The sequence below is a fragment of the Punica granatum genome, chromosome 4 (genome assembly GCF_007655135.1).
Source record: "Punica granatum isolate Tunisia-2019 chromosome 4, ASM765513v2, whole genome shotgun sequence".
Classification (NCBI taxonomy): Eukaryota; Viridiplantae; Streptophyta; class Magnoliopsida; order Myrtales; family Lythraceae; genus Punica; species Punica granatum.
In genome coordinates this window covers 16,359,381-16,425,548 of record NC_045130.1, presented here as the reverse complement: position 1 = coordinate 16,425,548, position 66,168 = coordinate 16,359,381, and the positions used below count along the sequence as shown (strand labels likewise).

At 39.8% G+C, this 66,168-nt stretch overlaps 3 protein-coding genes, 2 long non-coding RNA genes and 1 pseudogene across 9 annotated transcripts; 5 read left to right on the top strand and 1 right to left on the bottom strand.

The window, feature by feature from the left end:
• Positions 1-7,222: 7,222 nt before the first annotated feature.
• Positions 7,223-15,016, top strand: LOC116203266. 3 transcript variants are annotated; one of them, XR_004156239.1, is made up of 3 exons: positions 7,223-7,842; positions 7,983-8,076; positions 14,763-15,016. It is a non-coding gene; the product is annotated as an uncharacterized LOC116203266 (long non-coding RNA). The 3 variants fall into 3 exon arrangements; XR_004156241.1 differs by lacking the exon at positions 14,763-15,016 and adding an exon at positions 12,584-13,165; XR_004156240.1 differs by lacking the exon at positions 14,763-15,016 and adding an exon at positions 8,674-9,751.
• Positions 15,017-28,313: 13,297 nt separating this feature from the next.
• Positions 28,314-32,977, top strand: LOC116202349. The gene is made up of 2 exons (XR_004156047.1): positions 28,314-28,451; positions 32,020-32,977. It is a non-coding gene; the product is annotated as an uncharacterized LOC116202349 (long non-coding RNA).
• Positions 32,978-36,943: 3,966 nt separating this feature from the next.
• On the top strand, positions 36,944-40,609 carry LOC116205044 (putative receptor-like protein kinase At3g47110). The gene is made up of 2 exons (XM_031537481.1): positions 36,944-39,759; positions 39,963-40,609. Exons 1-2 carry the CDS (start codon positions 36,960-36,962, stop codon positions 40,349-40,351), a joined length of 3,189 nt encoding a protein of 1,062 aa, XP_031393341.1. The 5' UTR covers positions 36,944-36,959; the 3' UTR covers positions 40,352-40,609.
• A 1,224-nt stretch (positions 40,610-41,833) lies between these two features.
• On the top strand, positions 41,834-43,528 carry LOC116204175 (annotated as a pseudogene).
• A 6,516-nt stretch (positions 43,529-50,044) lies between these two features.
• On the top strand, positions 50,045-51,030 carry LOC116204174 (probable carboxylesterase 18). Its single transcript, XM_031536247.1, has 2 exons — positions 50,045-50,618; positions 50,795-51,030. Exons 1-2 carry the CDS (start codon positions 50,045-50,047, stop codon positions 51,028-51,030), a joined length of 810 nt encoding a protein of 269 aa, XP_031392107.1.
• Positions 51,031-51,357: 327 nt separating this feature from the next.
• Positions 51,358-55,646, bottom strand: LOC116205045 (protein LURP-one-related 7). Of its 3 annotated transcripts, XR_004156453.1 has the most exons (5): positions 55,125-55,646; positions 54,557-54,769; positions 54,046-54,221; positions 52,623-52,681; positions 51,358-51,864 (listed from the first exon to the last, which is right to left on the bottom strand). XR_004156453.1 is itself a non-coding variant. In XM_031537483.1 (3 exons), the coding sequence occupies exons 1-3, from the start codon at positions 55,347-55,349 to the stop codon at positions 54,233-54,235; spliced, it is 453 nt and encodes a 150-aa protein (XP_031393343.1). In that variant the 5' UTR covers positions 55,350-55,646; the 3' UTR covers positions 53,713-54,232. The 3 variants fall into 3 exon arrangements, 2 of the variants coding, with proteins under 2 accessions (XP_031393343.1, XP_031393342.1); XM_031537483.1 differs by lacking the exons at positions 51,358-51,864; positions 52,623-52,681 and having other exon boundaries at positions 53,713-54,247; XM_031537482.1 differs by lacking the exons at positions 51,358-51,864; positions 52,623-52,681 and having other exon boundaries at positions 53,713-54,221.
• Positions 55,647-66,168: the final 10,522 nt, after the last annotated feature.

Genomic DNA, 66,168 nt, shown 5'->3' with positions numbered 1-66,168 from the left:
GCACGTGACCCATCGAAAGCCGATGTGGATGATGAATCTATCAATGCTGAAAGGGTTGCCCCAACTCGAAGTGCATGAGGATACGGTCTATTTAGGACGCCGGTACAGAAAGGTCCATCAACTGCCATACAAGGAGTCTTCGGCCAGAGCAAAGGAGCCGTTGGAGCTTATCCACTCTAGCGTGTTCGGACGAGTAAAGGAACCATCCATCAGGCGCATGAGATACATGATGACCTTCATCGACGACTGCTCCAAGTACATCTGGGTATACTTTATGAAAGAGAAGTCCGAGACCTTGGCACGATTTATGGAGTTTAAGGAGAAGGTCGGGGCCAAGACTGGCAAGAAGATAAAGTGCTTGAGGATAGACAACGGAGGAGAGGACACGTCCCAGAAGTTCACGGATTATCTACGTCAGTGCAAGATCTGGAGGCAATTGACATGTCTATTTTCCCCTCAACAAAATGGGGTGAAAGAGAGGAAGAATCGGCCTCTTGCAGAAGTATGCCGAAGCATGCTGCATGCCAAGCATGTGCCTAGCAGATTCTGGGCAGAGTACATGAAGACAGCTGCGCACATCATCAATAGGCTCCCTCAACCAAAGTTGGGCTTCGTCTCACCGTACCAGAAATTATAGAAGGTCAAGCCCACGGTGAGTCATTTCCAGGTTTTCAAATGCGTTTGCTGTATGTTCGTGCCCGATCATTTGCCGTGAAGTGCATATTCGTTGGTTATGACCACAAGAGGAAAGTATGGAGATGTTGCAACCCAACCACAACACAAGGTATACGTGTCTAAGAATTTGTTGTTCGACGAAGCCTCCTCATGATGGGTACCAAAGCATGTGTTCTTGCCCAAGTCAGAGGCAAGAGAAGATTCAGTAGAAGAGAATAAGGGGGAGCAACCAGAAGAAGAGGAAGTTCCAGATCCAGAACCACCAGTTTGGTCGCCCAAGAAAAAGGCAAATCCTTGGAAGACTGGTGTGTATCTATTGGGAAGGGATGTACTCAACCAAATAATAACGCAGCGATTAATCTTCGTCCCCTACTAGTGTAATCGAGATAGGAACTAATCAAATCAACCAACAAGCAGTAAAGTAAAAGAACAACAAGAATTTTACTTGGAAAATCCCGATGTGGGGAAAAACCACTGGACTAATTCCGAATCAACGATCCACTATGAATGAAGGTTATACAATGTCTTTCATCAAGGGTAAATGCTTGGATCACCAAACTCAAGAGAAACACTATCTTGGATCACCCAAACACTAAATTCGTCACCCACACCGGGTGGTTCACAAAGTCAGCTGAAACAGCACCTACAGAGCTCGAATAGAAATTCTGACCGTTCAGAACTTAGCCCCACCTGTTCTGAAGCTGCTGTCAAAATTTCGTCCCAATCGGAGTTCGTTTGACGTCCCGATGGAGGTTTGATCTCCAGCTGCGCGCTGCCCCTGTTGATCCGAATTCTGCACTGTTCCCCTCTGTTATTCTGTGCTAATCTGCTGCTATTCCTCAGCTGGTTTACTGAAAAATAAACCCTAACAAAAGTGGGTCATTGGGCCTATTAAAGCCCGATAAAAGCCCAATACAATTTGAGCCCAACTTACTCCAAATTAGAGGAATACCCAACAAATTCCCCCTCCCGACTATTTGGAGGTTTCGAGCATACCGGCTATACTTCGGCAAACATGAAGTTTCTCCCTAGCGAGAGGTTTTGTCATCATATCAGCTTCATTCTCATCAGTGTGCACTTTGTCTAGCTTCACCAGCTTGGACTCCAACACATCTCTAATCCAATGAAACTTGATATCAATATGCTTCGACCTCGAATGGAAAGTGGGATTCTTGCAAAGATGAATGGCGCTTTGACTATCACAGTGTAGAACATACCTTTCTTGCTTCAAGCTCAACGCCTGCAAAAACTTTTGCAACCACAACATCTCCTTGCAACCTTCGGTCACCGCAATGTATTCGGCTTCCGTTGTAGACAAAGCAATGCACTTTTGAAGCCTTGATTGCCATGAGATAGCTCCTCCTGCAAAAGTCATCAAGTATCCTGAAGTGGATTTCCGGGAATCAATATCTCCTGCCATATCCGCATCCGTGTAGCCCACTAACTCCGGCTTACCAGTGCCAAAGTGTAAACACACCTTGGATGTTCCTCTGAGATACCTCAAGATCCACTTAACCGCATTCCAATGCTCTTTCCCCGGATTGGAGAGAAAACGACTACCACACCAACAGAATGAGCGATATCTGGCCTTGTACAGACCATGGCATACATTAAACTTCCTACAGCTAATGAGTAAGGAACTTTCTTCATCTCTTCTTTCTCCTTCTCATTTGTAGGACATTGCTTCGAGTTAAGTTTGAAATGAGAAGCAAGTGGTGATGAAACTGGTTTAGCATTACCCATGGTGAACCGATCCAAAATCTTCTCGATGTACTTCTCTTGAGAAAGCCAAATTTTTCCACTTGATCTGTCACGAGAAATATGCATCCCAAGGATCTGCTTTGCCGGTCCCAAATCCTTCATGGTAAAGGACTCGCTGAGCTCTTTCTTCATCTCTGCAATCTTGCTCATATCATGACCAACAAGTAGCATATCATCCACATATAACAGTAAAACGATAAAATCACCATCCGAGAATTGTTTCACGAACACACAATGATCTGAAGTTGTCCGTGTGTAGCCATGGCTCAACATGAAAGAGTCAAACTTTTTGTACCACTACCGAGGTGCTTGCTTAAGCCCATACAAGCTCTTTCTCAGCCTGCACACCAAATGCTCCTTACCTTTAACTCGGAATCCTTCAGGCTGCTCCATATATATTTCTTCCTCCAAGTCACCATGCAAGAAAGCTGTTTTTACATCGAGCTGCTCGATCTCCAAATTTAGACTAGCTGCCAGTGCGAGAACAACTCGGATCGATGACATCTTGACAACGGGCGAGAAGATCTCCTCGAAGTCAACTCCTTTCTTTTGGTTGAAACCTTTCACTACAAGTCGAGCTTTGTATCGAGGTCGCGAGTTCTCTGTCTTCAACCTGTAGACCCATTTGTTCTTCAATGCTCTCTTACCTTGCGGTAGCTTCACTGGGTCATACGTGTGATTTTCAGACAAGGAGTTCATTTCTTCATTCATCGCCTTCAACCAGTGCTCCTTGTGCTCATATGCCACAGCTTCACCATAGCGCTCAGGTTCTCCCCCGTCAGTCAGTAGCACATACTCATGAGGCGGATATCTTATAGATGGTCGTCTTATTCTATCAGATTGTCTAGGTAGATCTGCAGGCTCTAACTGTAACTGCGAGCCTGTATCATCCGTAGTCACATCATCATCTACCTGAGGAATCTCACCCCCAGTCGTGGTTTCTTCATACTCACCAGGTACTTCTTCCACTGGATGCTCTACATCAATCGGTACAGGAATAGAGATCTCGTGAGGATTGCCTACTCTGGCCTTCTCTAACTTTTGCAAATCCTCGATTGTCGGGTTCTCAAAGAAGACAACATCCCTGCTCCTGATGATCTTCTTGTTATCAGGGTCCCAAAACCTGTACCCGAACTCTTCAGGTGCATAACCCAAGAAGATGCACTATTTTGCCTTCGCATCAAGTTTTGATCTTTCATCTCGAGGAATGTGAACAGATGCCCTGCACCCGAAGACTCTGAGATGCTTGTATGATACTTTCTTGCCGGTCCACACCTGCTGGGATACATCTCCATCAAGTGCAACTGACGGTGTAAGATTAATAAGATCAACCGTTGACCTCATTGCCTCGCCCTAGAAAGACTTAGACAGTTTCGCCTGAGAAAGCATACAACGAACTCTCTCAACAATTGTGCGGTTCATCCTCTCTGCAAGCCTGTTCTGCTGTGGTGTCTTCGGTACCGTCTTCTCAAGTTTGATACCGTGAGTCCTGCAATAGTTCTCGAAAGGACCCCTATACTCACCACCATTATCAGCTCTGACACATTTCAGCTTCATGCCCGTTTCTCTTTCCACTGTTACATGGAAGTTCTTGAAAATCTCAGTCACCTGATCTTTAGTTCTCATAGGGTAAGCCCAAACCTTCCTGGTGTGATCATCTATAAAGGTCACAAAATAGAGAGCACCACCAAGAGATCTATCCGACATGAAACAAACATCAGTATGCACAAGATCAAGTATATGATCTCATCTAGAGGGACGACTTCTAACAAAAGAAACTCTCCCCTGCTTACCAGCTAAACAGTGATCACAAGTGCTCAAGTGCATACCTTTAACGGGCAAAGACTGCTTTCTAGCAAGAATTTGAATACCTTTCTCGCTGATATGCCCAAGTCTCCTATGCCATAGCTCGATAGGATAATCATCAGCAATATTAACCTGACCGGAATTGTGCCTGGCACGCGGCCTGTAGAGTGTGTCGGTCTTCTGACCCCGTGCCACAATCAACGAACCCTTGGAGAGCTTCCATCTCCCATTGCTAAATTCGTTACTGTAGCCTTCATCATCAAGCTGACCCATCGAGATTAGGTTAAGGCGAATTTCTGGAACATGCCTCACCTTCTTCAGAAGCAACTTGCAGCCAAGCTCGGTTTCTAGACAAATATCACCAATACCGACAATCTTGCATGACTATCCATTCCCCATTCTCACATAACCATAGTCCCCGGTAGTGTAAGATAAGAAGAAATCCCGATGAGGAGTGATATGAAACGAGGCACCTGTATCTGCAACCCAGGTAGAGTCCTGACAAGTGAAATTCACATAGGCTTCATCACAAATGATGTAGGTCTCTCCATCAGATGCCACTGCTGTAGTGCCTTCTTCCTTCTTACTCTCACCGTTGCCACTCTGATTTTTCTTCAGAGCTCTACACTCCCTTTTGTAGTGTCCCTCTTTTCCACAGTGATAGCAAGTGACCCCTTTTCTCATCTTCGACTTTGATCTACCCCTCGATTTGCCACGTGAGTTACTATGCTTGGAAGAGAAATTTCTGCTTTGACTTCTCCCCCGTTGTTCAGTAACCAAAGCTTCAGACTGAATGGAAATTCCCGTGCCTTTCCTTCTAGTCTCCTCATTAAATAAACTGTCTGTCACCGTGGCCAATAATAGCTTCCCGTTTGGCGCAGAATTGCTTAATGCAACCACAAGTGTGTCCCAATTATCTGGTAGAGTCCCTAAAAGTAGACAAGCCTGCAACTCATCGGGTAATATTATCTCCAGGTTCGTCAACTGGTTAATAATATCCTGGAAATTACTCATGTGCACAGCCATATCACCTCCATCCTGGTAACGAAGATGAACCAGCTTCTTCACGATGAATGCCTTATTTTGCGGTGCCTTCCTCGCATAGACATTTGTCAATTTATCCCACAAAGCTTTCGCATTTGTCTCATGAGCAAATTGATGATAAATACTATTGTCTATCCACTGCCGAATCAAACCAATAGTCTTCCGATTTGTGCGTTCCCAAGCCTTGTCTCCTTATCTTTGGGTTTCGCGGAATCCCCTTCAATGGGATCGTACAAATCCCTGCAAAATAGAAGATCCTCCATCCGAGACTTCCATATAGAGTAGTTGGTTGCATTCAACTTGAACATAGATCCTGTAGACTCCTCCATCTCGAAAATACCGGAAAAACTCAAACTTCTCTAACCCGAAGCTTTGATACCACTTGTTGGGAAGGGATGTATTCAACCAAACAATAACGCAGCGATTAATCTTCCTCCCCTACTAGTGTAATCGAGATAGGAACTAATCAAATCAACCAACAAGCAGTAAAGTAAAAGAACACCAAGAATTTTACGTGGAAAACCCCGATGCGGGGAAAAACCACGGGACCAACTCCGAATCAACGATCCACTATGAATGAAGATTATACAATGTCTTTCATCAAGGTTAAACCCTTGGATCACCAAACTCAAGAGAAACACTATCTTGGATCACCCAAATACTAAATTCGTCACTCACACTGGGTGGTTCACAAAGTCAGCTGAAACAGCACTTACAGAGCTCGAATAGAAATTCTGACCATTCAGAACTTAGCCCCACGTGTTGTGAAGCTGCTGTCAAAATTTCGTCCCAATTGGAGTTCGTTTGACGTCCCGATCGAGGTTTGATCTCCAGCTGCGCGCTGCCCCTGTTGATCCGAATTCTGCTCTGTTCCCCTCTGTTATTCTGTGCTAATCTGCTGCTATTCCTCAGCTGGTTTGCTGAAAAATAAACCCTAACAAAAGTGGGTCCTTGGGCCTATTAAAGCCCGATAAAAGCCCAATACAATTTAAGCCCAACTTCCTCCGAATCAACGATCCACTATGAATGAAGGTTATACAATGTCTTTCATCAAGGGTAAACCCTTGGATCACCAAACTCAAGAGAAACACTATCTTGGATCACCCAAACACTAAATTCGTCACCCACACCGGGTGGTTCACAAAGTCAGCTGAAACAGCACCTACAGAGCTCGAATAGAAATTCTGACCGTTCAGAACTTAGCCCCACGTGTTGTGAAGCTGCTGTCAAAATTTCGTCCCAATCGGAGTTCGTTTGACGTCCCGATCGAGGTTTGATCTCCAGCTGCGCGCTGCCCCTGTTGATCCGAATTCTGCTCTGTTTCCCTCTGTTATTCTGTGCTAATCTGCTGCTATTCCTCAGCTGGTTTGCTGAAAAATAAACCCTAACAAAAGTGGGTCTTTGGGCCTATTAAAACCTCATAAAAGCCCAATACAATTTGAGCTCAACTTCCTCCAAATTGAAGGGATACCTAACAGTATCAGAGGTCACAACATCAACTAGAGACTTCGCGAGAAGAGGAGCTAGAGAAAGTGCCTCAGCTGCAGTTGAGAAGATCAAGCCGACTAAGGAAATCAAATCCCAAGTACGTCAGTGCGGCTCTTGTTCAAAAAAGTGATCATCCTCCCAGACGACATTGGCGTAAAGAATCAGTGTTGAGGGGGAGTGATGGAAATCAACACTAATTCTTTGTTAGTGAAATGTCTAGAGCAATGTAGAATAATCTAGGAAGATAATTCGGGATGTAGAATATCTTAGATCTTGGTATGGAATAGTCTTGAAAGTAGGAGTAGGAAAAATCTCGTGGACTATTCCAGGAATAGACAGAAATATCTAGGAGAGATAGAAGAAAAGAGAAAACGTATAAGCACCGACACATACACCTATATATATGTGTGTGGTGTATGAGAGTACAAGCACGGGAAGTCAGTGCATGCCTATCAAAGGGAGTGAGAGTATAAGAGAGAGAGTGTGTGCTCGTGTGAGAGTACTGTGGATGAGTGAGTGAAAATGTGTGTATATTTATGTCATATTTCCGTGATTAAAAAAAGTTAGTTGTCCGAACTGAAATTTACTAGATTAGTGTTCGGGAGAGCTCCTGCGATTGGTATTGGAGTACCTACAATTTCATCTACCTGTCTAAAAAATCTCTCTTTCTTCTTTCGTGTTCTCCCTTTGGCCATATCTCATTCTTCTTCCGTGATCTATGGTGTAGCGACGAATGGAACAGATCCTTGCAGGAAACGGGAAATGGTGATGAAGCCGAATTTTAAGGGGAGAGAGGATCCGTTTCTGTTCTTGTCCTATTGTGTTTTGGGTGATGAGGTGGAAGAGAAGAGGAAAAGCTTTATTGGGATGCATTAGAGAGGAAGAGGAGGAGGAGAGTGAAAAGCATTACAATCGATATATATCTCTCTCACTCTGACTCAGCCTCTCTCTCCGTGTCTGTACGTTTTTGGCATCATGCTTTCCATTTCCTTCTGTGTGGTGACTGGTGAGGTCTCCTCTCTGATTCATGCAAGATGGACGGGAGTTGCCTTCATCTTCTTCCTCACGGTACCGACCTGATTTCTTTTTGCTCTTTCTACACTATTTTCGATCACTTCTGTTCCTGATTGGTTGGTTATTGCATTCCATTTTAGGGTAAAAAGCATGTAATAAATATATGTTGTAACTCATGAAAGAGATTTCTACAGGCACAATTGGATGATTGGGCAGGGAAATTTTCCGATTGGGCAAGGCATGCGTCTTGAAGAAGGAACGACATTAACAATATGTCATATTAATGAGGTAAGAAGGTAATATTTACTAGAAGAGACCCGATCTTTAAAAGGTATTTTTAAATGTCAGCACTGCATTTTTTTTTTCTCTTAAGTTTATCATCCAACCTCTCAATTAGGCTTTGTGTCCTCCATCAAAATTTTTACTTCTAAGCACTAAAGCATCTCATTTCTTATAAACTAGATTAAATCATAGGATATTCTTAAATTCTTTCTCTGCTGTCATTATATGCAATTGTCAAGGGGATTTTGTATAATATTGTGAAAGGATATATTTCAGAATCAAATTTCGAACATAGATACATAATTGCTTAAATACTAAATAAAGTGTATTTGATAATATTGATAATAAAATGAACATAAAGAACTCAGAATATGAAATCTCGAAAAGCAAATTTACGATATTTTCATTATATTTTTTTCATTTTTGATAGCACTTTAAAATATTTAACTATCATTTCGTTTTTTTTTAATGTTAAATGAATGTTAGTTAACATGGACGCATATATTATTTAATTGATACATTACTAAGGCTACACTAGAAGATTGTTTGCACCCGCTGAATCCTGGTTCCTGAATCCAAAGTTGGACCCCAAACCTCCCACAGGACCCGCCGGGCGTACCGTGCACGATAGTGCATGTAAGGGGAGGAATCCGAAGAGTTTTTGCAATAGGATGGGATCAACCCTTCAAATTCTTAGGCTATGTAAGGGAGGGCAAGACATACTTAACCACCCGCACTAATCTTTGGAGGTTCTTATGTAAAGAGACAAGGATGTATTGTCTCCTAATCAATGTACTTCCTCGTAATTCTTGTGACAGCTCCACCCCGCATACACAAAATTTAGCAACCCAACCCCTTTGGCAACTATGATATACCAGTCAAACCAGCACTGAACAAATGAATTAAACATGTGATCGTATCTCTGTCTCCAAATGTAGACACGGTGAGCTAGGAAAAATTTCCCACATCTTTTATTAACATGTATAATTGCGTTTTGTGTGTGGCCCTTCTCATGTCTAGCCTTCAAGATGCATCATTGGGTCAGGAATATTTTTTGAGAAATATAATTTAGAAAATGGTTGTAGGAGTCAGATAGAAAGTCTGCGTTGCATATTGGCGTCTTTCATAATTTGGTATATGTTTGAAGATCGTAATGACATTGTCTTCTGGAAAGAGCTTTGGGCTTCGCAAACATAAGATAACAAGGAGCTGCAGTGGCCAAGGAGCTCGAGGATACAAAGTGTCATTGTAAATGGATATTTCTTGTGAGAAAAATGTAAACATAATTTTGATGCGCTTGCATAGTTCGCCAGAAAGAGGCTAATTACTAATCACAGTACGTGGTCAGTTAGCTTTTTTTTTCCTAACCCGGGGTGTTCAAGCTTCACCCGACTAATCCCTGGGGCTCTGTGAACCCCCGGCGGCGCACGGAGCGGACAATCACGCCAAATGCGCTCTGGTGGCTCCAAGGGGATTGGAACCTGGGATCGAGTGCAAACTTAAGCGCACCTTAACTATTAGGCCAAATCCCTTGGGGTTTGGTCAGTTAGCTATTAACATAACTGACATTGTTGAGGCAAAGTAATCTGAAAAGTCCGAACATTTGAAAACTTGGAGTGACATTATATATAATGGGATTGGGGAAAAAAAAAGTACACGTATGACGGAGACAGATAGGCTAATGCTTAAACTTAGGATTGTATGTGTGTACTTATTAAGAAAAAGAAAAAAGATATATACCTCTGTGTTGGAATGCGCAAAAGTATACGAGGAAGAAGAAATATGACAACTATATTTATAAAGTGTTAATATGATTTAAAGTAACAAAAGTTTGTAGTTAATAAGTTTCAATTCATGATTTCCAACCTTATCCACAAACTAATTGACATTTTGAATTGATGGAATACATTTTCTATTTCTTGAATCTTCCATATGCAATGCATGCGCCATTCATAAGTCTTGAAAATTCTAACATTGTCAAGATTATGCATAAATATTGAAAAGAAAAGTTGTAACCATGTCATGATGAATTTTTATTTTCAACATTATCAAAATTTAACACCTAAACCACATACACAAATTGAAGCACCCTATAATTCTACAAAAATTTAGGTGTGAGAAAAACAAAAAGTTCAAAAACTTATCTCCAAAAATCTAACTGTGTGCATGCAAAAAATTGTAGAAATATAATGGTAGCAATATTTTTCAAAGTTAGATCGGTTACGATATATGTGAGGTACATCCATTATTTATAGCATATCATACATGAAAAAAAATATGAATAGTACGTCATATTTTTATATATAAAAAATATGATCTAATTTGCTTTATGAAGAACAAATGTATAACAGAACATATTGATAAATGAATAAATCTACACCTATATGTTTTACAAAAATTTAAAATTCGTTTCTAAAAATAACTCAAAATTTGAGAAAATAAGAATCGATCTCAGAAATTTAGACCTATATGTTTTAAAAATTGTGAGATCTGTCTTTACCAAACATGCATATATATGCATATACAAATACATGCTTACATAATTTACATGCATACTATATATTATAATTTTTGTGCCTGAAGTATTATACAAAAAAAAAGGGATAGCAAGAGGCCCCACGTGGCCGTCATTCCTTCCCCAGCAACTCCACCGCCATTGACTCCTTCCATTTCTTTCTTGTTCTGTTTTTTCTGCTAGAAAAACCGAGAGAAACAGAGCAGAACAGAGGGGGAGAGAGAGAGAGAGAGAGAGCTAAGGTGCAAAGTTAGTGGAGAATTGAGGAAACGAAGTAAGGAGAGTCAGGATTTGGGAAACAAACCTCAGAATTGAAGTTGAAACTTGCAATTGCGTAGATAAACAACATGGTTTGGTATGTTCAAGCTGAAATAGTTGTGTTGGTTGTGTTTGTTTGTCTTATTTCTATTTGTTCTTTGGATTATCTTGCATGTGGGTAAACAATATGTGCGTACTAACTTGCATCATTTCATGAAGCATTATTCCGTAAATTTATCTAAGATAAAATTATAAAGAGATCATGGGGGGTAATGAGGTGCTACTTTCATTACTTTTAGTGCTAGATAAGCATACTAGAGATTAATATGGGATTGCTTTTTCATGAAAAAATTTTCTAAGTCATATTGAAATGGAGAACTAGCTTGCTATATAATCTATAATTTTTAGGGGAATAAACGTACTGTCAAAGAGTACGATTAGTTACTTGGTAGTATGATATATGCTTATAAATTGGTTTCTTATTAAATTTAATATCTGTCAGGGATGAAGTATACCAAAGCCATGTATCTCAAAGACTTGAACTTGGTGATTTATTTTTGGGAGTTATCGATGAGTACCTTATTCCATTGTGAAATGATGTATATATATATATATATGTATATATAAATATATATTACGTTAAGTGGATAGTAATGATGGTGTGATTAATAGGATTGATTATAATAAGAGGATTTGAGAGACGGTTTATGTTTGTGTTGTAGTCGTCTGTTTGAGGTTATGTGATTATTATAATTATTGCAAGAGCTTTAGCTGGTAATAATTGTATGGAGTGTATGAATTGATTTATGCGAATATAGGATAAGTGATGGATTCTAACGTCATTTATGAGATATGGATTGTATGGATGTTATTATTATAGGAAATATTATAATAATTTGGTAATAAGAACTTGGTGTGGGTCTCTGATGTGAGAAGGCACGGTTGCAGTTGATTGTGCTTGTGATTGTTGTTTGACTATAGCCATGGGACCGCTGGACCCGGCGGATTACAAAATGGGTCAGATCGGCCGTTGGACCCGGCGAAATATAAATAGGGGCCTGATCAGCCACTGGACCCGGCAGAATATAAATAAGGGCCTGATCGGCCGCTGGACCGGCGGAATTTAAATAGGGGCCTGATCGGCTACTGGACCAGGCAGAATAGAAAAATGGGCCTAATTGGCCGCTTGACCAGCGGAATATAAATTGAGGTCAACTCTTACCGCCAGAGGTTAATAGGCAGCCCCCGCTTATGAGACATGGATAATGGGAGTTGATGATGATATGAATGAGATGTGCGGGGTCACGATACCGTTATAACTCTACTGCGAGAAAATGCAACCCTATGACTATATTGATTGGTTGTGTTGTATATTATTTGTCTGGTTTGATTGCTGTAAATATGATGATTGTTGAGATTATCTGAAGTTGTTCTGTGAAAATCGTGTTGTTTGCTGATGCTTGATTTAGTTAGTGTGTGACTGTTAGGTGATGCTAAGTTAATAGTTAATTTTAATATTATTATATGGTTATAAAGATAATTGATTGGTTACAAATGAGTTTGGTAATTATTTGTACGTATTGCATAATATGCTGTGTTGGTGAATTAAATGATAGACTTGGGTATGCTAATATTATCTCTGTTTATTTAAAAATATATTTTTAGTTAATAATAGTTCATTTCACTCTAAAATTTTGTGCTTTCTGAGATGCAGCTCACACCCTGCATATATTTTTCCAGATAAGCTTCTAGCTACGCGGGAGAACTATTTTTGATATTGTGGATTAGCTTGGAGAACTAGGTAGGGACCTTAGTTATTTGACAAGTATTCTTTTTGTATAGAACGTATTTGAATATGTTACAACCTGAAATTTTTGTTTAGTTGGTTTAATGAAGTGGCTCTCTTAGAATATGTGTGTGTGTGTGAGCTAGCTAGATTGGTTATATGTTGTTGAGAGTTATGGAAAGCAAGTTTTATATGAATAGTTTATGTAATAATGAATATCGAGGAAATATAGGAGAAATTCAGCTGAAATTTCGGGTCGTAACAAAAATAAAAATAAAGTTCATTTTCTACAAAAAAAAATCGAGAGAGTAACAATCGGTTCCATAAATCTATGTTTATTTGTTATAAAAATTGAAAATTTAAAATTCAAAAGATAAAGAAAACTCAAAAATCGAAAAAATAATGAACGATCCCACAAATCTATATTTATATATTTTTAAAAATTAAAAATTTTATTTTTTTAGAAAAAGCTCGAAAAAGCTCAAAAGATCAAGAAATTTTCATTTAAAAACAAAGCGTTTCGGGGTCATCTAGTTGTCCACCTCAATCCCGCTTTTATATATATATATATATATATATTAGTCATGAAGGCATGCATTGCATGAGGTAAAACGTGATGTTTCTTTTTTCTTTTGTCAATTGGATTATATATCATATATAAGCTTATTTCAAACAATAAAGTAAGTAAAATATATAGTTATGCATATAAATCATAATTTACAATCAATAAAAATAATTATATTGGATATATATATATGACCGTTGGTAACTAAATTTTACAAATAAAGTAAAAATTATATAGTTATTTTAATGTTATTCATATATAATTATATACTTATTTTAATGTTAATATCAATTTGATTAGATATTAAATTTATCTTACATAAAAAAAATTCAAGATTATCAAAAATTATGTAGATGATGATCTTCTTAGAAGTTTCAAAATTATTCAATTATATCAATATCTAATAAAAACATGATTAATTGCACCAAAAATCACGAACTGTCACAGTTAGTTTAAATCTAGCATCCATCCACAAATTCGTCAATATTAGTGACATGGCATGGTAACGGTGAGGACGTGGCAAATGGAATGCCATGTGGCAGTTAGCAGAGCTTTTTCTACGATGTGTGTTTTACTGAAAGAACAATTCGTTGGGCTAATTTCGTGGCCTTCGTTCTCAACATTCATACCACCGATTTGTGAGTTATTTGCGTCTTGAAAGATGATATATCAAGCTACAGTTTGAAAACAAGAATCGGGCCAAAATCTGAAGAAGTCTTGGTGTGTTTGGTTTTAGAGTTTAATAGAGTTGAGTTTTGAATTTAATTGGGTTGTAATGATTATGTTATTGAATTATGAGAAAAAGTGTGAAAAAGTAATGAATAGTTAAGAGAATTTAATATTAAAAATTGAATTGAGTATAATAGAGTTTTATGTGGGTTTATGTATGAGGTCCACCTTTTTTACTTGGGAAAATAGCTCCATATAACACAGTTTTTACCTTATTTTCACTTCTTAGCACGTTTTTAAAAGTTGGCACGGTCTAGCACGAATCATTATTTTATTCCCGAATCTAGCACGCCGTTAAACTCCGTTTAAAAACCCTACTAACGTCTTCTAACGCCGTCAAACTAACTGACGGCGGGTCTTCTTCTTCTCCTTCTCCTGCTCCTCCTTCACGACTCTACTTCTCGGCTCCTCCCGTTCCACCGATTTCCTCCTCCCGCAGCCCTCTCCAACTCCTTTCCTCGGCAATCTTCGCCACCGCCTCTTCTCCCTTACTCGCAAGGAGTCTCCTTCTTATCCTCTTTTCTTTCCTTCTATTTCTCCATTATCTAAGCTTGTGATTTGGGATGGTCATCTCATGTTTGCATATGTTGCGTCTTCTGAGCTTCCACTAGGCAAGCCCTGTAGGTGTTGAATGGGACTCAGTTAGGTGGACAGAGCATACAACTTTCATGGGGCCGCAGTCCCTTGAACAAGCAGGTTTTGAGAAATTTTCTGATCTCCATTAACATGCGAATTTAGCTGCTGTACAGATGCCCAACGATTCATGCACATCTGTTATGCTGTTCTCGCTGTAAGCATCCTTGTCTTTCATTTAATGAGTTGGCTTTTCTTTGGTGCAGTAATGGTTCTAAGTCGAAATCTGAGCTGGAGCTAGATAATTTGCAGGCATATCTCGGTGGTTGTATCTGTGAAGAGTCGATATTAGTAGTTGCTAACAGTGACCTTGTTGTATCCTCTTAGAGGATTCTCTGTTACATGTTAGTGAACATCCTTGTGTCGTGTGAATGTGTGCTGCAGGCAGGCACTGCTGTGTGTAATCTGATGAACTTGAGCTTGAGACTTGTCGCGAATGAGGTTTTGCTTTGATATTGCCTTTATCTTTTGCACTATGTGGCAAAGACCAATACTGATAGTTCAGCCGGAATGGATCTGAAAGGTCACCTGCAGCAATGAACTGCGTAATCGATTCCATACCGATTCGTCACATCCGCCAAAATAATAATGTTTCTAGCTTTACTATCAAATAGTCGTTTGATGAGGAAATGTTTCCATACGAGATGACAGACTTGAAAGATGAAAGGCTGGAATTATGAACAATGCATACATGATAATAAGAACACTGGAGTCACAACTACAGAGGCTAGCAACTCCCAAAACTTTTTACCCGCTTATTGTCTCTGAATTCCGGGAAGGTAGCTTGGAAGACCTAATCACATTAGACCTTTATTCAAAGTAATCCAAAAGACACAAAGGCTGAACTTTCCATATATATCTAAACCCGTCCATTTGAGCTTTCAATTGCAATGGCAGTCACTAATTGAAAGAAGAAAAAGACAAATAGCGACAATAAGAACCAGAAACTGAAGGAGCATTTACAAGCAAGAAATGTGGTAACACCCATCAACAAGATTCCCCAAGACTAAATATCCCAATCAATAACTACAAAAAGAGCAAAAAAGTCCATCATCAACCATGAAAGAGCCTACATCAAAAACTACTAGCTCCAAGTTCAATTCTTCTTCTTCTTCTTCTTGAATCTTCCATCATCAGATTGGGCTATACCACTACTCTGCTGACACCCATATTCTTGTCTAGCACCAAATGCTTTTAGTTGAGCCCTTGTTATGGGTCTCAGTTGTTGTTGCACTTGCCCTTGTTGCTTCTGTCGTTGCCCTTGCAGATGAGGATATGGCTGGGTTTGAGTTATAGCATTGAACTGCCCTCCATACTCGCCGATATAAGAGATCATCACTGGTTGATCGGGCATCTAAGGATAACATACGCCCACATCATTAAATTGTACAAAGTTGTTCAATCTATATTCAAATAATAATTGACAATTTTTGAATGACTTACACAAACATACGTATTGCCACTATCTGCAGTAAGGACTCCACAACCTTTCTTAGCTAGAGCAATTTCTTTAGATATTTGTGCCTTAGGAGTTGGTGTAATTTGTTTCCTTTTTGCTTGCAAATAGAAATGAATGATTATAGTGAAAGTCGTATAGAATTCATTAACATAAGATATACCTAACTTGCCTGTAACTTTGGAAGTCTAATATCAGAAACACAACCAGGTCCAGCAGAAGGAACCTCTGGTACAACAGGACGTTGTTGGTCTTGTGTAATCACCTCGTCCATAGAATGTTGACTCATGTCTCCTGGCTCAATATTGCTCATCTTTATAACAAGTCCAACATGCAGGAATGCATTCAGGCTTAAAAAAATCATAAAATGAATATATTCCACCAATATAACCTAGTAATACCAAAAACTCACCTGAGTTGTGAAAGATTCAGCTTGGCTATCTTTTTTTTTTCTACCTCTCCTTTTATGAGTTGTGGAAAGTTCAGCTTGGTTATTTTCTTTCTTGTTGCTTCTTCTTCTTGTAAGTTCTTTTTCACTGGCATCTTTGTTTCGAGAATTCTTTGGCCTCCCTGGCATTTTTCTCACTTGTGGAGGCAACACTGGTGGATCTTGTACTTTAGCCCACAAGTTCTTACCATTTAGGGGTTCAAGTGGTTGTTCATATGCTTTCAAGTACGTCTCTCTTTTAAAGTACTCATGCACATACTTCTGAGGTTCTTCTCTGTTCCAATAAACAATGCAACCCATAGCGTGTAGACAAGGAATGCCATTGAGGTTCCACCTTCTACAAGTACATGTCATTCTCTTTAAATCAACTACATAACCTTCCCCAAGATCAGCAACCTGAAATTTTGATTCCCCAGCATATACAATGGTGCAATGCCTACTTAGTTCCCTAGCCTCCTCAACTTTCTTTTTCACCCTTGGGCATAACTCATCAGTAGACCCAATCACCAATTGCTTCTTCTTAGCCATCCTTTTCATCAATCTAGTTCTAATATCTTCCAACATATCTATCAATGGTTTAGCCCTTGCTTGCAAAATATAGGCATTAAAGCACTCACATATGTTGTTGTGAACAATTTCACATTTATTCCATTCACTAATAAAAGCTCTACAAAACTTCTGAGGACCTACCTGCATAAACTGATCACATGCATTCACTGATACTGCTCTCATCTCTTCCATTATCCTGAAAAATTCAGCATCAGTTGTGCACATGACTGCTCTCTAGAAAAGGGACTTCAGAGCCACACCGCCAGTATTTTTTTTCCAGTTAGCATAAATATGTCGAGCACAGTTTCTATGCTCTACATGAGGTAGAAGTACCTTTACTGCCTTCTCAAGCCCCTGCATTATTTTAAGAAGAAGAAGAAGAAGAAGAAGAAGAAGAAGAAAGTAAGTCACTGAATACATGGTTATATGGCAATTGAACTAAAAGGAACTAGCAATTTATATAGAAATGATTACTTTTTGCTGATCACTGATGATTGTCCACCCATATCCATCCTTAATTCCCAAATCTTTCATTAAAAGATCAAGAAACCATCTCCAGGAATTCTCATTCTCTCCTTCCACCACTGCCCATGCAAATGGGAACATTTGATTGTTCCCGTCTCTACTTACAGCACTTAACAGTTGGCCCCCTAACTTAGATTTTAGAAAACAGCCATCCAACCCGATTACTGATCTACAGCCCTCTAAAAATCCCTTTCTCAAGCTATCAAAACATACATAAAACCTCTTAAATCTGACTGCACCATTAGGACTCCCTCTATCGAGCACAACCTCAAATGTGCTCGTTCTATTCACTTTTTTCAACTCAGCTATGTAAGAGGGCAGCAAGTTATAATGCTCTTCTAAGGTCCCAAGAATCTTTTTACGTGCCAGAGATCTAGCTTTGTAACATGTAGTCTTAGTAACGGTGATTCCTAATTACACATTCACCTCTCGCATAAAGTCTGGAATTCCCCAATTCAGATCAACTCGAAACTTTTCCAAGAAGTGACTTGCTAACCACTTATAGGTTGCTTGGCTGTTCTTTGAAGCTCGGGAACAAACGTGATTCCCCTCGAGTTTCTTCACAGCAAAGCCTTCTTTCTTGAAAGTCCAACTACCATAGATTCTCCATGTGCATTCTTTATTCTTGCAAGTAGCCTCAATCTTCTTATCGCCTGTCCTTTTCCAAAGTATGTTAAACCCTTGGAAAATGGCATAGCCTTGCACAACTTTCTTGAACTGATCAGGGCCCTCAAATATCAAATTCTTTGAAAACTCGACCTCATTAATGGGTGTGTTGGGATTAAAAGTTATGTACTTTTTCTTCCCCCTTTTCCTTTTCTTCCGTCCCTCATCTCCACTATTGTTATGAGTGACCACCTCATTGTCTGAATCAACATAATCACTGAAATATTCAGTATCAGTTCCCTCTTCAGCCCAGTCATCATCATTACCAGCATCAATGTTACATGCTCTCATCATCTTGGCAAGAACCATTTCTTCATTATCTTCTTCACTACCTAAGTTACTCAAGCCATCATCATCAGTTGCACTTCCATCATCATCATGATCTGAACTAGCATGCTGAGAAGGACCATATTCATCTTTATCATCATCGTCATCCTCTACTCCATCATCTTCTCTATAAGTTTCGGCTTTTTTGTCAGCTTCAACATATATATCCACTATTTCATGCTTCATCCCATACTCAACCATCTTCCACACTTCAATATCAGTGTTCATGTCACACAACCCAACAACCAAACTAGTATTAGGGATCAAATACCACATCCTTTTTGGTTCCTTATACCCAAATTCACCAAGTATACTCCTTAACTCGACCCAAGACACCTTATCAACGTCCACAAAATAAATGGTAGATGAACCCCCAATGTACTTAACTTGTGGCCTAAACTCCATATATCCTCCATGGTGTAGCCTCAAACCAAACTCAGTTCGAACCCTAAAATAGCCAGAGCATGTAAAAATTATCAACACAAATTTATTGTCATAAAATAATCTTACAAGATAAAATAAAAAAAATCATCAGCTAGCAGCGTGACAATCTTTCTAACGGTGCAATATTATTCCTACAGTAGAGTAGTCGATGCTCAATCACCAAAGCCTGTGGATATTCCTATTGAAGGTCCAAGTTTTAGCATGAAATTGCATGATGGTGACATTTCTTGGCATTGTGACACTGAAGAAATACTACTGAAGGAAACTCTAGCAGTTTACCTACATGACTGTAGGTACTGCCCACAACAATTAAAGCAAAAATTTGTGAATTCTGAGCAACTTTCTCTTGACCTCAACATATTGTTATCGCCAGCGATTCAAAATGCTCAAAGAAGCTGAAGTAATTGGTGAAGATAACACTAAAGTAATCAGTTGTGAAACAATTGAAGTAACTAAATGTTTTAACTTACATTGTTTAACTTTGATTTCAGTAAACAAATGAATAAATCGACAACTTCAAGCATGCAATTTAAGGCCACCTGCACAGTAAGGGAATAATCTAAGTCAATTTGTCTTCTTCGATGTAGTAAAGAAGTAGGGCCCCAACGCAATAAAGAAACGGGGAAAATCGCATATAATAACAGTAAAAGAACAAGGGAACTTACTAAAAAAGCAATCAAACAAAAAAGCAAGTCCAGTTGGGACCATCACATATTCCCTCTCTCGTAATTAAACAAAAAAGTCAGTCGGGACCGCTACCTATTCCCTCTTTCTCAAACAATCAACGAATGAATTTCAAAACACCAACCACCAACCCAAACAAGAAATGATTGCGATAGACACCTGCTTCCTCTCCCTCAATCAGAGAAACTAAAAAGGATTTATCCTCATGAAATTGCTCTTCAATTATTCTAGGGTTTTGTTATGGAGAAATCGAAGGAAAGAAAAGAGGATGAGAAAGAGACTCCTTACGATTAGGGGAGAAGAGGCGGTGGCGAGATTGCCGAGGAAAGGAGTTGGAGAGGGCTGCGAGAGGAGGAAATCGGTGGAACGGGAGGAGCCAAGAAGCAGAGTCGTGAAGGAGAAGCAGGAGGAGGAGGAAGAAGAAGACCCACCGTCAGTTTAGTTTGACGGCGTTAGAAGATGTTAGTAGGGTTTTTAAACGGAGTTTAACGGTGTGCTAAAACCGGGAATAAAATGGTGATTCGTGCTAAACCGTGCCAACTTTTAAAAATGTGCTAGGAAGTGAAAATAAGGTAAAAATCGTGCTATATGGGGCTATTTTCCCTTTTTACTTTGAAGAGTTGATTTTTGTTGTGTAGTAAGTAGAGTTAAAGTTAGAGTTAAAATTTTAAAATTCGATTGCGAAAGCAAACAGAGTGTTACAGTATGTTTGGTTTTAGAGTTAAGTAAATTTGAGTATTTATTTTAATTGGGTTGTAATGATTGTGTTGTTGAATTATGATAAAAAGTGTGAAAATATAATGAAAAGTTAAGAGAATTTAGTATTAATAATTGAAGAGAAAATAGCCTCATATAACACATTTTTTTACCTTATTTTTACTTTCTAGAACGTTTTTAAAAGTTGTCACGATCTAGCACGAATCACCATTTTATTCTCGGATCTAGCACGTCGTTAAACTCCGTCTAAAAAGGAAGTGAAAATACGGTAAGAACTGTGCTATATGAGGCTATTTTTTCTTTTTTTATTTGAAGATTCACCGCCCATAAAAATTTGAAAATTAGTGTGGAGCTTTATAATAATATCAGGAACATTGGTTAAAAGTTTCAGGTATCTTTTAGATCAGACGAATCACAAAAACTATCAAAATTAGAATACCGAAAAAAAGGATAAATATTTTTCATCTGAAAATTCACTACTTAGAAAAATTTGAAAATCTATGTGGAACTTTATAATAATATCAGGAACATGGGATAAAAGTTTCATCTCGTTTTGAGATCGGACGATTCACAAAAACTATCAAAATCATAACACCGAAAATATAGGTAAATATATTTTATCTGAAGATTCACTCCCCAAAAAAATATGAAAATCTGTGAGGAGCTTTATAATAATGTTAGGAACATGGGGAAAAAGTTTCATCTCGTTTTGAGATCGGACGGTTCACAAAAACTATCAAAATCAGAGCATCGAAAAGAAGGGTAATTATTTTTTATCTGAAGATTCACCTTCCAGAAAAACTTAAAATTTTGTGTGGAGCTTTATAATAATATCAGAAATATGGGGTAAAAGTTTCACCCCGTTTTGAGATCGGACAATTCACAAAAGCTATCTAAATCACAACACCGAAAACGAAGATAAATATTTTTTATCTAAAGATTTACCACCCAGAAAAATCTGAAAATTTGTGTGGAGCTTTATAATAATATCAGGAACATGGGGTAAACGTTTCACCTCGTTTTGAGATCGTATGGTTCACAAAAACTATTAAAAACACCGAAAAGAGAGGTAAATATTTTTTTATAGAAAATAGCCCCATGTAGCACAGTTTTTACCTTATTTTCACTTCCTAGCACGTTTTTAAAAGTTGTCACGATCCAGCACAAATCACCATTTTATTCTCGGATCTAGCACACCGTTAAACTCCGTCTAACGGTGTTTCACGGTTTTTAGACGGAGTTTAACGGTGTGCTAGATCCGGGAATAAAATGATGATTTGTGCTGGATCGTGATAACTTTTAAAAACGTAATAGGAAGTGAAAATAAGGTAAAACTTGTGCTATATGAGGCTATTTTCCCAAAATTGAATTTAATGGTTAAAAAAATTAAAGAAAATAAAAAAAGTAATAATTGTATTGTTGACTTTTGTTGTGTAGTGAGTAGAATTAAAGTTAGAGTTAAAATTTTAAAAATCAACCCTAAAACCAAACAGGCTCTAAATCTCTGTTTGAAGTTCGGTTTTTATCATCCACCTCACGAACAATTTGTTGTTCTTCGGGGCATTCGTTCCTATTACTCAGGCCACCGATTCGGGAGTTCATATTGGCTATGGAAAGCTCATATATTGAGCTACAATTTGAAGTCAAGAATCGGGCCAAAATATGAAGAAATGAGTTCGAAAATGTTGCTTGAAATTCAGTTTTTATCACAAAATTAGTAGCTTCCGATCGCAATATCCCTCACACGCTTCAACAAAAACCCATTAGGGAAATCTGACCATATGAACGTTTCAAACTGAAACTAACCCTACGAGAATTCGCCATTAGGGAACTATGGCGAACCAAAAATTCTCGTAGAGTTAGTTTCCGCCTGAAACGTTCTTATGGGCAAATTCCCTATTTTGTAAGGAATTTACAAAATTTTACAGCCAGGATTTCGTTGAATCATTTGATACGAACTATGCACAGTAATTTAGTTTAGCTATACTAGAATTAAATTCAATTTTATGCTACAATAAATAACAATTAAAAAAAAGCAAATAAGCATTGTTGAAATACTTATTTTAAATTCTGGCATATCGTTCAATTAGAATTTTTAAAATTTACAACTTAATTGTTTCAAATTTACATTACCAGTTAGATTTTTTTAAAAAAAAATTGAACTTGTATTAAAAATTATTTATATATTTTTTAATATTTTCAAAATTTTAATAAAAACCTTTAATATTTTCTTCTTTCAGTTTACCTCTTTTTATAAATTTTTTATTTTGTAAAGTTTTTAAAAAATTCGAGGGAATATTCCATCGGTATTACCCAGGGAATACGGAGGGAAAGTCCCTCGCTATATTCTTTTATTTTTTAACTTTTTAAATTAACAGGGAAATTCCCTTGGTATGTATTTTTTATTTTTTAAAATTTTCTTATTAAATTTGATTTTTAATTTTTATTTCTTAAATTACCGAGGGAATTATTCCCTCGATATTCCCTCAGCATTACCTAGGTAATACCGGGGAAAATTCCCTCTATAAATATTTTTAATTTTTTTGAATTTATTTACCGAGGAATTTTCGCTCGAAAATCGGCTGAAAATCAGTTCCCTGGGTATTCTCTTGGAAATTTCCCTCGAAAATACCGAATATTTTAGTAGTGTATGAAACCTTTCTGGTAGATTTGCAGAGGTTTGTAATTCTCAAGCAGCAACTTTCTTTAGCCCACAAACTTCATAGGCAGATAAAAAGATCTTTCATATTAAGACCGTCGACTGCAATACAATTTGGTATTACCAAACGGTCCAAGTAACATTCACTGCACTTCCTATTTGCATCTAGTCATTGTTATGCCGGTCATCAATATAAATATATAAAAGCTAGGGCGCCTTCTTTAGTGAGCGACACCACCCCATTTTTTAAGAGCCCTCGGCTCTTTGTTGATCGACCTTTGAAGTACTTTGAAGATTTAATTCAAGAGGAGATGCATTTATTTGTTTAATGCTTAGAGGATGCACCATATTCTTCCTGCCAGTAATTTGACCTTTTAATTATAGGTCAATGAATCTATATTATATTTTAATTGTGCCGTATTCGACGTATTTTAATTATTTCACTATATTATTTGTATGTAATTATTACGGGAAGATTTTCTTCTTCCCGAAGTAATTAATTCATTGTATCATATGTACCATAATTATAGCTAGCAAATTAGGCCTGTATATTTTTCTTTCTTTCCTTAGGAGTTCTTTCCCATTTTACATTTGACGCTTCTTGTAAAAATTGAGAATTAAGTTCAACGAGAAAGTAAGCTTTCAGTGCTCAATTGATTATTGATATGGTATCAGAGCTATGGTCCTGTGGTCAACCGACTTTTCTCTTCGCCCGAAGTTGGTCCTTTGATTGGTCAGATTTCTCTTTATCATCTTATCATGGTTTTATGAATGACGAAAACTGATCAGTCTCCTTCGGGCACGGCTATCCCGTCTGCCCTTGTTCTAAGTCCGTCGGATGGCCTTGGCACTCAGCTTATTTCATGTCTCCTCAATGATAGAAATTAGATCACATGGTCGAAGGCAATGCGTACTGCCCTCCGAGCTAAAAGTAAGCTCGGCTTTGTTGATGGATCAGGGCCAAAGCCGAAACCTGGAGAGTCACATGTCAAGCAGTGGGAGACGTGCAATTCAATGCTCGTCTTTTGGGTATTGAATCATATGGAAAAGGATCTCCAGGTAACTGTCATCTCCACCGAGGATGCCAAGGTTCTTTGGGATGATCTCAGGGTGGAGATTTGCCTATTTTGTTAGGAAGGACGATTGATTTCGAACTATTATTCGAAGTTGAAAAGATTATGGAACGAATTAGAAAATTTTCTCAAAAACCTACCTTCATGTGTGACGCTGCAACACAGCTCGCAGCGCAACCGGAGAAGGAGCATGATCATCAAATTCTTATGGGTCTTAGCCCTGATTATGCCAATGTTTCACTCCAATATTCTCAGTATGGAGCCAATGCCCAACTTGAATAAAATCTACGCAATGGTGGCTCATGAGGAAGTTCAGCGGTCTGTCCATCACAGTAGAGAGTCAGGGTCGGGTAATGTAAGATTTGCAGCCAGGGACGGGGCTGGTTTCAATTATGGTAAAGCAGACTTCAATTTGGGCAATGGTGGGAGCTTGCGACTACCACACAGGGGAGGACGTCCTTATTGTGATTATTGTGGACGAGTCGGATACATCCAAGCAACTTGCTATCACCTCAACGACATGCCAAATACCAGGTAGACATCAAACAATTACGGGCAGCAGAAGAACAATTATTGCTCGGGTGCTGGTCGGCAAAATCAGCACGTAATAGGTTAGGGGGAGCGTCCACCTATCGCTCGGGCTAGTAGCAGTTCAATAGTACCAGACCAGACCAGCAAAATTTTTCGGCCCAAGGATCGTGGAAACTGGTTGGCCAGCCCAATGCATACCAGGCCCAACCCACAACTCAAATGGCTAATGCCTCTCAAGTGGGCACCTCGGCAGCTCTCAATCGGCTGTCCAAACTGTCAGATTCACAACTCTAGCGGCTTCTTGGCATGTTTGGCCAGGATATGGTGAGGTTGAACTGTTACCTTGTAAGAATTTTTTTCCCCGTGAATTCCGGAGTTGAATGGATAATTGATTCTGGTGCATCATGACATATGACGGGCTGCTTTTATCACTTGGTCGATGTTATTCCCATGAACAATGGCCCCTCAATTCATGAACGGAACAGGGTAACTCGAGCCACTGACAGGGGCAAAGTTCGATTCAGCATTGAGTTTGTTTTACACAATGTCTTAGTCATCCCTGATTTCAACTGTCATTTGATTTCTGTAGCACGATTGTCAGCTGATTTTGGATTTAGAATTCATTACATATCCGATCTTTGTCTCGTACAAGACCTCACCTCAAGGACAACGCGTGGAGTTGGTGAACTTTGAGGGGTTCTGGTGTTTGCGCCGGGTAGCTTCTCAAGATCGAGCACTCCAAGCTCAAGATTAGAGTAAGAATTTCCTTTGGCACAAGCGGCTAGGGCACCCAGCCAGCAAGTTAATGTTAAGCGTACTATTGCCTCTGTAGATGGCATTTGTGACATCTGTTGTCATACTAAACAAACACGCTTAAAGTTTCTGAATAGTTTGAATAAAGCTGCATTTCCGCTTCAGTTGGTTCATTGCGATATTTTGAGACCTTATAAAGTTCCTTCAATTTCGGGTGCATGTTATTTTCTGACGGTGGCAGATGATTATAATAGTGGAGTATGAATTTATTTATAGCATAACAAGTCAGAGGTCCGCCGTCGGTTAATTGGTTTCTACATTTTGGTCAAAAATCAGTTTGATGCAACTATAAAGACAATTAGAAGTGATAATGGGTCCGAATTTTTGTCACGAGAGGTACAGTACTATTTCTTGAATAATGGCATTATACATGAGATTTCTTGTGTTCACACGCCATAGCAAAACAGAAGAGTCGAACGCAAGCATTAACACATTATGGACGTTGCTAGGGCATCGCTTTTTCAAGCATCTCTACTAAAACAATTTTAGGAAGAATGTATTTCAATCACTGCTCATTTTAATCAATATAACTCCATCTTTCGTGCTCTCGGGTAAGACTCCATATGAGCTACTGTTTGGACCAGCCCCCAGTTACGACCATCTTCGGATTTTTGGGTCCCTTTGCTATGCTCACTACCACCCACAGTCTAAATTAAATTTGGCCCGAGATCGCGAAAGTGTGTGTTCCTTGGATATCTTCTTGGGAAAAAGGGATGGTGTGTCTACGATATCGAGTCTCATGTGTTGCTCGTGTCACGGGAAGGTCAGTTCCCCTTTGCGACCGTATTGTCAGACAGCAATGACACAACTCGTGTATAGCTCCTTGACACGGCAGGTCCTCCTTTTAATTCAGGAGAATGCGGTGGGCCTACAGACACAAGATGGACCAACCCATTAGATGTTCAGGCGGAGCTTTCCTGGCCCATAGACAACACTGATTCTATTGAACCCCAAACCCATCTATCGCCGGGCTCTCCCGGATTGGGACATAGATTTTCGCCCGGTTCAGCCTCTAGTAGTCCGACCCGACCCGTCACTGCTGTAATCAGTTCCGGTTTGTCTCTTTCCAACTCCGCTCCAGCTCTATCACCAGGAACAGCTCTGGACTCGTCACTGTCTATTCGATCTCGTGGGTCTTCAAGTGATCTGACAGAAGCTAGTGCCAATGATTTGCCTTTGGATATTGATGACACGGGTTGCCCCAAGAGAAATACTCGTCTTCCGGCCAAATTTAATGATTGTAATGTCACTCATATAGCTTTTTGCGTCGAACCCCCCACCCCTCCCCCAGGGCAAATACAATCCCTCGAAGTCCTCAGGTGCGTCCCTATTTCGCCTGGAATCCATAATCCACTCTTCGCCTACCGCATGGTGATCAGATTGCTAGGTGTGCAAGGGCGTGTCCCAAGGTGTGAGTGAGGGCGAAACCACCAGCCATCCGGGTGCTCCGGAATGCTATTACATTGTAGTAAATGTACGGGAAAAGGTAGAGCGCGTGAAAGTAGATCTGTAAGGTGCGAGAATTAAGTTTGCGTAGGTATTGAATTGCTAGATATTGAAGTGCTAGAATGTAACGACATGTACTGAAAGATATTGAAAAGGCACGCCGTTTGTGCGTTGTTGCGGGGAGTATAAAATAGTCTTGACTTCTACTATTTATAGACGTCTATAACATATTCCTATACACGATAAATTGGGAAAACAAAGACTAGCTATTCTAGAATTACTATTTAGAGATATCCACTTATTACCTAAATATCTAAATCTAATAAAATGAACGAATAACATCCTAGCTATGATGGAGAGCAATCTCCAATTATTCCTAATTACAAAAGAGAACAGACAAAGAAATAAAAGGGAATTTCCCTTACATGATGCACTCCCACCCTGTGCAATATCCATTCTTGTGCTACTGCCTTGAATGGAGGAAGTAAATAAGACAATTTCCAAAGTTATGGAAATGATCTTGTATGTCGTCATTCCTCCATCCCTTGCAATATATATGGACTCCCATGCAGTCCTCCATTACCATTATAGAACACCTCATGCATGGAAAGTACCATATGAGATATCCCCTAAAATGGTATCACCTTGCTACACACTCCAATCTCCAACTTGGTAATTTATCATTCTCGCACCTGAGATCTCTTCCATGTTCATTCACACCTCGCTTTGGAAGCAATCCTACGATTTCCTCCATTGAGCTGCCGACCTCCTCATGGCTGTAAGGGTCGGGTCTTGTCATGGATTTGAGTCCAACAGCGCCTTGGATTTCCATCGTGGGCTGTCCCTCGTGCACGGGCCCTTGCTACTTGATCTGATTAATCATGGGCTGCAGTAATGAGTCCAATTGAGTCCATAAAATCGGCCTTGTCCGTCACGTGCCTCTCGAGCTTCCTAATTTATGCGTGGTGTGAAAATCGGGTGTAAATAGAACCATCCAATATAACATTATTTAACTTACTCTGACATTGATGAGACCCATACGTCATTTCTGGCGGCTGTTGATTCTGAGTCCGAGCCCAAGGACTTACTCAGAGGCTATCCGGGTTCCGCATTGGGGCTTGGCTATGGCCAAAGAAATCCAGGCCTTATAGCGGAATGGTACTTGGACGATTGAAAAAGTGCCTCCCGGAGGACGGTCCATCGCTTGCAAATGGGTCTTTAAGATCAAGCGTCCAGCATATGTGTAAGATCTGGTTTTTTTTTTTTTTTTCTAACGCATGCATACATATACTTATACATATGTTGTTAAATATATATATATATATATATATATATTATACACGCCCCTTTTAAAAAAAAATTAAAGGGGAGCATGGCTCCACGTGGCCTAACATCCTTCCCCCTTAGCAACCCCATATCCACCGTCTTATCACACCCATTTCATTTATATTTTTCCCCTTCTCTTCTATGTTCGGTTTGGCTACGGGAAGAACGAAGAAGAACAGAAGGAGTGAGCAAATGGAAGAGGAAGAGGACTAAGCTTGGAGTTCTTGATTTGTAAGTTGATTTTCATGACTTAAAACATTAGTAATTGCTGGTTTTAGGTTTATTTTCAGCTCAGCTTAGCCTAAGGTCGGTTTTGTTGTCGAGCTTATTTGAGGAGAAGAGCCATCTGTGAGTTTCTCCTTGTTAAGGCTATGTTGAAATCAGTTAGTTGAGTTAGTTATATGATCAGGAAGTGGTAAAATTAGCTGGAAATTAGAGTTATTCTTGATGGAAGCCCAGTAAGTAGGGAGTGAGCGGTAGATGTTAGATTGCTAATTAGTTTGGATGTACTGATAATTTTCGAATTTCCTTTGGGGTTGAGGTTATATACTTCAATGTATTCTTCCTTATATGATTTGGGAAATGGGGGAGCACCCGAGAGGATGAGGTTACGCTTAGAATTAGGTAAATTGAATGATATGCTTAGGTATGTGAGATTGATTGTATTATTATTACTGTTTAAGCTTTGTCTTGCCTATATGTAAGTTTTGTGATAAATTGAGGTCGTGATTAGGTAAAATATTGGATTGGCAAAGTTCAAGGTCGTAGTTAGTTACGGTTATTGAGTGGTAGCCTAAGGAACAGGGGAAGTTAATTATACTTCCATGTGGCATGAGAAAAATCCGATTTACAATGTTAAGGTCATGGAGATGGCTAGAATGGAAACTTCGATTTAAAGAGTCGGTTTGCTGCCTTGCACTAGTTTTTATTGGGTTGAAATTTTCTATTTTGGTGTGAATGATCTTCATTATGTTGAAACTCATCGTGAGAAATCTATGGATAGATTAAGTTGGAAATATATATAAGCATATACATATTTATACTTGATAATTTGTTTTTAATGAAAATTAAGTGAGCGGTGAAAAATGATTATATATATTTTAGTTATGAATTTGCTCATTTTACTGTTTAAAATATTATTGGGATTAACTAGTTTTGTTTGGGAATATTTTCATATTTTTGAATTAATTGTGAGAACATCGAAGGGTGAATTGAGTAATAGGAAAGGTTGGGTACTAACTTGCATCATTCCATGAAGCATTATTCTGTAGATTTATCTAAGATGAAAATTATAAAGAGGTCATGGGGGTCAATGAGGTGCTACTTTCATTACTTTTAGTGCTAGATAAGCATACTAGAGACTAGTATGGGATTGCTTTTTCATGAAAAATTATTCTAGGTCATATTGAAATTGAGAACTAGCATGCAATATAATCTATAATTTTTAGGGAATAAACGTACTGTCAAAGTGTATGATTAGTTACTTGGTGTGATATATATATATATATATATATATGCTTATAAATTGGTTTCTTGTTAAATTTAATATCTGTCAAGGATGGAGTATACAAAAGCCATGTATCTCGAAAATTTGAACTTGGTGATTTATTTCTGGGAGTTACCGGTGAGTACTTCATTCCATTGTGAAATGATATATATAATTATATGTATGTTATGTGAATACTCTATTTCCTTGTGAAATTATATATTATAATTATATAAATTATTTAAGATGAATATAGTGGTAGTTAGATTAAGGAATCAGTCTTGCAATGTTGTGGGGAAGGATTTGAGGAATATGGCCTTTTATGTTTCACTTTGATTTGGGATATGCAGTGTGATTGAGTATGTGGATTGTGTAAGAAATATATGATGATAATGTGATTCAATTGGAATATGATTGGGGTTGTGTTTGTGTATACGGAACTATGATAATTTGGGAATAAGGATTTAGTGTGGGTTTATGATGTGTGATGGCATGGTTGTAGTTGACTGTGCTTGTGATTGTTGTTTGACTATAGCCATGGGACCACTGGACCCGGCGGAATATAAATATGGGCCAAATCGATCGCTGGACTCGGCGGAATATAAATAGGGGCATGATCGGCCGCTGGACCCAGCGGAATATAAATATGGGCTAGATCGGCCGCTGAACCCGGCGGACTATAAATATGGGCCAGATCGGCCGTTGGACCCGACGGAATATAATAGGGGCCTGATCGGCCGCTGGACCCGGCGGAATAAAAAAAGGGGCCCGATCGGCCGCGAGACTTGGCGGAATATAAATTGTGGTCAACTCTTACCGCCAGAGGTTAATAGGCAGCCCCCGCTTATGAGATATAGATATTGAGAGTTGAGGATGATATGAGTGAGATATGCGGGGTCACGGTACCGTAGTAACTCTATTGCGAGGAAATGCAACCCTATGGCTATATTAATTGATTGTGTTGTATATTGTTTGTCTAGTATGATTGCTGGAGATGTGATGATTCTTGAGATTGTCTGAAGTTGTTCTTGAAAGCCGTGTTGTTGCTAAAGTTTGATCTGTCAAGTCATTGTGTTGTGAGTTGCTATGGATTGCTAATGAATGAATATTTAATATTTATGTGATATTAGATATTAGAGAAATGATTGGAATAGTTGTTTGTATTTATTAGTAGGACTTAAATGTAGTTACTATATTGGATATAATTTTTAATATAGTTTGTATATATATAGATCGTATATGTGTGCGATGAGTTGATAGTTGAATTGGATGTGATTGTATTAATTATTTGAATATTAGGTTGGTTGCAATTAAATATTTATTTAATCATAATTCATTTTGCTTTGGAATTTAGTATTCACTGAGATGCAGTTCATACTGTGCATATATTTTCCAGTTGAACTAGGAGCTAGAGTTACAGTACATGAGAACTCTTTTGATATAGGGGATCAGCTCGGAGAACTAGGTAGGAACCTTAGTTATTTGATAAGTATTATTTTTGTATAGAATGTATTTGAATATGTTACGACTTGAAATTTTGTTTAGTTAGGGTTGGTGATTGGTTGAGAAAAGAAAATTACTCTCTTTTGAGATATATATATATATATATATTAAAGCTTGCTGGATTTGTTTGTATTTTTGGGAGTCTATGGAAAGTCGGTTTTATATGAATAGTTATGTGATAATTGATATCGATGAATTTTAAGGGAATTGTTGCTAAAATTTTAGGTCATGACAATATGGTACTATTGAGTGCTCCAAGGCACGTTTCGAAGCAAAGGGATTCACTCGGGTAGAGGGTATTGATTTTAATGAGACATTTGCTCCTGTCGCTAAACTTGTCACAGTCCATTGCTTTCTTACCATTGTTGTTGCTCGAGGATGGGAGCTACACTAATTAGACATCAACAATGTGGTTCTATATGGGGACCTTGATGAGGAGATTTACATGTCTCTTCCATCGGGTTTTAGTTCTTCTCATTCGTAGTGTGTTTGTTGTTCGCGGAAGTCATTACACAGGTTGTAACAAGCTTTCCGTAACCGGTACTCCAAGTTTTTGACTGCCCTATTTCGTTATGGATTTTAGTAGTCAAAGGCAAATCACTCTTTATTCACCTCTGCCTAGGATGGTATTTTTCTTGCGGTGCTTTTGTACGTGGACGATATGATTTTAGTAGGCAATAACACAGAGGCATGCACTCACTTTAAGGAATATCTTCATCGGTGCTTCCATATTAAAGACCTTGGTCCTTTATTATATTTTCTTAGAATCGAGGTTTTGTGTAGTGATTCAGGCTTATTCCTCTATCATAGGAAGTATGCCTTGGACATTCTCACTGAATGTGGCATCCTTGGCTCTCGGCCAGCTTACAATCTTATGAAGCAGCGACATCGTCTCTCTCAAGATGCAAGTCATCCTTTCTCATATTTGGGCAGATATCAACGCCTAATTAAAAGACTTATTTATCTTACCATTACATGCTCGGATCTCAGCTATCCAATCCATATCCTGTCTCAATTCATGTAGCAACCTTGAGAGGTACCTTGGGATGTAACTGCACGGGTCTTGTTCTATTTGAAGCAGTCACTTGGTCGGGGCATTTTTCTATGCCGCACTTCATTAGCCTTATCAGCTTAGTGCAATGCAGATTGGGCTAGTTGTCCCATGACTAGGCATTGTCTGATAGGACACTTTGTCACTCTCAATGGTAGTCCTATTTTCCTGGAAGACCAAGGAGCAGACTACAGTCTCGAGATCCTCAGCTGAAGCAAAATATTGAGCCATGGCAGCTATAGTAAGTGAATTATTATGGCTTCATACTCTGCTGGAGTCCTTGGGAGATCCATGGTCTAGTCCGATGAATCTCTACTGCAATAATCAGGGCGCCCTACACATTACCACTATTGAGATTGATTGTCATTTTCTACGTCACCACATACGCTCGGGGGTTATCGCGACTAGTCATGTGCCTACGCAATTACAGCTAGCAAACATTTTCACCAAAACGGTAGGTTGTGATCGCTTTCAATTTCTCCTCAACAAGTAGGAAATTCGGAATCCTCATTCTCCAACTTGAGGGTGAGTATTACGGGAAGATTTTCTTATTCTCAAAGTAATTGATTCATTGTATCATATGTACCATAATTATAACAAGCAAATTAGGTCTACATATATTTCTTTCTTTCCTTAGGAGTCTTTCCCATTTTACATTGGATCTTCTTGTAAATATTGATAATTACGTTTAATGGGAATTAAGCTTTTAGCGCCCAATTGATTATTGATAGTAATAATATATAATTAAATATTTTAGACAAGGAGTTTCATTGGCTAACTCTCAGCTCTTTTAATTTTCTCGATTTTTTCATTATTTTTAATTTAAGAAAAATTATAATATTCAATTATTATCTTGATGTATGTGATATTAATTCAATCTATATTTTATATGTTTAGATAACGAAAGGATTTCAATACATTTTTCAAGTAGCATATAGCCTCATACATGCATGCGGAAAAATAAATTTCCATTCATGCATGCACCTTATGTATATTTCTATTGTAATATATAAAAGTCAACAAGTGGAAAGGAAATACGCCATATAATCCAAATACGAAACCCTTAACTCGACATTATATTGAATTTTCAATTCCAATCCATTGAATATTTACAACTTTTCATCTGCACCATGTCCAACATACTTTAGTTGTTTGTTTATATTATATGTACGTAATAATATATAATTAATTTTCTAAAAAAATTAATTTTTTTTGGATAATTGGAATAATCCCCTTGGAAAACGTAATATCTTTTTAAATTCAATGTATCAAATGTCCTATCAATACAAGACCTAAAGATTCATTTTTTTTCCATCACCTTTTTACTCATATAGTTTTCCAGCACTCTAACTCTAGCTATAATTCTTAGTGTTTATTATGTTTATTTGATCAAATATATGGTTTTGAAATATCTTTTCTTCTATCTACATTCTATATTTTTAGTCGTGCGAAGATTGGTAAAAAAATTTCGCGCAATGTGTGAGTATCAACTAGTATATACATAAATGCAAAGACCTTTAAAAGTGGACTGATTCTTGCCTGAAACCAAGTAGATAGTTTCACTTGGATAGACTTGTTTCTCCGTCTTATTTGTTTAAGCAACTAGACAGGGTTCCCTTAGGCCCTCAGAGGCTTCCAAACGGAAGTCTTTGGATTCTCATCAAGACAAATTTCTAAAAAGGAGGCGAAGATTTCCATTTTGATGTGAATCCTAGTATTTGGAAACTCAATTGGGCCATGACTAATCCAATTGAGCCGGGTTGGCCTACTAAGGGATAAAGTTCTCCCGGCATCGATTTTCAGCATTCACAACGATTTGAACTCGAGACCTTGTTTAAATAGAACAAGTGCTGAACTGTTTGATCAATCCACGTTGGTAAGGCAGCGAAGATTTTCTCATTGCAGATTTCTCATTTTCTTTGACTAAAGAAGCTGAACATTTAATATGAAGTAACTAGCAATGCAGGGCACCTTGAATTATTAGGAAGATGAACCGTCCACTTCGATGATTGATTGGCCGGCCATCATCTTTGACATATTTCCATCAGTTACCGCAACATATGTTGTTGTGGAGGCCTGGGATGAACATCTCTTCGAGGTTAGGATCGGAGAAACATTCACTTATGAGGAGATACTACTGAATCGCGATTCCACGATAATAAATCCAATTCCTGGGCTGTCATGCGTGTATTATGGGATTTTTTAAGTGTAGATTCTATTGGAGTCTGTAATTCTCAACAGGGAGTTCCTTTAGTTCACAAGCCGTCATAGGCAGAAAAAACATCTCCTTTGCGTTGGGACTGCAACTGCAAAACCATGATATGAAATATCATTTACTGCACTTTCTATCTGCGTCAAGCCATTGGTATGTGGGTCATATATATAAATGCAAAGACCTTTAAAAGAGAATATAGTCTTGCTTGAAACCAACTTGATCGTTTCGCTTGGATAGGCTTGCATCTTCATCTTACTTGCTTAAACAACTAGACAGGGTCCAGACAGGTTTTCAGATGCTTCTTTATGGAAGTTTTTCTCATCTCGAAAAATTTCTAACAGGGCGGCGGCGAAGAATTTATATCTCTGTTTATCTTATTTCCCATCGCAGATTTCACATTTTACTTTGACAAAATAAACTGAACATTTAATATGAGGTGCTACGATACTTTTGTATATGTTAGTCATTTTCAGACCCCCGACACATTTTCATGACAAGAGGGACCACTAACAGCATCCCCATAAAGCTTCCGGTAGTAACTTTCAATTGGTACTTCAACTTCTTCAGCATCTTCATAAAGAGGGGCCCCTGGCTGAACAGAGTTACAGAACTTCCCTCCTTTCCAATAGCGGAAGTGCTCCGCATGCTGGCCGCATATAAACGCTTGCAGCTTGATGTTGAGAACTTAAAGAAGAAAGTAGAGAAAGAGTCCCATATCGGCAATTATAGCAAAATAAAATAGGCTTACATGGCTTAGATTCCAACACCTAATAGCTTGAATTTTAAGGTGAAAATGGACCTAAGCCCATATATTACCAATAAAAATTTAATATGGTATCAGATTTGACGCCATATAAAATTCCACTGGGTCTAACTATTATGTGGTTGTACCTAAGCCATATATAAGCCTTTGTTATCAATATATATATATATATATATATATATAAAATAACAAACTATTTGCTTATCTCTCACGCAACTACCTCCCAAAGGTGAAACGTGGAGACACCATGTCATCATTTACAGGCCCTCTCACGATATCACATCATGGTTTTAATTATGTAAATATTATATATATATATATATATATTGCGGAATATTCTATATGCAATAAAAGATATAATGAAATCTATGTATTGATAGTCGAAGATAACATGCATACAAATTATGGAAAGATATATATGTTTTGATATAATGGAATATATAGTGTTTTCTTTTTTCTAAATTTTTATCTTGACATATATATGAATATATATGTAGCCGATTTAATCCATTAGAGGAATCTATATAGTTGAATACACATATATATATATATATATATATATATATTGGCAGCTCTATATATAAGCGTACATTATAGGAACATATATATGCATGCCGTTTGCACCAGAATCTTTGTCATTATATTTCCGCTTGCAATATGAGGCTCTTAAGATGAAACAACTGATTTATCCTTTTCCGATTTGCTTGCTTCTTTTTTAAGAAAAATTTATTTGGTTAAATGCCGTATTTGCCCAGCGCAAACGTAAGCCGAAAAAATGACTTGAGGGGGCAACGCGCTTATTTTTCATTAAGGCTAGGTAAAGTACAAAAATTTTAAGGTGGGGGTACAACTTACTTACCCTCTAAAGTCAGGGAGCAAATTGCTTTTCCTCAAGTTCATTTAGAGAAATAGGATGTAGCGTAGTGGGACACGCCTTTACTTATCAACAATGATGTTGCAGAATTGATTCTCATTGTGAGAATACCCGTGTCCTTTTATTAACTATCAAGATTTCTATTTCATTTTATTATACTCATGAGCCTCCCTTATAATCAAAAATATTCTTTTTTTAATCCTTAATATGCAGTTACTTTTTCATTTTCATCCTAATTCTTTTTTTTTCAATATTTTCATCAACATGTTAAAAAAAATTCATGAATAATAATTTAATTTTTTAAAATAATAACAATAGGAAAAGGGAGGGCGACAACAAGGAGTAATTAAGAGAATGGTGGGCGCAACCACCACCTCGGCAAAGTCGTGGGCAGCACTTACTGGCCGGTAGTGATCCCTTGGGGTTACGAGTTAGAGGGTTGGGGGTGTTCGCCGGCTATTATTTGCCCCTATCTTACATCACCGAAGCCCTAAGTGAATAGTTGTGTCTCAGTTTCAGGCAAACTCGTTACAGTTATTATCTTTTTCCTTGTGTTAGAAGTTTTTTGATTTACAAAAATATTGCACGGCAATATATTTCACTCGAGATCGAGATGTCCGACGTTGTCAAGAGTATCCATGGTTGTTAGCAAGTTGTTCACTCTTTTCTTTTCTATTTATTATTCTTATAGATATTGCGCATCAATAAATTTACGAAAAATTCAAACAAAAAGGTCAAAGTGGACAAACTGGTCAATATATTGAGAATAAGAATAAGCACAAAAATATAAAGAATTCGGATAAGGATGAAATTTATGGTTGGGACCAGAAGAGATTTTTTTTCCGGTATGAACATTTGCAGCTCACGCAAACAACAAATAGACTCAAATCAAAAGCCCCATCATCAATCTCCTTTCCTCTGTAAGTACCAAATGGATTCCCAGCTCCCCCTCCCCCATGAGAGGAGTCCTGCTGCCACCCTTTGGCTTCTTCACCGAATCACCGCCATTGCTCTTGTCGCCTGCCTCATTTCCGGTGCGCAAGGGGCTCTTGGGAATGAGACCGACCGACTTGCTCTAGTGGAATTCGAGGCAAATATTGTTGACCCCCTCGGGGTCTTGAGCTCATGGAACTCCAGCCACCATTTCTGTCAGTGGTTCGGAGTTACTTGTGGCCAAAGACACCAGAGAGTCACCCGGTTAGAATTGTATTCCCAAGACCTATCGGGGACTATATCCCCTTATATTGGGAACCTGAGCTTCCTGAGGGTGCTCAATCTCAAAAACAACAGCTTCCAGTCGACGGTTCCCCTCGAAGTCAGTCATTTGTCGAGGTTGCGCACTCTGTTCCTCAATAACAACTCGCTCAGCGGAACGATTCCTCCAAGCCTGTCCAATTGCTCCAATCTCGTCAACATCGACCTCAGTAATAACATCCTAGAAGGGCAGCTACCGTTAGATCTTGGCTCCTTGTCCAAGCTCAAATGGCTCAGAGCTCAGTACAATGAGTTGAACGGGGTGATCCCGGCTTCAGTTGGAAACTTGACATCTCTAGAGTCCTTTTATTTGGAAAATAACAAGTTTGAGGGTAAGATTCCAGATACTCTGGGCAACTTGAGAAACTTGAGGGTTCTTTCTCTTTGGGATAGTAATTTAGTGGGCAATATCCCTTCATCAGTCACCAACATTTCTTCCATGGAAATTCTTGATGTGAGTGGTAACCGATTAGCGGGTACCTTGCCATTGGACTTGGACATCACTCTTCCAAATATCCAATTTTTCTCTATTGCCATAAACCAGTTCTTCGGACCTATCCCCAGATCCATATCCAACATGTCTCAGCTAACTCATTTTCAAATTGGATTCAATAATTTCACAGGGGATGTGCCATCTTTCCAAAAGATGAGTAACCTCTTCGCTTTCTATGTGCGTAATAGTTATCTAGGAAGTGGGCAGGCTAATGACATCGACTTCCTCTGCTCATTGACGAATTCCACAGCTCTTGTTAATATAGATATAGGTCGGAACAATTTCGGAGGGGCAATACCCAGATGCATCGGTAACCTGTCCATCACTCTGGGCATGATCGGGTTGGATCACAATGCTTTATCTGGAACCATGCCGAGTAGCATTGGGAATCTCATAAATCTGGAGTTTTTGGACGTATCGTTCAACAAGATTTCAGGTACCATTCCTCCTGAAATTGGAAACCTTAAAAAGATGAACCAATTGGATCTTGGATTCTGTGAGTTCACTGGGCAGATTCCACACACCTTTGGGAATTTGACAATGTTGACTCTCCTCCATTTAAGCAGGAATAGTCTTCAGGGGACCATACCTTCGTCTTTGGGCAACTGTCAGAGATTATTATTAGTAGATCTTGCAAATAACAAGCTTGCTGGTGTCATACCCCCTGAGATTATGAGCCTCTCTTCTCTATCAATCTATGTCAACTTCTCGGACAACTATTTGGCCGGAGAGCTTCCCAAGGAAATTGGAAACCTGAAAAATCTCGGTGCACTGAATCTCTCTGGGAACAACTTGTCAGGAGAAATCCCAAGTAGTCTGGGTAGCTGTATATCAATGGAGTATTTATACATGCAGGAAAACATGTTTACAGGTCCCATCCCTTCAACTCTGAGTTCCTTGAGCGGGATTTCTGTATTGAACCTCTCCCACAACAGGCTCTCCGGTCAAATTCCTGAGTTCTTGAAGGACCTTAATCTTGCAAGTTTGGATCTGTCTTTCAATAAATTTGAGGGCAACATGCCAATGGGAGGAGTGTTTGCGAATACTGGCGCAACATCGGTTGTGGGAAATGAGAAGATTTGTGGGGGTCTACCAGAATATCGGCTACCCAAATGTAAGTCAACCGATAGATCAACTAATGGGAGAGTGAGAATTGTTCTAATATGCACGGTGTCAGGAATTTTGGCAGCAATTTTGGTGATCTCATTACTTTGTTTCCTCTGGCATAGGAAACAGATGAAACAGAGGAAATCAGTTGCTTCTAGCACCTCAAACGACGGGTATCTGAAGCTTTCTTATCAAGACCTACTTAAAGCAACTGATGGGTTCTCCTCCGCCAATCTAATTGGGACCGGTAGTTTTGGATCTGTGTTCAGAGGGATAGTTGCTTTGGATCAGACAAATATTGCAGTGAAAGTGCTCAATCTTGATCGTCATGGAGCATCAAAGAGCTTCACTGCAGAGTGTGAGGCCTTGAAAAACATCAGGCATCGGAATCTTGTTAAGGTACTCACAGCATGTTCGGGCTCCGATTACCAGGGCAATGATTTCAAGGCCTTGGTATACGAGTTCATGTTCAATGGGAGCTTAGATGAGTGGCTGCATCCACCAGTCGGGACCAGTGTAGAGAGAGAGGGCAAACCAAGGCAATTAGATCTTGTCCAGAGAGTGAATATCGCAGCAGATGTTGCTTGTGCTCTAGATTATCTCCATCATCTGTGTGAAACACCCATAGTGCACTGCGATCTAAAGCCGAGCAACATCCTCATTGATGGTGAAATGACTGGCCATGTAGGTGATTTTGGGCTGGTCAGGTTCATGCCAGAAGCCACTATGGAGATGATTTCTGATCAAACAAGCTCCATAGGAGTAAAAGGATCTCTCGGCTATATCGCGCCTGGTAACTACACAAACTCTAGCTAACTCTGTTCCTGTTCATTTCCTTATATATCTTTGTGTGCTCAACGATCAGAACATGAATTACAGAGGGATAAAATATGCCAATAAATGATATTGTTCATGAAAGTCAAGGCATTTAAATGTCATTAAGTCTTGATCTTATAGAAAGACCAAAATTTAGTAGATGAATTCTTATTGGTTCAGAGTATGGAGCGGGAGCTAGGGTGTCAACTGATGGAGATGTGTACAGCTACGGCATCCTCATACTGGAGATGTTCACAGGGAAGAGGCCCACCGATGACATGTTTATTGATGGGTTGAACCTTCATTCCTTTGCTAAGGCAGCTTTCCCGAAGCAGGTTCTGCAGATAATTGATCCCGTCCTGCTTGGGGAGAGCCAAGATATGGATGATGGTCAATATATCAGCAGAACCCGGAGTAGTCACGAGAGCTTCTGTAAGATTCAAGAGTGTTTAGAATCTATCGTGGAGATAGGAGTGGTCTGTTCTTCCGAAGCTCCAAGAGACAGGATGAGCATGCGCAATGTTGCAGCTGCTGTACAGGCAATTCGCCAGAAGCTTCACGAAGTTTGAGTAAACTGAAGACAGTCAAAATGGGAATCGATTTGTACGCGTTTGAAGTACTGTGGGAATCGATTAGTTTCATTGGACCAATGGTTTTGGTAATGTAAATTGAAGTACCGGACCAATGTTTTCCTTACAAGTGATTTTCTGGTTCTGTAGATTTTTGTAATTTCCTAAATTTATATGTGTGAACTCCTTGTTGCGAAATTACTTGTTTCACAATAGGCTCTAATTCGACTCTTATACACTCTTTTTTTATCCTCCTAAGTTGAAAGTTTTTCTTTACTCATGCTCCTTCCTGAAACAGTCGAGACTATTGTGAAATGTTGTTAGCACCAAGTTTTTTTTCTTCTTCTTCTATTTTTTTTTATGAGTAAAATGGTGGGCGACAGTAATGGCGACCTTGTCCTCCCGCTTATGCAATGTTCGGACTCTCATGTTCAACCGCAAATATATTAGACGAACCGAACAGAGCACATTTCTAGAAAATGTTTTGACACAAATGCGTAGAGGGGTTTCAAACCTGACACCTTGGAGTTACCAAACCAAATGAGAGTAAGTTTGAAACCAATAGACAACCCACCTTTGATGGTTGTTAGCTCGGATCTTCAATTGACAGAGCTTGTCGTTAAGCAATTCAGGGTGAAAATGAAATCGAGTGAGTAAGGGGTGACCGAGATTACCTTGAGTAAGGGCTAGGAGTGACTAAAGTTCAATCAAGTGGCTTAATGACTAATTCAGGCACCTGATATATATACGCTCATTTTAACATGAAACTGATAGTTTGTCCTCGTGGTGGGTTAGAGAGTTGAGGGTCTAAAGCCAAATCTTACTATGAGGCTTTTAAATTTATGTAATAAAATTAACTTTTTAATTCTTATTATTTATTTTACCTTTTTGAGTTGTGAAGTTACTCATTAAAATTCTTCTATTTTATATAGTGAAATTCTTATGAGAAACAGAACATTGTATATTACATAACATTGCATATTACACAATTCCAAATTAAAAAAATATAAATCAAGATAATTGAATAATCGAACAATACGACTGCTAGTATGGAAGTTGCTTCACTTGACGGCAAAGAGAGTTCACCTTCTGTGAGTACTTCAAGATAATTTTTTACTGATTGAATACTTGTCAATGAAAAATAAAATGAAAAATCTGAGTGGCGAGCCTCCTGTGCAAATTGGGAATCTAAAAAATCTGGGAGGATTAAAATCTCTATGGATACAAGTTCACAGGAAAAATTCCAGGTAGTTTGGTTAGCTGTTTGAATAACATGTTTATAGGTCCTATCCCTTCAAATCTGAGTTCCTTGAGAGGGATTCATGAATTGAACCTCTCCCACAACAGTTTATCCAGCCAAATTCCTTCTTTCTCGAAGGACCTCAACCTTACAAGTTTAGATCTGTCTTTCAATAATTTTGAGGGCAATTTTCCGACTGAAGGAGTTTTTGTAAATGCAAGTGTGGCCTCGGCTCAAAGGAAATGAGAAGCTTTGTAGCAGTCTCCCAGAATATCGCTCTCCAAATGTAAGTCGACGAGATCAAATAATGGCAGAGTGAGAAATGTTTAAATCTATACGGTGCCGGGGATTCTGGCAACAATTTTGGTGCTCTCAGTACACTTCCTCTGGCATAGGAAACAGAGGAAAACTGCTGTTTCTTGCCCTTCAAATGACGGGATTCTGAAGGTTTCTTATGAAGACCTTCTGATAGCAACTGATGGGTTCTCCTCTGCCAATCTGATTGGGACCAGTAGCTTTGGGTCCGTGTTTAGAGGGGTTCGTGCTCTTTTGGATCAGACACCCATTGCAGTTAAAGTGATAATCTCGATCGTCACGGAGCATCAAAGAGCTTCATTGCAGAGTGTGAGGCCTTGAGAAACATCATGCATTAGAATCTTGTTAAGGTACCCACGGCATGTTCAGGCTCCGATTACCAAGGCAATGACTTCAAGGCCTTGGTATACGAGTTCATGGTCAATGGCAGCTTAGACGAGTGGCTACATCCACCAGTTGGGACCCCTGGAGAGCAAGTGGGTATACCGAGGCAATTAGGTCTTGTTGAGGGGGTGAATATTGCTGCAGATGTTGCTTGTGCGCTAGATTATCTCCATCATCAGTGTGGAACATCCATAGTGCAGTGAGATCTTAAGCCGAGCAATGTTCTCATTGACGATGAAATGACTGGGGATGTAGGAGATTTTGGGTTGGTCAGGTTCATGCCAGAAGCCACCAGGGAACTGATTTCTGATCAGACAAGCTCTATAGCAGTAAATGGAACTCTTGGCTATATCGCGCCCGGTAATTACCCAAACTCTTGCTAACCTTGTTCCTTTCCATTTCCTTATGTATCTTTGAGTGTTCGATGATCAGAACATGAATCGAGAGGGATGAAATATGCCAAGAAATGATATTGTTCGTGAAACTCAAAGCATATAAATGTCAATAGAATCTTGGTCGTACATGTGCAAAGAGCAAAATTTAGTAAATGAATTTCTTTCTTCTTTTTTTTTTATGAACTAGATGAATTCTTATTGGTGCAGAATATGGAGCGGGGGCTGAGGTGTCAACTAATGGAGATCTATACAGCTCTGCCATCCTCATATTGGAGATGCTCACAGGGAAGAGGCCCACCAATAACATGTTCAGCTATGGGTTGAACCTTCATTCATATGCGAAAGCTGCTTTTCCAGATCGAGTTCTGCAGATAATTGATCCTGTCCTGCTTGGGGAGAGCCAAGATGAGGACAATGGTCAAGACATATCGTTGATGGAAACAGGAGTGGTCAGTTCTTCTGACGTTTCAAGAGACAGGATGAGCATGACGGATGTTGCAGCTGCTCTGCAGGCAATTCAGAATAAGCTTCACGGAGTTCGAGTAAACTGAAGACAGTCAAAACGGGTACACAATTCGTATGCGTATGAAGAATTTTGTTGATGAGATCTAGATAAATGCACATCTGTCATTGGACCAATCTCTTTGGTCAGAAGTCATTTTTTGGTTCTGTAGGTTTCTGTAATATCTTGAAACTATACGTGTGAACTCATTGTTGCAATATTACTTGTTTGACATTAACTGCCCTCTTACATATGCTTCCTTTTTCCCCCCTCCCGAGCTGAATATTTCTCATATTTTGTTTACCTTCCTGAAACAGTCGGATATTGCGAAATGTCATTAGCCTGGGATCTTCAACTCAGGAGTTTGTTGAATAAGCAATTCAAGGTGAAAATGAAGTCGAGTTGTTAAGGAGTTGCTGAGATTACATCGAGCAAGGAGGGACAGAAGTTCGGTCGAGTGGCTTAATTACTCGTTCAGTTGTGCGGGGAGCGACTGGAGTTCAAATACAGGGTATTCTGTTGGCTGATTTCATTCTACATCACAAGGCAAATGTTAATGGCAACTGTAGCATCCGCTATCTCCATACCAAAGCCCTCCTTCTTGCTGCCTCAGTCACCTCCACATCTGCAACTCTCTCTACCATTCGGACAACACCGTCAACAGCAGTCTCCTCTGCCTCTTCGACCTCCAATTCCCTCCCACCTCCACCCACATCCTAGGTGTATCCTCCTATGACATCTCTGTTGACCTTGCACATCACCTATGGTTCCGTGCCTTCACTTCCTCGCCGACCACCACTGCAACAGTACCTGGCCTGCTTCCCGTGATCTTCTTTTTCATGGTGGTGGATTCACATTCCTAACTCCTGCTTCCTTCGTTTTCGAAGCTGTGTGCCACCGCTTTGCTAAGGAGCTGTTAATTTCTGAGAAGTGCAGCAATCTCTCTCACACTTATACAGGATAGAAGGAGAGAATGGAGGAAGAAAAGGAACATTCATTCACACTATCTGTCGAACAGAGTCTAAGTACAAAGGACAAGCATAAAAGGAGAAACTGAAAAAACGTGCAAAAATACATCTGCAGAACTACCTCTGCACACCTGTCTAACAAACCTTAAAAATAGCAACAAAGTCCCTATAACCGTAACTGCAACTTAAAGGACTAAACTGCAAATTAATAAAACTATTTAACAGATAAAATAGCAGACAACATTCGACAAAGTCACAGCAGCTTCCGGGACACATTCAACATACTCCTCCTGGATCAGGAGCTGCTGCATACTCCAATCTTCTCCCTTAACAGCTCAAACGTTCCAACCTGAAAGGATTTGGTGAAAATGTCTGCAAGCTGGTCTTCTGTTCGGCAGTACACATGCTTCACTTCTCCACTTTGCTGCACTTCTCAAAGAAAACAATACTTGACCTTGAAATGTTTGGTCCTTCCAAGAAAACTTAGCCAAGTTGGCTTGATTGTTTACAAAATCTTTAGTACTTTCCTCTGAGCTTAGATGGAGATCCCTCATCAGCTTCCTCAACCAAGGAGCTTTCTCTGCAGTGGACTAAGCAACAATCTCCTGCTTCGTCGTGCACCAAGAAAAACAGGCTTAACCATAAGTAAAGCAATACCCAGAGGTGCTTTTCATGTCAACCACAGAACCTTCCCAATCACTATCAGAAAAACCTTATAACTTGAACTGCTTGCTTTTGTTGAATTTAATCCCATATGAAATTGTTCCTTTGAGGTATCTCACAACCCTCTTTGCAGCTATCATGTGTAACTCACTAGCACTGTTCAAGAACCTCGATAGCACACTTAAAGCAAATAAGATATCCAGTCTGGTTGCTATTAAGTACATAAGACAGCCAACCAAACTCCTATAGACTACTGTCTGCTGGTTCTGCCCCATCCTCCTCCTGCAACTTTTCTTTCAAAGTCAAGGGAGTCCCAGCCGCTTCTACAGTCCTCCATGTTAAACCTCTTCAGAATTTCCTTCAAATACTTCCTTTGACAAATGAATACCTCATGGGGAGCTTGTCTTATCTTCATTCCTAGAAAATAGGCCATCTCTCCAAAATCTGTCATTTCAAAGACTTTCATCAGATCTTGCTTCAACCCTTTAATATGATCTTCATCATTTCCAGTGACCAATAGGTCATCCACATACAGAGAGATAACTACCTCATTTAAACCTACTTTCTTCACATACACGGTGAATTCACTTAAGCTTCTTTCAGAGCCTAAGTTCTGCAGATACTCATCCATCTCGTTGTACCATGCCCTTCGAGCTTCCTTCAAACTTTAAAGAGCCTTCTTCAGCTTATAAACGTTTTTTTTTTCTTGATCCTTGACACAGAAAAAGCATATATCTCTTCCTCAAGGAAACCATTGAGAAAAGCATACTTAACATCCAACTGACACACTATCCAACCCTTTTCTGCAGTAATTACAAATAGTAAGCTGATAATGTCAAGTCTAGCCACAGGAGCAAATGTCTTGGAGTAGTCTACTCCACAAACCTATGCATGGTCCTTCACAACAAGTCTGGCTTTGTACTTGTTTACAGAACCATCATGATTCAGCTTGGTCCTGTACACCCATTTCACTCCTACGATCTTCCTGTCTTGAGGTCTGTGTACCAGCTCCCAGGTTTGATTCTTTTCTATCATATTCAACTCCTCCTTCATTGCAGCCATCCACTTCTGATATGTCTTGGCCTCTTCAAAGCTTGCTGAACAAACGCTGCCACATTACACCTTTGATAAATCTCTCCAAGTGGTCCTATGCCTCTCATTGGTTCATGATTGACCATATCTTCTAACTCAATCACCTACTCATTGGACTGTTGAGGTGCAACCTTTTCTCTTTTACCTTCCTTTGCCCAACTCCACTGCTCCTCTTCCAGAAAGGTGACATCTCTGCTCACTATTACCTTCCCAGTTTGAGGCAGAGAAATTATGTGTGCTTTAGACCAAAGGCTATACCCATGCCAGGCTTAGACTTTTGATCCAGCTTATCCCTGTTCACATGAGGAACATGGGGAAAACATAAGCAGAAACACTTTGAGATTGTTCTCTAAGGGCTTAACACCATACCATGCTTCAAATGGTGTTTTCTTGTCCAAAGCCTTTGTGGGTAGTCTATTGAGCAGAAAGATAGTTGTGCTTACTGCCTCTAACCAGAACTTCTTTGGCAGACTCTTCTTCTACAATATACATCTTGCCATCTCCATAATGGTCATGTTCTTTCTTTCACTAACTCCATTCTGTCGAGAGGAATATAGAGCAATGAACTGATGCTCTATCCCTGCTTCATCACAGAAAAGCTTGTTTATATTTCAGGTGTACTCAGTCCCATTATCTGATCTGAGCATCTGAATGCTTCTTTCATACCGATTTTCAACCAATCTCTTAAACTTCATGAATATCTCAACAACTTCGGACTTGGCTTTCAAGAAATGGATCCTGCATATTCTGGTGAAGTCATTAACAAAAATATTAAAGTACCTACTTCCACTCAAAGAGAGTTCAGACACTGGACCACAAACATCTGTGTGCACCAGGAAGCTTCTCAGCAGCTCTCCAGTTTGATCCTTTGAATGGAAGCCTTGCTTGCTTGCCAAGAAGATAGGTCCTACAGCTTGAGACCTACTCCTCCATGATTAGTAGACCAACTGCCATTTCATTCTTCTGCATATACATCGGACCCTTGTTGTGAAAGTGCCCTAATCTTTTATGCCAAACTCTATAGCATCAGCTTGACTCTTCAAGGCTGCTTGTTGCACCTCAAGTGGATTAAACGAGAAACATTTATCTTGCATTGGAATCCTGAGCAGCTCCTGGCCACTGGAATCAGAAATCAAACACTCATTCCCTTCAAACATCACCTTGTAACATTTCTCAATAAGCTGACCAACAGTAAGCAAATTCTGATCTATCTCAGGCACATAGAGGACACCAGTGATAAGGTTAGCACTAGTATGACCTTCAATAACAATAATCCCATTTCCTTTCACTGCAATATCATCTTCATTCCCAATTTTAACTCTGAGGAAAGTGTCCTGTTAATCTCTTTAAACAAGCTCTCATTACTGGTCATGTGGTATGTAGAACCACAATCTACAAGCCAGCCATCATTTGCAATATTTGAAGTAAAACAAGATACAATAAATAACCGTTCTACTTCATGATGAGTTGTCGCATGTGCCTGTCCAGACTGCTGAGCATTCTTCTTCTTGCGGATAATCTTAGCATGTCCCATCTTGTGACATTTCTTGCACTTCATGCTCGGTCTTCTCCAGCATTTGTAATGAGGAAGGTTTTTCCTCCCACAATGCTGACAGGGAACTTGCTTTCCCTTCTTTCCCTGATCATTCATGTTTTAACTTCCTTCCTTTGCTACTGCCTTGATGTCATCAGCATTCCCTTTTACTGACTCCACTTCTTCCCTTTTTCCTGCAAAATTCAACTTCAGGGCTCTTCTCTCCTCATCATCCTTCTCTGCTCTTGAGCCTGCAAGGCACTCAACAATTCTGCCAGTTTGATGTCTGACAGATCCTTGGTGTTCTCCAGAAATGCTATAGTTGCCTCAAATCTCTCTGACAAAGACGTCAATATCTTCTGCACAAGCCCTTCATCCTTCAAGTCAGTCCCAAGCACTACTATGATCTCATTGGCAATCTCAACCAATCTATCATAGTATTCCTTCAGTTTTGAGTCTCCTTCATCTACTGCCTCCCAAACTCCCTCATAAGATTCAGCACCTTCATGCCTCGAACCTTCTCATCTCCTTCATACCTTGTCTTGAGGAAGTCCCAAATAGCTTTGGCTGACTCACTCCTCATGATCTTGGTGAAGATTGTTGGTGAAACTGCAGGATAAAGGTGGGACTTTGCCTTTGCCTTCCTTGTGGTCCTGTCCTTCTGATTCAAGGTTGGATTGTCAGGAAGGGGAGCAACCTCAAAGTCTTGTTCCACTGCTTCCCACAAATCACAGCTATCCATGGAGGTTGTCATTCTCACAGCCCATGCCTGGTAATTCTCCCCATCGAGCACTGGTGGTGCCATGGCAAAGAAACCAGTCAAACCTGCCTCCTCTTGCCTCAAACTTCTATGGACATAGACAAAACACTGGATCAACCTCACAAGTCTTTCACGGCCCCTTAAGTTCACTGAAGAGCTATGATACCACTATTAATTTCTGAGAATTGCAGCAATCTCACTCACACACTTGTACAGGATAGAAGGAGAGAATGGAGGAAGAAAAGGAACATTCATTCACACTATCTGTCGAGCAGAGTCTAAGTACAAAGGACTAGCATAAAAGATGAAACTGAACAAACGTGCAAAAATATATCTGCACTGCACACCTATCTAACAAACCTTAAAAATAGCTACAAAGTCCCTATAAACATAACTGCAACCTAAAGGACTAAACTGAAAATTAATAAAACTGTTTAGCAGATGAAACAGCAGACAGCATTCGACAAAGTCACAGCAGCTTCTGAGACACATCCAACAGGAGCTATCCGCTATTGTCGTCTCCATCAACTACCGCTTCTCTCTAGAGCACCACTTTGCTTTTCAGTATGAGGATGGTTAGTGTGTCCTCAAGTACTTTGACGAACACCCATGGGAACTCCCCCTCATGGCGGACCTTAGACAGTCCTTTAACGCCAGACACAGCACTGGACGCAACATTGCCCATTACGCGGGGTTCTTGGCGTGCAAGTGAAGCTTCAGGGCCATCCGGATCAGCGGATTAAACTCGATCAAGTCTTTCTTCGGGGGACAGGAGCTGACTAAGGCCGAGATCCAAATGCCTACTGCATTGATCATCTTCGTTGACCATACAGACTGGTGCAAAGTGTTCTTGCCGGAAGGAAAGGACCGGGAGCACTGGGCAATGAATGTGTGCGGGCCAAATGCAGCTGACATAGCATTCATGGTTGAGTTTCCGGCAACGCTGCTGTTTGTGGCAGGGTTTGATTCCCTGAGAGATTAGCAGAAGAGGTACCACGAGTTGCTTAAGCAGTCCAGAAAAGAGGCCGATGTCATGGAGTACCCTAATATGATCCGCAGCTTCTATATGTGTTCCCCAAACTGCCGGAGTCCAGCCAGTTAATCAAGGAGATCAAGAGATTCATTGCCCGAAAGGCCCTGAAATTATGGAGTTAAGTCAATCATTTCAATGAGATGGAGAAAGAAATGTGACCGCTCAGTCGATATTTCTCAGATTTTGTTCAACAGTGCCATCCCATGAAGCTAAACTTCGTGCTCCACCACTGTAAAATTATTCTCACCCAGCCATTGCAGAACCAATGTTACTTTTCTCCTTTAACTTGATGATATCATTAAGCAGCACTCCCAGGAATTCAGTAGTATTATATGTTGTATTGCAATTGAAAAAATCTTCCATGAAAAAAAAGAAGACTTATCCTAGAATTATATCGTCCAAACTATGCGGTGCACAAATATCGCCGACCCTGAGATTATCTCTAAAATGAGTCTTTGTATACTTCAGCGGTGTTGTCGGAGCATGTCTGTCATCGACAATATGTTTCAGATAAAATTTATTATTTTTGTTTGATCATGCCATCTGATCCTGTCTCTACTTGGCATGTTCCGATGTTTATGATGTAAGAGAGATCCCCGGCCCCCGGTAGCCGACACAAGCCCCAGCAGCATGTACATTTTAAGGTCAGTGATCCTTTGCGTTGCTTTTTGCGTCACCATTTCCTTCTCCTCCTCGTCCACCTACTTTCTGTTCAAAACTAATGGCTGCTTTCTTTCCGTTTTCCCCAGACTAGCTCCTACTGATTGATCCCTTTCCACTTAACACTACAAAAACCATTGAACGACTATGCTTTCTTTGATGGCAACTGTAGCTATGCTCTCATCAATTGCATCCACTTACCCTAAACCCAAGCCCTGTCCCTCCTCACCCGGTCTCCCTTGGATGACCCGCATTGTTGTCTCTGTCGTTTCCCACATCTCCGACATCACTCGCCGCTCCGATGGCACTGTCAAACGCCGCCTCCTCAGTTTCCTCAACCTCAAGCTTCTTCCCATCCCCACCCACATCCTAGGTGTCTCCTCTTCCGACATATCTGTCGACCCTGCCTGTGATCTCTGGTTCCCCATCTTCACTCTCTCTACTACCACCAGAGCAGCAGCATCCGGCGCCCTCCCTATCATCTTTTTCCCTGGTGGTGGATTTGTGTTGCTCGGTGCCGCATCACTCTTTTATGATGCCGTCTGCTGCCGGTTTGCTAAGGAGCTCGATGCCGTCATCATCTCTGTCAACTACCGCCTCTCTCTGGAGCACCGCTTCCCTTCACAGTATGAGGATGGTTGGGAAGTCCTCAGGCACATCGACGACCATGACTGGGAGCTCCTCCACGCACTGTCTTTCCTCGCCGGAGACAGTGCCGTAGGTAACATCGTCCATCACATGGCAGCAAGGGCATGCAAATCGACATTCAAGGCCATTAGAATCTGAGGATTAATCTCAATCCAGCCATTCTTCGGGGGAGAGGAGTAGACCGAGGCTGAGATCCAACTGCACAGTGCACCGATCGTCTCTGTGGAACATATGCACTGGTGCTGGAAGGCGTTCTTGTGGGAAAGGGAGAACCGGGACCATTGGCGGTGAATGTCAGTGGGCCAAATGTAATGGACATTACAGACCTGGAGGAGTTCCCGGCCACGCTGCTTTTTCACGGGCGGTTCAACTCCCTGAAGGACTGGCAAAAGCGGCAGCACGAGTGGCTCAAGAGGTCCAGGAAAGAGGCAGATTTTTCGCGGGCGGTTCGACTCCCTGAAGGACTGGCAAAAGCGGTACCATGAGTGGCTCAAGAGGTCCAGGAAAGGGGCAGATCTCGTGGAGTACCCAAACATGATTCACACCTTCTACAGGTTTCCTAGTCTGCCAGAGTCTGGTCAGTTAATTAAGGAGTTCGAGATTCATCGCCAGGAACATAAGCAGACCATCCCGTTAGCTGCCAGGCATCCCCAATGTCCATAATAATTTAATAATGCAACTCCTTAGCCCATGGTAACCGCTATTTCATGTGATTTACTGTGATGATTGTGAAACTCAGGATATATTAGAAGCATACAGCCTAGTCGACACGGATCAAAAGTCCTCTTGATAAAAAAACAAAAAAAACAAAATGATTCTAACACTTCGGCGGATCATTTTTTATGATAAGAAGCCTCCCAATGTTCTATAAAACTGCTTGAACTCCAACAAAAAAGTCTTGTATTTGATGCGTGATAATATATCAATACCGGCCTAAGCTGGATAATAGTAACAGATTCAAGCAAAAACTACATAGAAAGCTTTCCAGCACTAATACGAACAAGTTGCGGGTCTGCAAATTGCAAGAGCTAGATAGAACTGATTGCCTTGCTTCCTTCCTCCGTTCTTATTTCCTCTGTTACCTGGCCAATCTTTTTCTTCCAATCCTTGCTTTGATTCTCAGCTGTCCACCTTCGTTGGGTTCCTCCGCAAACCCAGAATCGAGTTCTCTGTGATGTGTGTAAAGTGATTGTTGTATCCTCCTTCTATTCTCTGATATGAATCCTTTTCTAAATATCCGCTGGCCACAGCTTGTTCGGGATATCATTTGTTTACTTCACATGCTTCCGCCCACCCCCCCTCTCCCTCTCTCCCGTTTCCTGTAAAAGGATTCATGTGACATCAGAACATCCAGGCATTGCTTTGTTGCTATGCTAATCTCATAGGCTTTCAACTCCAATACTGTTTTCTATAGACAAACAAAAGAAAACTGTCTACGCGAGCCATTGAGAGTTCAATTCCACATCTGCTGTCTGGGAGATGTTATTAGCTCGTGATTTTCACAGTGAGAGAGTTTTGTTATTAGCTCGTGATTTTCACAGTGAGAGAGTTTTATTCAAAGCTATACTTCTCATTGGCCTGAAAACATTACCACATAGACCTTGAGAGGCCAACTGCCCAAGTGAATCCAAACCAACTTACTGGTTGGCCACAGAACATAATGGCCCTTATCTGGAAGACCGATATAGGTTTCGAAGGAAGAGTTTTGAAGTTAGAGAAACCATAATACTTTCACCCAGAAAAGGATGCTGTCATGGCATGAATTTATTCTTTAATCTGACCATGCATGACACAGTCAGGTGAAACAAGAATGACGGGACAAGAGAATGTTAACCCAAACATAAATGATTTTGTGAGACGTATATTAAAGAACTGATTCCCCTTTCTCTATATCATCACCCAAGCAAACAAAGAGTTCGAGTTCAAATGAGATCACAAACTGAAGACTCAAATGGTTCGCTTTACTATCTCAATGCCCTATTGTTCATTCTATACTACAGTTTATAGAATAAAAGCAAATATGAATTCTTTTGAAATAGATTAAAAAAAGAAAAAAACATAAAAGAGCAGTCTTTACCTCTCCAGTAAATTGCGTAGTGTAAACTTGTTCGCGATGCCAGATGTTCCTTCAGATACCTATTATCAGATCGAATAATGCAAGATAAAGAAAAGTTCATGTTCAATCTGCCGAATAAGTTATATATAAAGGGAATGAAAGAAAAAAGATAAACTTGAGAAATTCTTTCCATATCTGTACAACTAAAGCAGATCAACATGAAAAATGTTGCCATTCATGAACTTAGCCACACCATGCACCTGTGTGGACAAGCACAAGGCATCCAACACTCACAAACACTTCCTAGACACACACATATACACCTAACAGACATCTAGAGGAACAGGCATCAGTATCCTGCTTAATATGCCAGAGGCAAGCAGCTTATCAATCTTGATTTTTTCAATAGTCTAATCCCACTTTTTATAGAGCAACGCAATTATGCCTTTCATAGATTGGATGGAGAAAAGTCAACACTCTAAAAACTCTTGCACCCATTTTTATGCCAGTTTCCTTGTGCAAAATGAGGACACAAAACCAATAAACAATTAAATAAGAATATTCATGAGTGAGTAGCTAGGAGAGTCTCTTGACATAAAAGCTTCCCCAGGCATGATTAAAAGTATCTTTTAATGAACAGATAGGTCTTGCAAAGTACAACTACTTTTAAGGACAAAAGATTGAGGCTTCCAAACATGAATCACCTGAACAACAGCTCTCTCCCATCCACTTCTAAAACTTGACCGTGTCGCAAAGTGCCATTTCCAAGTCAAATATTAACAATCACTTGGTACTTAGGGCCCTATTGGTTTTTACGTTTTAGAGAGTTCATTGCATGATTCACAACTTCATTTACATCAATATTCGCATTTCCCTAACTTATGCATTTTCGATAATAAAAAGACAAAAAAAGAAATTACCCATGCCAACCTCAAGTGTTCCCTCTTCCATGTCAATACAGATTTGGGCCACTCTAATTTTCAAGCTTCATATGGCAAAACATGTATCACATAATAATAGTAATACCATGTCAAATAGTAACCCTTGACGCTCACTAATCATAGGTTAAAAGCTACACTATGTGCTTAAATAAATAAAATACAAAGACATCTAGATTGTGCCATAATTCCTTAATTCAGATCATAGCAAAACGAATATCTCAAGTGAAATGATTCCAACCTCAAGCAAATCCATATAATGGGGACACTAAACCCCTAATTCATTTTTTGTAGCAAGAGAAAAATCAAACCAAACTTAATCAACTTTGGCAGCCAGAAATCAAGCTCGAGTACAGCCAGTACAAAGGAAATGGCACACTGTCTGCAGAAACAGTAAAGCTCAGCTGACTGCTTCATTTAATGGAAATTAACAATGCAGCCGAATAAAAACAACTGCCAACCCCACCAAGACCTATTAGGTTTAATCATATAGCAGAATCACAGACCTTTGCATGGTCATTGTGCTTAAGATTTTATGATGATCCAGCTCCTTTTCTCATCCATCCAGAAATATGACCACCATAGCCACAATTAACGCATGATCAGCAGAGCCAGGATAGATTGTCACCCTAAATTTAGACCTCCTGACGTAAATCTGATGAAGCTTATGCATTAGACTTGTCTGCATCAAATTCAAGAAACATGATCCTGTCAACATCAAAAAACAATTCAGATAATTTACAGTACAGCACATAAAGAATAAACATAGGTCAACGCAATCGTCAAGATCCAAAGCATGAGAAAGCAGCTGAGTGCTAATAGATTGGAATAAGATCCGCAAGGAGAGGGCTGGAACTAGTGAGAGAATTTGCGCATATAATAGACGGTCTAGAGGCCGAGTAAGAAAGGAGCAGAAAAATCCACAGGTGAAGAGGCGACTCATCATGCATACAATCTAAATATCCCTCGACAAGGGTAGTTTGCAGTCAAACAGAGTGATTCAACATGAGGCCATACCTGTGCCACAATGGAGTCACCTCGGCAAATAGTGCACGATCTCTGGAAAGGAAAGCCCTTCATCTTAAGAGATGGGCTTGAATCACCCAAGTTTTCATCGGAGCAAAATACATCTAACTCGGTTCTCGTCAAGGTACGTCGAGTCCTCTGGGCAGTCAATATTATCTGCTTCTCTTGGCCGTCATCCACTTTGAACACTTTCCATGACTTTTCCTACAGCCAATATCCATACGGAACGAATTAGTCGATGCTGCAACTTATACCAACTCGGTTCTGATTTACGATAACAGACGATGCAACAGATATGGGCAAGAGATGAACTGAGAGTGAATGCAGTAGATTTACAACACGCCACTGACAATCAGATCAAGCATATTATCAGAGCCCAGAAACAAACGTAAATCTATGATGATCTAAACAGAAAATTAACTAATGAAAAGCTTCAAAAGGGGAACTTCGCAGCTTGTGATGAGCTCAGCTATGGCAACTAAGCTCATCTTCACCATCAGCATATCCAAGCAAGTATGGTGAGTAAAGAAGAGGGTAAAGGGGATGAAGGGGTGCTCACACTGTCCCGGCAGATGGAGAAAAGAGGATTTCCTGCAGTATCAAGCAGCATCCTCTCGCGATGATGGGATTCTGATGATGATCTTGAAGATTGACGCTTTACCCTGAAAACAATGTTGCCGCTGGAATCCGCGAAACCCAGCTCACCGTGCGCAAGGCCGCGATGCTTCTTGGACCCGAACAGATCGATGGGAATCGCGGGGTAAGCGGGAGCTGAATCATCCATCGGGACCGAATGAATTCAGCACCGTGAGCTGGGGGCGCAATCGGCGTGAGTTCCGAAGGAATGGCGTGAACAGCAGATCTTCAGAATACAAGCAAGAGAGGCGCAAACAGTCGGAGCAGCAGAACTTCTGAGCTCCGACCGCCGGCGAATGGGAACAGCAGAACTTCGGCCGGCAGAATGGAATGGGTTTTCCGGCAGTCGTTTGTGACTCGTCAATTTAATGAAAAAATAAAATGAGAGATGATAAAATTAAATCAGCATTTTATGATTGGAACTTTAGCGGGGCCGACAATTCAATTGAGAGGATCCGCCCGCTAAGAAGCTAAACCCACCCAACATAGATTTTCTATGCAATTCGAACCCGAAATATTCCTTAAGCGAAATAAACGCTTAATGTTTGAACCAACCCACTATGGTACGGGTCGATTCTTTTTATCATGGATCGCGATGACTGCTGGTCTTGCTATTTCCTTAGAAAAGTTGTGTTATTTAACTGGATTATATTACAATTAACAAGTTTCTTATAAAATAATGCATCATCTTATCATAAAATAAGTTTCTCATCATCTCACAAGTGTTAAAAAAAATTTCTTATTATTTAACAAAAAGACTTATCGACATATAGTGATGTGATTCTCTCCGATAGGTCTCTGCAATTTGCTCTTTTTAAGAAGTCCATTGAAGTTTAATCTAAAGAAGGAGATGAACTTCCCTACGAAGCCTCCTTAAAATGGGGTATTTACAGAGATCAATTCCAGTGCGCCACGTTGCAGTTTATTAGATGATTGTCGATAAAAAAAATAATAAGAAACTTAGTAAATAGCAAGAAACTTATCATTTTTTGATATAATAATATACATGTTAAATAGTAAAAATTTATTATTTTAAATACAGTAAAACTCTTATTAAATAGCAAATTTTCTTGCTGAATAGCAATAAATTTATCTTTTTTGGAACATCCTTAAAAGTACACTTTTAAGGAGGCTTCTTATACTAGCAATACTCCTAAAGAAAACCCATGGCCAAAGTATGATAAGAAAATGTATATCTTAAAGGAAAAATGAAACTTCATTTGTTTATTTTTAGATAACTAATTTTCACTTTTCTGTCTCTACTTTTTTTAATTTCTAAATTTATTTCTCCATAAAATATAAAAGTATACTTATTAATGTTAAAATCGAGAATTTGTAACTCGTAATAAACTAATCATTAATTTAGTATTGGTTTCCAATCTTGTGAAAATAAATGATAATTAACAAATAACAAATGAAAGTCATAAATTAAAACTTTAAATAAAAAGAGCAAAGAACTGACTAATAGAAAATTAGAGATCAGCGTAGTATCCAAAAGATTTTATAGCATTTTCGGTCTTTTTAAAGGGAATATTTTGACCGAAAATAATTTTGGAAGATTTTATTATTAATTTCATAATAAAAGATAATTTAAAATTTTAAAAATTCAAAAAATTGAGAAATTTTCATTTAGAAACGAAGCTTTCTGATGCCATTTAGCTGGGCTCATCTCGTATTTTACTTTCATATATACATAGATATTTTGAGTTACAATCTTCCGAATATTTTTTCCATACAATACACACGCATGGGATCAATTCCTTTTCTTTTTCTTTGCTTTGCATTATTTTGGTAAATTACCTAAAAACACATGTGGTTTTCTAAAATTTCCTATTCATTCTTGCAAATATGCCTCCCAATCTTTTTTAACTTTAAAGATTTGTCCCCTCACATTGCTTGTCTCCTTCTTCTCGCATCATTGTAGTCTCTCTCTTCTTCCAACCGTCGCCTCTCTGGTGACTCCTCATGTCCATCCATCCAACCTCAGACCGGCGATGACGACAACCTCGACTTTTTCAACCCCGTCCCCCCTTTCCGTCTCAACCATCAACCCCCCTTTTTCTCAGCCACCTCTTCGGTCAGGTCTCGAACTTGAGCCCCGTCTTGCCTCGAGCTTCATGCCTCCAAATATTCACAAGAGGAGTCCAACCTCGTCGCCTCATCCTCTGACCTCGGGGGTTTAGGTCATGACCTCTAGAGATAAAAAAAAAAAAATTTGTTACAAAAAAGGCTCATGGGACTAATACAAATGAAATAAAAATCCTAACAACTAATAATGGGGCACATGTAGTCCCACTACGAGATTCGAATTTATAACCTCGAAATTGACAGGCGAGAGCATATAAGCCTTCTTTAGAGAGAGAGAGACAATCATTAGGCAGGGCAACTTTAAAACAATTAAAACACTTACCAAAAAAACTTTAAAACAAGCAACTTATAACTTTCTGTGCTTTGTTGGGTAAATTTGGATGATCTTCTCTTATGGTCAGGCGGATATTTAGCTCGTGGATATGCAAAGATCGCTTTGCTGGCTCTAATTAAGGATGAGTGCTACTAGATTGATCTATCTCAGTATGATAGGGAAAAGAAGTCAATATTGCTGCCATCCATGGCTTCTGGCACAGCCTCGACAGCTACATTATTAGAGGTTGAACCTTCGGCCGGCAGGTGACAACTGCTGACCATGGCATAGCAGTTTGCTCACGAGCATTGCACATGACCTCCGGAAAATCCATTTTGGTATTGACTGAACATAAGTCACCAATCGCGGGTTATTTTTCAGTTTATCGAGAGAGTTTTAGTTTAGTGACATGAACATGGCAGAACTCTTAAAAGCTTCTTGCTCAATAATAGTTTAGGCTCCACGGAGTAGACTCACTGATCAATCTCCCGAAAAACCTATTGACACTGACAGCATCATTGAGCCCTAGAGACGCATCGGAAAGTTAAGAAAAAGATCGCGGATTATAAGATGATTGGACTCGCCATCCTGTCAACTCGAGTTTTTGGATTGGAGATGAATTAATCTCTTGCGAGCTTAGTGAATATTTAACATTATTCATTCATTAATTTATTATCAATAAAATGGAATAATATGTAATTCAGCAAAATATGCTGACCTTATGTATATATGTTCATCCTATCCAAAGGATGGACTGATTGAAGGACTGGCAAGGTTGACTGTCTTGAAAATAAAGAATATTATAATACACAAGGAATAAGCGTTTATACAAATAGTTTCTCTATTACAACCTGAAAGCTAGACTTCGTACTGAAAGACAAATTGCCGATATGTACGCAATATAAGTTTTAGTCCTAAGGCCAAATGTCCGCAGAAGGTAAATGCATGCATGAGAACACTTAAAAGGTGAGGAGGCGTCACAGGAGAAAAGGGACTTGGAGAGATATTACAGTGAGAAGAGACTGAGGTTGGCGGGTGAGGGGACAATCTAACTATTTGAAAAAAAGAGAAAACTAAAGTGGATTGGTTCAAGTTCGACGTATGTTCCGCTTAAATAATGTCTCGGGTTCAAGTCCTTCTGAATGTGAAAATTCACGTTGGAAGAGTTTTCTCCCTTAATGGGCCGATCCGGCTAGACTGGATTAGTCAGGTCCAATTAGACTTCTGAATATCATGGTTCAAACTAAAAAAAAAACAAGAAGAGACAAATTTGTAAAGATAATAAAAGTTTTGGGTCATTTTGAAAATATTTTAGGGCCAATTAAAGGCACAAATTGACGGAAGGTAATGACATGGCTTTCTGTGAACTAACACTAAATTACATATTTTTGGACATAGTTTAAGGCACATATGAAATAATAGGGAATTTATCAAAAGGATGTACGTAGCGTAGTGGCACACGCTCTCGCATGGTAGCCAAGAGGTTCCCGGTTCGATACTTAATGGGACTACCCATTAGCTATTAAGATTTTTATTTCATTGTACTAGACTCACGAAAAAAAATAACTGGGAATTTCGAAAAATCACAATTTAAAGCATATGAAATATTAGGTGCCAACTTTTTTGGTTGATAATTGTTGTGTTCTGCTTTATTCGAACCACTTTATTCTACAAAGATGGTCCAGTACAATAAAACATTCGTTGAACCAGAAGGAATTCCTGAACAAGTTCTTCACAGAGATATTCCCTTATTCTATAGGCCGGATCGGACCCGATCAACTCAACGGTCAGCCTCAAGAAGCTTCTTCTTAACCGCGTCTAGCGCAGAAACGGCATCCCCTATGTTCATGCATTATCGGGGTATTTCAGATGAACAAATGACTCCGATTTCAATGATCAAGACCAAACATTCACGAGTCCTGGACTTGCAATCCCAGAGTTTGACGGGGACAATAACACCGCATATCATGAACCTCAGCTTCCTGAGGGTCCTCAATCTCGTGAAGGACAACATATACTCGAGGATTCCTCCTGAAGTCAGTCGCCTGCTGATCTGTCTCGTTGCCACCAATATGACATGCATCAATGGTAAAGCATGAGTGCAGGGTTGTAGGTGGCAACTGTGAGGCAGAGAGACAAAAATGTTGAGCGAGTACGGGGTAGAGGGAGATCCATTCGCTCTGAGGGAAAGAAGATAATCTCAAAGGGCAATATGGAGGATGGGAAGTCTACAACAACTTAAGAGGATGCGGACGATATATAGAAGGTGAGGTCAATCGTCACAATCTCGTGAAAGAGATGTTCCAAGTCGTGGATTATTTCTAACAATCGAGGAGTCAACTCATCATAAACATGAACAAGCTATTGGGTTGCCCAAGCTAGTCCTTCCACAAAGTGCGATCGGTTAATTAGTCTGCCAAACCTGAGAACGAAATAGCCACCGACCTCTCCCCAGAATGTCGTGCAAATGCTATCATGTAGACTTGTTTGTATTGCATGTCAACTCCGGCGATCAATAAATTCTTCAATACATGAACGTGGAATTTCGAGATTTGATGGGAGCAAATGTAGGTGCAGTATTGTAAGAGGAACAGAAATTTGTACAATTTGATACTATGCAAAGGAAAGGAGATGCAATTTCCATTTTCCACAATTTTACAGATTCCATTTGATTCATTTCTCTGCTCATATCACACCAACCAATGCCATTAGCATATCCATTTCCTTCCTACCAAAAACACATCCATTTCATTAGGTTACCAGCTTGTGGCTAATAGATTTTCTGCTCAATCTATCCATCAAAATTCTGCTCAATTTCAGCCATATTTTCTTCTGGGCACACGCTATGCAGTTTCCATGGAACATACTTCATGAGTTAAGCGAAAAATAATAAGATATGAAAATTTTAATTCAGGTCGAGTAATTATCCTCAAGAATAGGCATTTTTTTCTTTATATATATGCTCTCTAGTCTCTAATGAGTAATTTTACCTTAAGGTCACATAATGGATTGATTCAGGAAACATTTGTTCACCAAATCATGAGGATCTTACCTAAAAAACAAAATGGAGTAAGATCTCTAACTAACTCCCCATGGTCTCTCCTCTGCGTTCCCTTGTTTCTTGTAACCGAAAGATTTGAACAGCTAGCAGAGATGAATGGATGAATGATCGTGTTCGGAGTTTGTGGGAAAAGTCCGACATCGGCGGAAAAAAATAGACTCGTGTGTATGTATGAGATTGAGTACCGCGCATGACCGCGTGTAGGCCGAGCGTAAATTTTACGGAATGAATTAGTCTAGATCCAAAATCAAGTAAAATAATTTTGTGTGTAACAGATCGGGCAAGCAAAAGAGGGAAGGCTTAAGAACTCGGAAGAGACGTCCTCGTTATCTCTCACATCCTTTCGAGAAATCTGATTCGGATTGAAAATCTTTGTTCGCCCGTCCTTACTGCAGTCTGCATCACTATGGAGGAAGCAACTTCGAAAAGTTGTCGGATGAGCTTCTGCACCTAATTTTCAACAGACTCCAGGTGGCCAAGTTCCTGATTCAATTGCTCGTGGTCTCGAAGCGCTTCAGTTCGCTCATTCCCTTCACTGCCGCAGTCTCGTTCCGCATTCCTCAAGCACGTAATAATTATGTGAGAGACGCAACATTTTGCGTTTTAGCATGCTATGGCTCAATGTCTATTAACTAGCTGCATCATCCTATATGCTGCTGCCATGGAGAAATAAAAAAACAAAAATGGCAAATACTCATTGTCAGCAGGTTCGTTATCCATGAGCGCATATCCGTCCTCGTTTTGCCTCGCTATTAGACAATCATAAAATTTGTCATCGGAAATAAACCACCAGCCAATGAATCAATATGTGAATCGCATCAGAGCCATCAACCAGGCCCTCTGCTATTCTGTAGATCATCAGATGGTCCTAATGATGCCAAAAGTTCTGCATTTTCCTCACAGAGATGACAACTTGCGTTTCATAATTCCATGTGTCTTACGCTCCATGGAGGCCTCAGGCGCCATCCGTTAAAATGTTGAAAGAGATCTTCGATCAGCACCAGATACTCCGTGAGGTGGTGGTCACGAGCTGGGCAAGCAACCGGAAGCTCTGAAAGACAACATGCTGCATGCTGGAAGGGTCGCGTGCTGGAGCTCCACACCAAGGGCTGTTACGTTCCGACTTTGGAGCTGCCGGAGTCGGGACACATGATGAGAAGCGCGATGGTCATAGTCATCTGGGGGAGGAAGACGAGAGAATATAGAAGATCAGTGAATATCCAGACATTGTTGGGTTCAATTTTGGTGGCGGTGACCAAGATGAGAAGGCAGCGCCAATAGGTGAAGCCATGAAGGAGATGAGGAAGATAGTCAAGGTCACACCTTGCACGGTATACATAGACCCATTCGAGTATAACACAAGAAGTAGATGAAGATCCGGCGTTATGCAAATGATTAATTTGAAATGCGAACATCATCCAGAGAAATTTTGTATTACAAAAGTTCGGTATGGTTGATTATATAATTTATGTCATAATACTACTTAACGTCATATAAAACTGGGAAATCAAAAAATTGTACAGAGACCAACCCCTATGGTTTGTTAAAAGGATAAATTTTAGTGACACCCATGTAAAATGAGTGACGGTCCTTTTTAAAATTGAGGAGGACCCTCATTTTTTTGGTTATAATAGAGGCCTATGAGGCTACTACAATGAAATAAAATTCCTAATATCTAATAAATGGCACGGCTAGTCATTACTCATTAAGTATCGAACATAAAATATCTTAATTACTAGACGTGCGCCATTGAATAATGAACCTGGAACCTGGGACCATCCTCATTTTGCTCACTCATATAAGAGTGTTGTTCATTACGTGACTGCCACATCACCGTGCTCCATAAACCAACCCGATCAAATCGGACCCAAATAACCAACCCGGATTAATTTGGGTAAACAAAATTACAAACCAGAAACTAAATTTACAAAATAATGAAATCAATCCCACTCTAATCACCCAATTCGTATTCTTCGTTCAAGAAAAAAACCCATCAGCCAATATCATATCCCAACAGATGCCATTAACAACTCCATTATTTCATTAGGTTGCCTGCTTGTGGCTAATGGACTTTCTGCTCAATCTGAACCGCACTTTCTTCTGTTCACACGCGACGCATTTTCCATGGAGAGTACTCAACAAGTTAGCGAAAGACGAGGTTGATCTTTTCAGGAGATGGGAATTTTAATTCAGGTCGAGAAATTATTTTCTGGACAAAGGAGTAAAGGCTCTCTGAATCGTTAATTTTCTCTATTCATAAGATACTCGAATCGAGACCTTACTTAAAGAGGCTTAACCAACGGAGCTGTTGGTTGTAATTTGAGTTATTTTACCTCGAGATCAGCAATTGATTGTTCCAGCAAACTTTTGAAGTAAACAAATCTGAGAGGATCTAAGGAGCCAGATCTCTAAAATCTTCTCTTAGCGAGCCCTTTTTTCTTGTAAATCCCTCTTTTATTGTGACTGAAAATTTTTAGAATGTACGCATGATCGGTTGAGCAAACAAAGGAAGGCTTAAATGTTGGGAAGGGATGCACTCAACCAAACAATAACGCAGCGATTAATCTTCCTCCCCTACTAGTGTAATCGAGATAGGAACTAATCAAATCAACCAACAAACAGTAAAGCAAAAGAACACCAAGAATTTTATGTGGAAAACCCCAGTGTGGGGAAAAACCACGGGACCAACTCCGAATTAACGATCCACTATGAATGAAGGTTATACAATGTCTTTCATCAAGGGTAAACCCTTGGATCACCAAACTCAAGAGATACACTCTCTTGGATCACCCAAACACTAAATTCGTCACCCACACCGAGTGGTTCACAAAATCAGCTGAAACAGCACCTACAGAGCTCGAATAGAACTTCTGACCGTTCAGAACTTAGCCCCACGTATTGTGAAGCTGCTGTCGAAATTTCGTCCCAATCGGAGTTCGTTTGATGTCCTGATCGAGGTTTGATCTCTAGCTGCGCGCTGCCCCTGTTGATCCGAATTCGGCTCTGCTCTTCTCTGTTCCTTTTTGCTGTTCTGCTGCTGCGGCTGCTGCTTCTGCTACCTTCTGCTACCGCTCTGATATATATATATATATATATATATATATATATATGTGCCGCCTCTTAACCCTAACAAATGGGTTCTTGGGCTTATTAAAACCCGATAAAAGCCCAATACAATTTGAGCCCAACTTCCTCCAAATTGGAGGGAAGCCCAACAAACTCCCCCTCCCGACTATTTGGAGGCTTCGAGCATACCGGCTATACTTCGGCAAACATGAAGTTTCTCCCTAGTGAGAGGTTTTGTCATCATATCAGCTCCATTCTCATCAGTGTGCACTTTGTCTAGCTTTACCAGCTTAGACTCCAACACATCTCTAATCCAATGAAACTTGATATCAATATGTTTCGACCTCGAATAGAAAGTGGGATTCTTGCAAAGATAAATGGCGCTTTGACTATCACAGTGTAGAACATACCTTTCTTGCTTCAAGCTCAACTCCTGCAAAAACTTTCGCAACCACAACATCTCCTTGCAACCTTCGGTCACCGCAATGTATTCGGCTTCCGTTGTAGACAAAGCGATGCACTTTTGAAGCCTTGATTGCCATGAGATAGCTCCCCCTGCAAAAGTCATCAAGTATCCCGAAGTGGATTTCCGGGAATCGATATCTCCTGCCATATCTGCATCCGTGTAGCCCACTAACTCCGGCTTACCAGTGCCAAAGTGTAAACACACCTTGGATGTTCCTCTGAGATACCTCAGGATCCACTTAACCGCATTCCAATACTCTTTCCCCGGATTGGAGAGAAAACGACTAACCACACCAACAGAATGAGCGATATCTGGCCTTGTACAGACCATGGCATACATTAAACTTCCTACAGCTGATGAAGTAAAGAACTTTCTTCATCTCTTCTTTCTCCTTCTCACTTGTAGGACATTGCTTCGAGCTAAGTTTGAAATGAGAAGCAAGTGGTGATGAAACTGGTTTAGCATTACCCATGTTGAACCGATCCAAAATCTTCTCGATGTACTTCTCTTGAGAAAGCCAAATTTTTCCACTTGATCTGTCACGAGAAATATGCATTCCAAGGATCTGCTTTGCCGGTCCCAAATCTTTCATGGCAAAGGACTTGTTGAGCTCCTTCTTCAACTCTGCAATCTTGCTCATATCATGACCGACAAGCAACATATCATCCACATATAACAGTAAAATGATAAAATCACCATCCGAGAATTGTTTCACGAACACACAATGATCTGAAGTTGTCCGTGTGTAACCATGGCTCAACATGAAAGAGTCAAACTTTTTATACCACTGCCGAAGTGCTTGCTTAAGCCCATACAAGCTCTTCCTCAGCCTGCACACCAAATGCTCCTTACCTTTAACTCGGAATCTTTCAGGCTGCTCCATATATATTTCTTCCTCCAAGTCACCATGCAGGAAAACTGTTTTTACATCGAGCTGCTCGATCTCCAAATTCAAACTAGCTGCCAGTGCGAGAACAACTCGGATCGATGACATCTTGACAACAGGCGAGAAGATCTCCTCGAAGTCAACTCCTTTCTTCTGGTTGAAACCTTTCACTATCAGTCGAGCTTTGTATCGAGGTCGTGAGTTCTCTGTCTTCAACCTGTAGACCCATTTGTTCTTCAATGCTCTCTTACCTTGCGGTAGCTTGACTAGGTCATAGGTGTGATTTTCAGACAAGGAGTTCATCTCTTCATTCATCGCCTTCAACCAGTGCTCCTTGTGCTCATGTGCCACAGCTTCACCATAGCACTCAGGTTCTCCCCCGTCAGTCAGTAGCACATACTCATGAGGCGGATATCTTGTAGATGGTCGTCTTATTCTATCAGATTGTCTAGGTAGATCTGCAGGCTCTAACTGTAACTGCGAGCCTGTATCATCCGTAGTCACATCATCATCTACCTGAGGAATCTCACCCCCAGTCGTGGTTTCTTCATACTCACCAGGTACCTCTTCCACTAGATGTTCTACATCAACCGGTACAGGAATAGAGATCTCGTGAGGATTGCCTACTCTGGCATTCTCTAACTTTTGCAAATCCTCGATTGTCTGGTCCTCAAAGAAGACAACATCCCTGCTCCTGATGATCTTCTTGCTATCAGGGTCCCAAAACCTGTACCCGAACTCTTCATGTGCATAACCCAAGAAGATGCACTGTTTTGCCTTGGCATCAAGTTTTGATCTTTCATCTCGAGGAATGTGAACAGATGCCCTGCACCCGAAGACTCTGAGATGCTTGTATGATACTTTCTTGCCGGTCCACACCTGCTGGGGTACATCTCTATCAAGTGCAACTGACGGTGCAAGATTAATAAGATCAACCGCTGACCTCATTGCCTCGCCCCAGAAAGACTTAGACAGTTTCGCCTGAGAAAGCATACAACGAACTCTCTCAACAATTGTGCGATTCATCCTCTCTGCAAGCCCGTTCTGCTATGGTGTCTTCGGTACCGTCTTCTCAAGTTTGATACCG

What these genes read in the sequence shown, in the direction of transcription:
- LOC116205044 (XM_031537481.1), top strand. Translation starts at nt 36,960, where the DNA reads ATGAACATTTGCAGCTCACGCAAACAACAAATAGACTCAAATCAAAAG. An exon ending in TCTCGGCTATATCGCGCCTG is followed by an intron (nt 39,760 to 39,962) that starts GTAACTACACAA and finishes TTATTGGTTCAG; the next exon opens with AGTATGGAGCGGGAGCTAGG.
- LOC116205045 (XM_031537482.1), bottom strand. Translation starts at nt 55,349, where the DNA reads ATGGATGATTCAGCTCCCGCTTACCCCGCGATTCCCATCGATCTGTTC. An exon ending in TCTCCATCTGCCGGGACAGT is followed by an intron (nt 54,770 to 55,124) that starts GTGAGCACCCCT and finishes TATTGGCTGTAG; the next exon opens with GAAAAGTCATGGAAAGTGTT. An exon ending in GTGACTCCATTGTGGCACAG is followed by an intron (nt 54,222 to 54,556) that starts GTATGGCCTCAT and finishes AATTTGATGCAG; the next exon opens with ACAAGTCTAATGCATAAGCT.
- LOC116204174 (XM_031536247.1), top strand. Translation starts at nt 50,045, where the DNA reads ATGCTTTCTTTGATGGCAACTGTAGCTATGCTCTCATCAATTGCATCC. An exon ending in CGCCGGAGACAGTGCCGTAG is followed by an intron (nt 50,619 to 50,794) that starts GTAACATCGTCC and finishes TGGTGCTGGAAG; the next exon opens with GCGTTCTTGTGGGAAAGGGA.